The following is a 71,356-nucleotide window of genomic DNA, read 5'->3' as shown; positions in this document are numbered from 1 at the left end:
GTTCAATCTTGGTTTCATCAGACCAGAGAATCTTATTTCTCATGGTCTGAGAGTCTTTAGGTGCCTTTTGGCAAACTCCAAGCGGGCTGTCATGTGCCTTTTACGGAGGAGTGGCTTCCGTCTGGCCACTCTACCATAAAGGCTTGATTGGTGGAGTGCTGCAGAGATGGTTGTCCTTCTGGAAGTTTCTCCCATCTCCACAAAGGAACATCAGGTTCTTGGTCACCTCCCTGACCAAGGCCCTTCTCCCACGATTGCTCAGTTTGGCCGGGCGGGCAGCTCGCTTTGTCATTATTGGGTATTGTGTGTAGATTAATGAGGAAGGCTGTAACGTAAGAAAATATGGAAAAAGGCAAGGGGTCTGAATACTTTCTGAATGCACTGTATATCTGTCCTCAGTGTTCCATGCTCCACAGGCTATGTGTATAATTTAGACTGCCAGAGGACTCTTGCGCCAGTTAAAATTTAAAGGCATGCCTGTATAAACTACCAAACAGAATGGCCAGTATCATTGCTTGGCACTACTGCTAACAATATTCACATGGAGCGTTTTATTTTTTACCTTTAAAAAACATGCATAAAAACCTTGGCGTTTCTGAGAATTTTTGTGTTCAACATAACTGAGTGGAATGTGTTGTGTACCGTCCCTACTTAAGATAATGTAATTGCTTATTTAACCCAGTTGATGGTTTGCACTGTTACATAGGCATATTAGTCTATATTGGATTGACTTTAGATATGGTTTGATATAAAATAATGTGAACTCCTACAAACTCCCTATTTCCTTTTCCACAAATATTAGAAGTATCCTGGATGTTGAGAAGAATACGGTCTCCGAGGACACTGTGAAGCTTCAATCACACTATATGTTCTGCACAGCATAGGTGGATTTATGTAGACTTAGACCAGAAGGCAGTCTACTGACTGCTGAAGAGTGTGTGAACATTAGAATCAAGGTGTTGTCTGTCTCGTACACCTTGCTAGTTGCTTGATTGCATAACATAGGTGACTCCTCGCATCTGGCTCTGAAATAAGGGATCGCCCAGTACTGAAATAGGGGATCGCCCAGTACTGAAATAGGGGATCGCCCAGTACTGAAATAGGGGATCGCCCAGTACTGAAAAAGGGGATCGCCCAGTACAAAAACAATACTCAAACCTGGCTGTGTCTTGGAACTGGCCGACTCAACTGTTGAACTCCCTGTGATCAAATACTTTCTCATCTTCTAAATAATGGTTTTGTTTATCTAACAAGCTCTTTTGTTCTCATAATGTAATACTGCTCCTTCCCACCAACTCTCTTCCCTTTCAACCCCTGAAAAGTTAAGACATGAAACAGAGGCCGTCATCGCTGCTGGTCAGTATTGGAGTCAGTCCAAGGTCAGTCCATTAGTCCAGCTGAACCCTCCTGCCCCTGAACCATGTTGCCCCACTGCGTCGTGCATACTCAGTTGTGTTCTCTCCTTTTCTAGAGGATGTTCCTCTGTGGAAGCAGAGCTGTGTGACTGGGGTTGGTCACATGGTCAGACCCTGGGAGGTTATGGTTCATAGGCTAGCTGTGACAACAACCCCAGGCTGCATTCTCCCCAGAATGCTCTCTGTTGGTCACAAGAACAAGTAGTACTCCTTCCCATGGTCTACTCTATACAGATCCCCAGTCTCTCTCTTATTATCCCCTAGTCTTAATCGACTGTGTGTGATGTGTCTGTGTGTTTGTGTTGTAGATGTCTTTGTATTGGTGGTGGGGGTGGGGGTTTTCAGTCACACATTGTCTCCCTTGGTATTGGTAGTGGGGGGTTTCAGTCACACATTGTCTCCCTTGGTATTGGTGGTGGGGGGTTTCAGTCACACATTGTCTCCCTTGGTATTGGTGGTGGGGGGTTTCAGTCACACATTGTCTCCCTTGGTATTGGTGGTGGGGGTTTCAGTCACACATTGTCTCCCTTGGTATTGGTGGTGGGGGTTTCAGTCACACATTGTCTCCCTTGGTATTGGTGGTGGGGGGTTTCAGTCACACATTGTCACCCTTGGTATTGGTGGTGGGAGGTTTCAGTCACACATTGTCACCCTTGGTATTGGTGGTGGGGGTTTCAGTCACACATTGTCTCCCTTGGTATTGGTGGTGGGGGGTTTCAGTCACACATTGTCTCCCTTGGTATTGGTGGTGGGGGTTTCAGTCACACATTGTCTCCCTTGGTATTGGTGGTGGGGGTTTCAGTCACACATTGTCTCCCTTGGTATTGGTGGTGGGGGGTTTCAGTCACACATTGTCTCCCTTGGTATTGGTGGTGGGGGGTTTCAGTCACACAATGTCTCCCTTGGTATTGGTGGTGGGGGGTTTCAGTCACACATTGTCTCCCTTGGTATTGGTGGTGGGGGGTTTCAGTCACACATTGTCTCCCTTGGTATTGGTGGTGGGGGGTTTCAGTCACACATTGGCACCCTTGGTATTGGTAGTGGGGGTTTTCAGTCACACATTGTCTCCCTTGGTATTGGTGGTGGGGGTTTTCAGTCTGTATCTCTGAAGTGTTATTTCTCTGTGAAGCAGGTAACATTTACTCAGAGATACAGAGGAAATGAAGAGGCAGATTGGATCTCTTTCTCTCTCAATTCAAAGGGCTGACAAACATTGTGGAATGTTTCAACTCACTAAAATAATACTTACAATGTTTATATAATATATTTAGGTCAGTAAAGTTACTACTAGACAACACATTGTCTGAGAAACTGAACTTTTTCTCAGGTGCTTTCTGTTAGAGTAGTTATGAAAACTGTTATGAAAACCATTCTAAAAGAAAACACCTGAGAGAAGCGTCAGTTTCTCAGACAATGTGTTGTCTAGTAGTAACTTTAGCTAGTCTGGAGTGGGCCTGTCTGTTGTACTGTTTGGTACAAGCGTTGTCAGGGGAACAGGGAAGCCAGTTGGAATGTATGTTTATTTATAACTGTCAAGGGTTTGTAAATGGTTGAAATAAACAAATTAAACTAATGTAATCAAATGTTTTTGTGGCACTGAGAAAGACCTGCAGTTAGGAGTTCAACATATGATATTCTCACAGCTGGAATAATGAAGTTGCCATGTGTTTATTGATTATTGAAGAATATTTCAGATACAGAAGGCACATGTTTTATCTCACACAAGGAACATTCTGTTCTTATTGAACAACAATGACGTGGATGGGGTAGTCTCAGGCTGAGTTGAATAGCTTCAAGATATTGGGACAGGGCCTTGGACTTCAGCAGGGATGTAACTGTAGATGTTACGTAACAGCAGACACAGGAGGCTCCCAGCAGCTTATGTCACACCAGGAAGCGGAGTCCAGTACGCACTGCAGCTGCTTATTCCCATGAGACAGTACTGCCTTTGAATTTTCTCAGCTGGGTTTATATTTATTCTCTGACTGCCTCAGGTATTTGTACTACACTGATGGGTGTAAAGATTACACGTTTTAGTATTGTAACTTCTAATCCTTTCGTTCACTGTTTCTGTTGGGTGTTCCTTGTTCTTATAATCATCACATCCAGACTTAAGATAATGTGGAAATAAACAAGTCAATCCTAAGATATTATATTTGAGAATTCTTCATTATGACCGCCCCCGAGACATGGATATAGATTTTGACAAACATAGCCGCTCTGAGCACATCAGGTTCTTGACAGAGTTGGCAGGAAGCCATATAGGCAGAGGAGGTAATTACCTTATTAACGGAGTAACTCGTTTTGCATGTGCGGTCGAAATCCAAATTGCCTCCACATCCTGTTTAGCCATTCCGTGGGGCCAGAGGTTGAGACTAGCTGTCACTGACCGCTGATGGCTTCCTCCTGCTGGGTCGTCATGGCGTGTCTGAGGCTATCCTGCTGGGAGCTCCAGACCAGCGCTAGCTCCAGCCCCAGGCAGCCCCCTCCAGTAATCTGCCCCAGGCACAGGCTGCTTATCTCAGCCTCATCCTGTGACATGACAGGGCGGTGTCACTGAGGGCATTGTAGTAGAGAGAGATTGGTAGGCTGAGACCATCCCTGATCTCTCCTTATATAGAGAGCAGGGTTATGGATGTGGTTGTTGCCCTCAGTGGAGACGCACACAGCTGAGTTACAGTAAATAGGGATGAATGAAATACAGTCCCTGATTGAATCTACATTGTACTCAGCCCAAACTGACTGTGGTCTCATTATTAGTTGCCCAAATCCCTGGAAGGCTTCCCTCTATAAGAGAGTTAATTATCTCTCCCTTTGCTCCATAGTCAATGGCTCTCTCCCTCTGCTCCATAGTCAATGGCTCTCTCCCTCTGCTCCATAGTCAATGGCTCTCTCCCTCTGCTCCATAGTCAATGGCTATGATTTGTACCCTGAGCTGACAAGGTACTGACAAGGTACAAATCTGTCGTTCTCCTCCTGAACAAGGCAGTTAACCCACTGTTCCTAGGCCGTCATTGTAAATAAGAATTTGTTCTCAACTGACTTGCCTAGTTAAATAAAGGTTAAAAAAATGACTCTCTCCCTCTGCTCCTTAGTCAATGACTCTCTCCCTCCCAGCAGTGACTGCAGTATCATGGCCTCTGGACCATCAGATGTGTTGACCAACCAGGATCCAGCAGACACCACCGAAGAGTGCACAGGTAAACCCATACTTTAACTAATTGCTAGCCCTTTAAAGGGGCTCTTCACTTTTCTCTGGTCATGGAACTCTGTCTGTCTGTGGTAGTGCTATGGTCAATGTGTGACAGCAGATCCTATCTGATCAGATTTACAGTATCTAATCTGTGGATCTATGCCTCCCCTGAAGATTTGTGTCTGAGAAGCCTTGTGGTTCATTGCAAGTTGAAGTGAGATGATTTTATCATGATGAGAAACCCTCCACAAGATCCATGCTAAAGTATCAGTGTTTCTTCTAGACCAGTGTGCTATTATCTCTTTATTGCAGAGAGCACTGGGCTTCAGGGAGGATCAGGTCAAGCTTAAGAAGGAGCTTTTCTTACAGTTTTATTGGCAGGAAATGAAGTACAAAAAATATATCTCATCAGCTCCCATAAGAACATATTTTCCCACTCTCTGTCTGCCAACCCTTCCCCCTGCTGTGATGCGCTCTGGGAACAAGGAAGTCAGGATCTGCAAGGTCAGGCTGGGAACCGTCTCTTCAGGAATAGCTCCCACTGACCAGGGGAATAATCTACTCTATCAGATTGAATTTCTAAAGCGGAACACGGAGGGCGAAGTCCATTAAAATAAATAATTTGTCAATGGCTGGCGGTGTGCTGGCTGGCGGTGGGCCTGGGGATAATTTGGAATACCCTGATGGGTGGCTGCCCCATGGCAGTATCCTCGTGGTGACCTGGGAGGGTAGTGGGGGACAGGGGTGAATATTCCAAGGAGTTAATCTTCAATCAAGATAGTAGTTCTTTGTGTACTACAGACTAGGTCTTGGTCATGACTCTTCCCAAGATTTTTAGATTTATAATACACAGTTTATTAGGTACAACCATCTAATACTCCCGAGTGGCTCAGCGGTCTACGGTACTGCCTCTCAGTGCTTGAGTCGTCACTACTGACACCCTGATTCAAATCCAGGCTGTATCACAACCGGCTGTGATTGGGAGTCCCATAGGGTGGCGCACAATTGGCCCAGCGTCGTCCAGGTTTGGCCGGTGTAGGCCGTCATTGTAAATAAGAATTTGTTCTTAAATTCTTTGGTATAGGGGGCAGCATTTTCACTTTTGGATTAATTTCGTGCCCATAGGGAACTGCCTCCTACTCTGTCCCACATGCTAATATATGCATAGTATTATTACTATTGGATGGAAAACACTCTGCAGTTTCTAAAACTGTTTGAATAATGTCTGTGAGTATAACAGAACTCATATGGCAGGCAAAAACCTGAGAAAAAATCCAAACAGGAAGTGAAAAATCTGAGAGTGGTCGTTGTTAAGGTCATCGCCTATTCAATTCCCTGTAATATATGGATCTGTTTGCACTTCATACGCCTTCCACTAGATGTCAACAGTCAGTAGAACGTGGAATGAAGCTTATGCTGTGTTGTGGGACCGGATGGGAGGGGAATGAGTCAGTGGTCTGGCAGATTTGCCAGTTCTTGGTCGCGCGCTTTCCTCATTATATCGTCTTGCGTTCCATTACTTATAGAGACTGAAAATAATTCTCCGGTTGGAACCTTATTGGATATAAATGATAACAACATCCTGAAGATTGATTCTCTACTTACTTTGACCAGTTTATTCGACCTGGAATATAACTTTTTGAAGTTTTTGTCCGACGTTTGCCTGCATCTGCGCGGGCGTTTGGACACGTGCACTACACATGCTAGTAAAATTAGCTAATTGGACATAAGTAATGGACATTATCGAACAAAACAACGATTTATTGTGGAACTAGGATTCCTGGCACTGCATTCTGATGAAGATAATCAAAGGTAAGGGAATATCTATGATGTAATTTCGTATTTCTGTTGACTCCAACATGGCGGAGAAATGTTGTTACTGTCTGAGCGCCGTCTCAGATTATTGCATGGTGTGCTTTTTACGTACATTTTTTTTTAAATCTGACACAGCGTTTGCATTAGGAACAAGTGTATCTTTAATTATATGTAAAACATGTATCTTTCATCAAAGTTTATGATGAGTATTTCTGTTATTTGACGTGGCTCTCTGTAATTACTCCGGATATTTCGGAGGCATTTCTGAACATGGCGCCAATGTAAACCGAGATTTGTGGATATAAATATGCACATAATCGAACAAAACATAAATGTATTGTGTAACATGATGTCATATGAGTGTCATCTGATGAAGATGTTCAAAGGTTAGTGATTAATTTTATCTCTATTTCTGGTTTTTGTTACTACTATCTATTGCTGGGAAAATGGCTATGTTTTTCTGTGGCTATGTACTGAGCTAACATAATTGTTTGGTGTGCTTTCCCCGTAAATCCTTTTTGAAATCAGACATGTTGGCTGGATTCACAACGTGTAGCTTTAATTTGGTGTCTTTCATGTGTGATTTCATGAAAGATTGATTTTTATAGTAATATATTTGAATTTGGCACGCTACATTTTTTCTGGATTTTGGCCAAGTGGGACGCTACCGTCCCAGCTATCCTAGAGAGGTGTTTAACTGACTTGCCTAGTTAAATAAAGGTTCAATAAATAAAATATTTTTTTCATAACAGTTTCGCGTCGGACCCCACTTTGCCTCCAGAACAGGCTGAATTCTTCAGGGAATAAATTCTATAAGGTGTCGGAAACGTTAGTTGCTGAATTGGTATCAAGGGACTTAACGTGTCCCAGGAAAATATTCCCCACACCAGTATACCACCGCCACCAGCCTGTATGAGGCAGGATGGGTCCATGGACTCATGCTGCTTACACCAAATCCTGACTCTGCCATCAGCATGATGCAACAGGAACCGGAATTTTGTCGAACCAGGCAATGTTTTTCCACTCCTCAATTGTCCAGTATTGGTGATTGCGTACCCACTGGAGACACTTCTTGTTTTTAGCTGATAGGAGTGGAACCTAGTGTGGTTGTCCTCGGGTAATAGCCGATCCGACACAAGGACTGACGAATTGTGCGTTCCGAGATGCCGTTCCTACACACCACTGTTGTACTGCATCATTATTTGTTTGTTTGTGGTCTGCCTGTTAGCTTGCATGATTCTTTCCATTCTCCTTCCACCTCTCTCATCAACAAGCTTTTTTTTTGTCGCACCTGCTCGGTAAACACTAGACACTTTCGTGCTTGAAAAGTCCAGGCACCGACGATCATACAACGCTCAGTTGCTTAGGTCACTCGTTTTTCCCATTCTAACGTTCAATCGAACAGTAACTGAATGCCTCGATGTCTGTCTACCTGCTTTATATAGCAAGCCACGGCCACGTGACTCACTGTCTGTAGGAGCAATACATTTTCATGAACGGGGTGGTGTACCTAACAATAAACTGAGCAGTGAGTGTATATTATAGTAATATGTCAATTAGCAGACACCTTTATCCAAAGTGACTTAGTCATGTGTGCATACATTTTCCGTATGGGTGGTCCCGGGAATAGACCACCTACCCTGGCGTTACAAGCGCCATGCTATACCAACTGAGCTACAAAGGACCACGTTTACCTGGGATAACAGTTTGTAATAGGTTTAACATCAGCTCAAAGGGAGTAAGTTGTGGTTGGGTATGGCATTGCTCTCCAGATCAACAAGGAAATTGAGTGTGTCAGAAAGTTTCTGTTTCTGACTGTTTATCTCCTGGTCATGCATCTCCTTCATGTGTCCCATCTAGGCCTACATTTAGCCTGTTTGACAAAAAGACCCTCTCTGGACAAAATGTCTTCATGTTTACATTTTCAGCTATATGTACAGTATGCATCCAAAATATCTAGTACCTCTCCTATTGGGATGAAGTTTTCCATGAACTTTTCCAGCCATACTGAATGGGCCAGTTTAAAGTGTGTGATCATACCAGCTCTAGGCCTTGTCTACAGTTGAATCTCAAGTGTTTTCCAGAGCATGTGAGCCAGTCACGGGATAGTGTGGCTTTATATATAAATAGTCTCTCACTAGCAAGCTTCAATCCTCCAAGCAGCACTCACTCTTTAATCAGACAATTGCATTCCTGGCTGCTGAAGGTCTCCATCCGAGGATTGTTCACGTTGCAGTCATCCCCTCCCAAATATTGGCTACATTTCTATGGATCCAACTAACTTGACCTTCTCTTTTAAGAATTGGCCATTCTGCTTTGTTTCTGGTTATGCTGCTACTTTGGCGTAATCGACATATTGTTTCTAAAATAGCTTGATGTGTTGTATTCATGAGCTGTAGGCACCACCCGTATCACCCAGCAAATGTCTCAGATCTTGGCCTGTTATTATTCTCAACAAAGGGAGAGGGAGTTTACACTCACACAAAAAACACTTGAAGTAGTTAAAAAGAGGTGTTGAGAATTTCCACTGTGGTGCTAATATCAATGGAACAGTGGGAGTATTTTTACTATCTCATTAATGCTACCTGGGTTTATGACCAGCAGGGTAACTACTCTCACTTGAGTTCACATGAGGGAATAGTTACATTTCAAATAATGATTGAGGTTCGTTACAAAGCTTTCAGTTAGGTGGTCTTATTTGTTCAGTGGTGGAAAGATGTGAAGGAAAATGGTGAAAAAGAATATGATTAAAAACTGGTGAAAACTGGTAGTGAAGGAATAGGTCCCATTTGTTAACTGGAGATGAATAACCTCTGCCATGCTCTATTCTTGATGTGATCTTCAATGTAGGCAAGAAGAAGTCCAAGTTCCAGACCTTCAAGAACTTATTTTCTAAGAAGAAGAGAAAGGAGGCCGCTGCTCCTGCCGGGGGGGACAGTGGGTTGAAGTGTAGCCAGTCTAGTGACAATGTCAACGCCCCCGAACCTGCACTTCTCATCCTCTCTGAGAAAGACGAGGGCTCTGGGTAAGATGCTTTTCTTTTCACAATACAGGCAATTTAATTTTATTCCCAAGGAACAAATGCGTCATTGAATTTCTACCGAGTAGTGTGAAGTCTCCTCTACATACGTTTACAACTTTAAAGGTACATATTTGTCCTAATTTAGAGTGGACTGCTGGAAATTAACGTTCTGCCTACCACTTAGTCACCTGAATAATAAACCCAGTCTTCTCCGCTCATTCTAGATCTTAGTGAATTTTTATTCATTAAGCATGCAGCCTTATAGGCTACCTGCTGCAGATTTCTTCCCCAGGGACTGCGTCCCAAATGGCTCCCTATTTGGTGCACTACGTTTGACCAGGGTCCATAGGGTTCTGGTCAAATGTAGTGCACCATACAGGGAGTAGGGTTCCATTTGGGACACAGGCAGGGCTAGGGACTTGTCATTTCTGCTCCTTAGGTTTTTCTACAAACTTTATTAGACTTAGTCCTACATGATTGAATGGAGATGCCACTGCCTAACTGCCACTGCCTAGAGGCACAAATGTTCTGATCTGTCATCTTTTCTATTTCTTTCTTTCAAAGGTCAAAAATAAATATGGGTAATAAGGCTCTGTCACATGACAGTGTCTTTGTCTCTGAATCTCCTTTGTCAGAGGTGACTGAGGGTCTGGGAGTCTCTCAGGACAGCATCCATGGGAAAGTCAAGTCTCTACAGGTGGGTAGTAGAGCCTCTGTCCTATTCCTCCATACTGGGACTGGCTGCAATATGACCTATTGTAGCTATGGTCCTATACTTTACTATCACCGACATTCAGGTGTCTTCATCGGTATTAGCGTTGCCACTCCGTCTGTAGGACCTGGGGATAAAATTAGCCCGTCTGGTCATAAGCCGGTTAGATTGGGCGCTAGCTAGCCAAGGCTCATCCTTAGTTGTCACCTGTTCTAGACAGCATCCCACCGAAGGTCAGAGTGTACGTACAGAAGCAAAATACAGCTAGTGTTGGCTAGGCACAACAACATGCTAGAACAAGGAGGAGATAATCGAGAGAGAGACTTGGCTGGTGTTGTTCAGTCATTTTGGAGAAGGATAGGGATTCTAAAGCCTTGGAGGAAACAGACCTGAGACTGTGTCCTAGGGAGCAGCTGAGCTCATACTAATAGAGTTTTTTTCAGTTTGTGTGTCTGTGGTACCGCTTTCTTTCACCACACACAGTCTATTTCTCAGCTAGAGTGAACCTATTACTTCTTTAACTCACTTTCACTTATCATTCCACTTTGAGAAGAGTTCTCTACCACTGGGTTGGATAGCATGGTCTTGGAGAACACTTGGTCTGACAGGAAAAGCCACTCTGCTTAGTACACTAATCCTGCACACACATCATGATAGCCACTCCCTATGAACACATAAAAATACTGAAAAAACTTGAAAATAGCTGATAGGAGGGGCTGATAAGTATGTTATTCCCCTGCAGCTCCAGCTGAAACAATCAGGCTCGCCTCCGTCTCTGTTGAAACAGGTCATCAGGCTAGGCTCTCCTCCGTCTCTGTTGAAACAGGTCATCAGGCTAGGCTCTCCTCCGTCTCTGTTGAAACAGGTCATCAGGCTAGGCTCTCTTCCGTCTCTGTTGAAACAGGTCATCAGGCTCTCCTCCGTCTCTGTTGAAACAGGTCATCAGGCTCTCCTCCGTCTCTGTTGAAACAGGTCATCAGGCGAGGCTCTCCTCCGTCTCTGTTGAAACAGGTCATCAGGCGAGGCTCTCCTCCGTCTCTGTTGAAACAGGTCATCAGGCTAGGTTCTCCTCCGTCTCTGTTGAAACAGGTCATCAGGCTAGGTTCTCCTCCGTCTCTGTTGAAACAGGTCATCAGGCTAGGTTCTCCTCCGTCTCTGTTGAAACAGGTCATCAGGCTAGGTTCTCCTCCGTCTCTGTTGAAACAGGCCATCAGGCGAGGCTCTCCTCCGTCTCTGTTGAAACAGGTCATCAGGCGAGGCTCTCCTCCATCTCTGTTGAAACAGGTCATCAGGCGAGGGTCTCCTCCTTCTCTGTTGAAACAGGTCATCAGGCTAGGCTCTCCTCCGTCTCTGTGTGTGAAGAAGATGGATGACGCAGGGACTCTTTCAGAGGATGACGGCCTGCCCTGCAGCCCACCAGAGTACTCCACCCTGCACACTGTCCTGGCTGGGGTGTCCCACAGGGTACGCATCATTATGCAGTCAGGACTGGCATAGTATTCATGGGGTCTGTGGGGTCAACTTCATGTTAGCGATCATTGCACCAGATTAGCTACGTAGCTAATTCCTGTCTTCAGTCCCTATTATAATTGTGTGGTATGTACTACGTGACTGCAGTCACACAATTCCTGGCACATACAATAGATATACAATACATACCACACATTCATGCTTCATGAAAGCTACCAAGAGGATGACTCCATGCAGTCATGCTTACTTATACAGCACAGGAGGCTGGTGAGGGGAGGATGGCTCATAATAATGCCTGGAATGCAGTGAATGGTATTAAAACATATGGAAACCATGTGTTTGATACCATTCCAGGAATTCCGTTCCAGCCATTACAATGAGCCCGTCCTCCCCAATTAAGGTAAGGTGCCCCCAGCCACATGTGGTCTACAGATCTATTACTGCCAATCACCCTTTTTCTAACTGCGTTGTCTCTCATCCCATCTGTCTCTAATTCCAGTCTTCCAAACCGGTGCAGAGGAACAGCTCCCTGAGTCTGGAAGGGACCGACAGTGATGAAGACCAGGTAATAACCAGTTATCCATGTCTCTAGTTTACTACTTTGTTATGCGCTTCCTGTTCAGTGGACACGGTGAACAATCCTCCTGATCATTTGATCACCATGACCAATCAGAAGATGAGTGGGTTATTTTGTCATTTGATTTTAAGAATAATAAATTAATGTCCTCCAGACGAATTACATGAGTTGATGTCTCAGAGCACATCTTTCTTTTGATAAAGTATGAAAGCTGTGTGTCTTTTGATGAGGTATGAAAGCTGTGTGTCTTTTGATAAAGTATGAAAGCTGTGTGTCTTTTGATGAGGTATGAAAGCTTTCATGTCAGATGCAGTGTTGAGCAATAGGAGTGAATCAGGATGGAGACATTGTTGAGCTTCATACATCCACAATATGTAGACCAGGGATGGGCAACTGATGGTCCGGGGTGCAATTTCAAAGTTTGGTTGTGCATCACCAGTCACTCAATTAGCCCATGTCAGCAAAAAAATGTCAGATTGGTAAGTTAGTCTAGCGGCCAGCTATCTAAACTTGTAGTAAGCATGGTCAATTTACCGACCGGGCAGGGGCCTATTGATCATCAGTTATCATATTAAAACGGCAAATCTTTGCCTCCACACTATGGCAAAATGTGTAGAATTGCACAGCTTCTATTATTTTTCTATCAATGATGGTAGACCATTTTTCTCTTCAGCTGTCTTTTCCACATAGCCATGAGTTTAACAGGAGGTCAGAAGGGAGTGGAAAACCTCCAGAGAGTACCCGACTCCATTCAGCATTTTAAAATCAAATTTTGTTTGTCACATGCTTTGTAAACAACCGGTGTAGACTAACAATAAAATGCTAACAGATCCTTCCCAACAATGCAGAGAGAAATCATAGAAAAATAATAACACAAGGAATAAATCCACAATGAGTAACGATTGGCTATATACACATGGTACCAGTACCAATGGATGTACAGGGATATCAGGTAGTTGAGATAGCTATGGACATATAGGTAGGGATAAAGTCTTAACTGCTGCCTTGTGGGATGTCAGAAAGATCGGGGATAGTCCCATAGGCACATAAAACTGGACTACTATCTTACTATGTGTGATTTTCAGAAGCTGCTGACTGTTCATCCTCAATGACACACACACACACACACACAGATGCAGTAGTTTGTGCCTGAACCTCCAAATAGTTGTCATGTGCTTGTGTTTTGCCTTGTTTGAGATGTTTCAGCTTGACCCAGAGCTGTAACAAGCTAGAGGATGGTTTTTCAAGCCATAAGAGGGAGCGTGCTGTTGGTTTTACCTCCTCTGTGTGCAGTGAGCACCACTGAGAAGCCCAGCACAAATCTTTAGTTGAAGATGTTGACCTGACAGTAATAATGCTGCATGTCATTCTACTGCTCTGTTTCTGCAGGATGTATTGTTTAACTAGGAGAGAGGAAGGTGGGGGGGTGATTTTGTGTCTCCTGTGTGGTCTGAATTCATTCCAATGGTTTTATCTTGCATTCAGACTGTCTGCTACAAATGGGGACATAACACAACTCTCACAGGAGGCCCTGCCAAGTTGAGCTCTGGTTATAGTCTGGCTATAGAACAAACACAACATTAATTTACTATATCTAATGATCTAATCCACTCTGCTGGTTACAATACCCAACACAACATGAATTGACTATATATCTAATGATCTAATCCACTCTGCTGGTTACAATAACAAACACAACATGAATTTACTATATATCTAATGATCTAACCCACTCTGCTGGTTACAATACCCAACACAATGCATTTAATTTACTATATATCTAATGATCTAACCCACTCTGCTGGTTACAATAACAAACACAATGCATTTAATTTACTATATATCTAATGATCTAACCCACTCTGCCGGATACAATACCCAACACAATGCATTTAATTTACTATATATCTAATGATCTAACCCACTCTGCTGGTTACAATACCAAACACAATACATTTAATTTACTATACATCTAATGATCTAATCCACTCTGCTGGTTACAATACCCAACACAATGCATTTCATTTACTATATATCTAATGATCTAACCCACTCTGCTGGTTACAATACCAAACACAATACATTTAATTTACTATATATCTAATGATCTAACCCACTCTGCTGGTTACAATAACAAACACGATACATTTAATTTACTATATATCTAATGATCTAACCCACTCTGCTGGTTACACAGGGCAAATACACTGTTATGCCCATAATGGGAGCAATCCTGTTTGGTAATATGTTCATGTTTGTGTTAAATCTGTATAGTATATACCAGATAGCTATTTATCCTAAGCATCCATTTTTAGTATGAAAGCAAGATCAGAGGTGGCCCATTGGCGTCTTCTTTTGAGCTCACTATTCCTCACTTTCGGATTGACAGGTTGTCATATCAGATCACTTAAAGTAAGTCAGGGTGTCACTGAAGGGTCATTCACCCTCCTGTCTCCCGTCCATCTCTTTACCTTTTAGGGTGAATTGCTGTCAGAAACAGTAGATTAGACCTACATTCCAGTGGTCTGAGAGCAGAGGCCTGTATTTGTTCAGCTAATGTATGGGGGAGCCATGCAGAAAAATGCCAGGATGTAGGTCTGCCTGGGACTTCAGTGGCTGGGTATTTTTAGCTGCTGAGTGGTCTTGATAATGGCGTCCCTGACATTGTTTATCCAGCTGTTTAGAAAGTCAGTCCTCCCTCTGTTTGACATTGTTTCTCCAGCTGTTTAGACAGTCAGTCCTCCCTCTGTTTGACATTGTTTCTCCAGCTGTTTAGACAGTCAGTCCTCCCTCTGTTTGACATTGTTTCTCCAGCTGTTTAGACAGTCAGTCCTCCCTCTTTTTGTCTGAATGCTTTTCCTTCGTCTTGAGTAGGAGACTGAGCCATGTCTCAGGATAGGGTTCATCTGTATCAGGAGAACCACAATACAGCATTCTTGAATCTGTTTAGCTGGTATCTGGCATCAGCAGAACGTTGTGATGTGTGTAGACAGATATCTGAAGACATTGAGGTTGTAATAATTGTATTTACTGTATCATGTATCATGTGTAGATGTCCTGTGAGACGGGCTCCAGATCGGTCAGTCCCCTGGTCTTCCTGCCTGTAGACTTCAGCCAGCCTGCCAGTCCCATGGGCTGCCTGGACAACACTGCCGCTCGCCACCGCCTGGCTGTCCGACACAAGGCCTGTGCCAAGACGAGGAAACCCACCACTGTAAGACATATCCCTCCCCTTCCAACACAACCATTCGCTCCACTTCCCTAGCCAACACACCCCCACCACCCCCTGTTCCACGCCGAGCCTAACTCTGATCACTAGAGCAGAACCCCTCAAAAAATCTATCCAATGAGCCAAGAGAGTCCAGCCCATGTAGCCCAAACACAACGCACCAGCCTGCCATCAGTGTGCGTGGCTCATGAGTCTACGAGATCTGTGTAAAACATGTCCATATGACTGAAGCTGGAAAGCTTAATGATCTTTAAATGAACTGTATTGTTGTTAAGATGAAATGACTCTTCTCTGTTCAGAGGGTTGATGGCAGGGCTGAAGGAGAATCATTCCAGGAGGAAAGACAGAATTGTATCATTCCAGAATCTGTGGAGGAGGATGAGGAGGAAGGTAATATAAATTATCCTTATCACAGTAACATTACACAGATATACAAAAGCGTAAATATTAGTAAAATATCAGAAAGATGATAATTCTTACCCAATACAATGACTGATGACAGGATAATGATATAGGAACTTAGTTGGGCTCTGCTCTGACGTAGTTATGTATGCTCCAGATGTGAAACGTGAGCAGGCTGGTGTTGCGGAGGAGGAGGAGGAGCAGCAGACAGATGGGGTCGTGGTGTCCCAGCAGGCCGAGCGGTCAGCCCCAGATGAAGAGGATAAGCAGGGTGTCCAACAGGAAGTGTCTCATGCTCAGGATGCCCCCTCCCTCTCCATACAGAATGACTCTGACTCTGAGGAATGTCTTTCAGGCCAGGCTGAGGTTCCAGCTCCCCGGCTCCAGACCGCCCCACTGCTTGGCTCCCTGAAGTCTCTGGAGCCCCCTGCTGGATATGACTTCCTCCTGTCCCCTCCTGGGTGTAAGGTGGCTGTGGAGGGAGGCTCTCTACTCCAGGAGGTGTTGAGCTCCCTCAAGGGTCCACTGACATCTGTCCTGGGGCTGGAGACAGAGGCTGTGCTTGTGGAGGTGAATATGGAGGGGTCAGAGGCTGAGAGCAGGGTGGATGAGCTGGCATTGAACCCACAGGAAGAAGCGTGTCTCCCCAGTGATGGACCGGACTGCTCAGCAGAGCCCCGAGAGGAGGTGGAGGGTGAGCCTTATGAATCTGAGGAGGAGTTAGTGGTGGAACATTTCCATCCAAAGGAGGAAGAGGAAGATGCAGAGGAAATCAACCCTGAGTACTTAACCAAAGAAGATCAGGACATGCCTTCAGTGGAAAAGGAGGAAGAGGAGGGGGCAGAGGTAGAGGAGAAGGAAACAGAGGAGGTTGTGGAAGATGAGAGGAGGGAAGAGGAGGTCAAAATGGAGCCAGTCTCAGATGTGCCAGTGCAGACAGCCTTATTGGAGCCAGGGGAGGAAGATGATGTAACGCCAACCTCTGTGGAGAATGATTTCCAGCAGGTTCCAGACAGAGACCCTGAGAGAGCTTGTGAGAGCCCTGAGTGCACCACTGAACTGTCTGACCAAACAGTCACAGACCAAGCCTGTCTCCCCCAGCTGCCAAACAGCAGTACACCTCCTCCAGAGTCCCTGGACAAGCCTGAGGCCCCTGCACACACCACACAGGACCAGGAAGAGCCCAGTGTAACAACTGACCAGCCCTGTATAACCAGTCCCAGTGCAGCCGCCGGCCCGGAGCAGAGCCCCCAGGAGCACTGCAGGGGACCAACTGCCACCGAGGATCCTGAGAAACCATCTGGTGGTTCTGAACATAATAGACCCAGGTACACCATTGCCCCTGCCTGGCAAAGGTTGGCTACCAAAGAGCTAACCTCCCCTTCTCCATCTCCCTCGGTCACTGTGCCTGGGGCTGTGGAAGGAAAAAGAGACCCCCCAAGTGGAGTGGAGCCACTTAGCCCTGTGGGGGCTGATGTCCCTGCTAGTCCCATCCCAACACAGAGCTCCACAGCACCCATCATGTCACCTGAAGACACTCCCCCTGCAGCCCAGGAGGAAGAGACCCCTGAGAATCTGTTTGGTGTCAGGCTTAGGAAGACCTCTGTGGGTATGCTTCGCTTAGGCTCAGAGAGTGAAACTCCTCCTGCATCCCCAGCACACTCACTTCCCATAGAGCCACAGAGGGGCTCGTTCACTGAACCACAGCCAAACAGCAAACCTGCCCTGCCTAGAAAGCCCTCAGAGCTGGATGGTATGGTCAAGCCAAAGAGAATACCAGGTACTAAAACCATCTTAGTCACCATCACACCAGTCAGTGTTTACAGACATGTGTGCTAGTTGGCATATCCTTCACTTGCAAGGTCATCTTTGTTTATATCTATTTTACAATGTTGAACTTAAGACTTCAGATGACAAAACATTTAGCCTGTATATGTTATAGGAATATGGACTCCTGCTGTTCTAACTTTGGACTAACAATTCATACTGAAACAGGTCCATGAGTGCTGTTGAGAGCCGACTTATTGAGAGCTGTCTAAACATAGACTCATTAACACCAAGGAGAGATTCCTCCATATGACTATTTAGAGCAACAAATTAGCTGGAATTCTATTGCTTTTCTACATTTTGCCTTTCATTCATTCGCACCTCTATCTTACACTTCCACTCCAAAAAAAATCATTATGCCAAATGAAGTTACCAGGCCGCTCCTATATATTCCACACCAGTTGAAGACATTTCTCCTGTGTTCTTTCGTTTCAGATCTGTCTGGGGGTCGAGAGCCTAGTGGGGGACCTGGTGGGGGATCTCAATCGCCAAGCTGGATCTCAGTGGCCAGACAAAAGCAGAGGATCTTAAAAGAGAACTCATTGGAGGAAACCACGGATAACAAAGTCCCTGCAGAGATGGTAGGGATGGTGCATATTGTTTCATGTGTTCTTTTGTTTACCGAGAAGCCTACTGTTTGAGAGAGGAAAACAGTTGATGCGTCAATCAATCCATCCATTCATTTATTCATCCAGTCCTCACACTTGAGCAAAATACATATTTTTGATCTTGTGCACACTGGGCAGCTCTTTATCATTTATTTTGACGCAATGACTAGATGTTTTATGACTGGCTATAAAGTTGTATAGGTTCAATTTACTTTGTTATATTGGAATGAATAAGCACATAATTCAATCTCTTCACAAAACCTATATTTCCAGGAGGAGCTTAACAGAAAAAAAAACATTCATACATTGACAAGGCCTGTCAACAAAGACCAAGCCAAGCCTCCAGGATCTCCTGTTAAAGGTTAGACTCATCAGTATCCCACTCTACCACACATGTATCCCAGTATCAGTATCCCACTCTACCACACATGCATCGCTTTCTAATTTAAGTGTTTTCATTGTTCTCACAAGTGTGATTGATCTACTGCTGCCCCCTTGTGGACCACACCTGCAAATAGAATGTTCCCATTTATAATGACTACTACTAATCTTCAAGTACATGCCTGAAATAAGACAACAACAAAAATATTATAGGCAATTTTGATAAAAATGTACTTTGTGGTGGGACTACTTTTTTGGGGACAATGCTAAAAGTGATTGTATCTTTAAAGATGTTCTCTGCTCGTTGTCCATAGTGTTGTGTTCCCTGGAGATCTCCAAGCCTGTCGTGGTTGAGAAGGAAGGGAAGAGAGCCCTGGCTCACCCAGCCCCTACAGCCCTGGCTCAGGGCGAGCCCCCGTGGTTGGCCCTTGCTAAGAAGAAGGCCAAAGCCTGGAGCGAGATGCCCCAGATAGTGCAGTGAAGATGGGCCAAACCATCCGTCCGCTGATGGATCAGAATGCATTTGCACACCCAGAGTATAACTTTTGTTTTCTACTTCTTCTGCTGTTCTAATACCTTCAAGCTTCTGATTGGTCAGACACTGAAACCCTCAAATCACACGCTGCAGTGAAAGGAGTGAGTTGGGAATTGGGCCAAATGAGTAAAGGTTTTGAATTATTGATTGATACGGCATACAATTGGATTCAGTTGACATGATATGTCTTTAAGTAAGACAGACCAATGACTAAATTAGTTATTTGTTTTAATTTCTTAACTGACAATGTCAGTCTGTATGAGGTGAGGTTCAGGTGTGTCAAAACCTTAAACCTAGCCTTGATCTTTGATTTGGGGATGAATAAGCATGGATGGAAAGAAAGAGATGAAGGTTTCTTCTTTTTATTTATTAAATCTCTCATGTTTGATGTATTTTATTTTTTGTATTACCTTTAAACGTGTGTACATGACTTGTACATAAAATGTGCGGTAATGAACAAAGGCTGTTTCTCTTTGTCATCTGAACTCAAGAACAGTAAAATACAAGGAAGTTACATCTGACAGTTGCTCCTCTTTGTACCTACTGACAATCGAGCTGACAAATATAGTGCATCACAGATAGATCTTCTTTTTTTTTACTGTTTAACTGATGCCCCACTTCACATTTTAACCCCCCCCCCCCTCCCCCAAAATGGAAACCGATTTATTTTAAACTATTATTTTTGACGAATCGAAAGATTCACTTCGCTTTTGTGTGGTAGTTTGGATTCGGTTAAATCGTGTTGGATCAAATCATGGGTAGTGATTCCTAAATTAAATTATATTTTTTTTAGGTAATGAAAAACAATCTCAAAGATAGGGGTTGTTGGAATGATTGGCTCCCCTGTTTTCAGTGTTCTAGCAACCTGAGCCTTTTAGAAAAAGGTTTTATGAATTTGGAGAACACATTGGGAGGGATCTTAGACCGTTCCTCCATACAGAATCTTTCCAGATCCTTGATATCCGTCTGTGCTTATGGCCTGCCCTCTTCAATTCAAACCACAGGTTTTCATTGAGGTTCAGGTCCGGAGACATTTAAAATGCTGCTGCTCTCCCATATCGATCTCTTCTGTGTCCTTGTGGGACCAAGAAAGGATGTTTGCATGGAGTGGACACTTTGCATTGGTAGCACACACTTCAGTGGACACTTTGCATCTGCAACACATGCTTCAGTGCTCTGGGAGTATTTATAGCCCTGTGAGTTTGACACTTCATTATCGAGAGCTGTCCTTCATGACAACCGTACCCACAACAACCATTACCTTTACCACCATCTTCATCTATATATTTGCACTAACTTTCTAGGTAAAAAATAATAATAATTTACACAAATGATGTGACTCCATTATAGGGTGTCTTGAGAGTTGATGTACCCATGCGTTTTGTAGTCATCAAATCTTTGTCAAACATTGACGTTGAGGGAGAATCTAAGCAATCAATTATTGTTCTTTTTTCAGAAACAAGGGAACAGATCATTGGGACTCAGATACCATCTAGATTCAGTGGCAGCGGAACTTATAGTGATATCACTCTGCCCACCAGTAGAGTCCAGACTGAAGGCGCTGGGACGTATTGCAGGTGCTGAGGGAGAATTGAAGAGACAGTGACATGGAACACTGACTGAACACCTACCTAAGAACCCACCCAGCTCCTGATGTGGGCCACCAGGCTGATACAAATACAGAGGTTGACAGAGAACCAGAGCTGCCAGGTGAAGGATGGAATCTGAGCATCAACAAATGCCAAATAACTGTTTCAGCTCAGAGCATGGGAGGACTTGCTGCTAGATCCATATCGGTCCAGCAGAGCATCGAGATTAGTGCAACTGCAACTCTTCTCTCTCCTTCCCATCCCATCGCAGGATGACCACTAGCACACACAGCAGAGCTACTGCCACTCTGAGGATGTTGTCCTTGTGGTTAGCTTTCTTCTACTATATGTTGGTGCTCAACCTCATCTTCAAAAGGCTGTTAAGTGAGGGTTTCATCATCATCGTCATTGTTCGGCTGCAGAACTGTCACCCTCAAGCGTTCTCCAGTATCTACGGTCACTGGCAAGGTTTGCTATTTGATGTGGATGCAGCCAAGGTTGCAACGTAAACATAATACAAAAATAGTAAAGGGGAAAACCCAATAAAACATGCTTGAGCATTGCAATAAAAATAAACAAATCTTTGTTTTGAGAAAATGTCTATTCAAGGCACAGATTGACAAACTCTTGCTTTGATTCATTTTATGCAACCCACAATTATTTCATGTAACTACAAAAATTCTTCTGAATTACCAAGAAATGTTGATTAAATACTACTACCTCAATTTAAAGCAGAGTCTGTGATCAGCTGGACTGACCTACAGTACCAGTCAAAGTTTGGATACACCTACTCATTCAAGGGTTTTTCTTTATTTTACTATTTTCTACATTGTAGAATAATAGTGACGACATCAAAACCATGAAATAACACACATGGAATCATTTGGCAACCAAAAAAAGTGTTAAATCAAAATATATTTCAGATTCCTCAAAGTAGCCACCCTTTGCCTTGAGGACAGCTTTGCACACTCTTGGCATTCTCTCAACCAGCTTCATGTGGAATGCTTTTCCAACAGTCTGCGCTCCCACATATGCTGAGCAGGTGTTGACTGCTTTTCTTTCACTCTGTAGTCCAACTAATCCAAAACCATCTCAATTGGGTTGAGGTCAGGTGATTGTGGAGGCCAGGTCATCTGATGCAGCACTCCATCACTCTCCTTGGTCATATAACCCTTACACAGCCTGGAGGTGTATGTTGGGTCATTGTTCTGTTGAAAAACAAATGATATTCCCACTAAGAGCAAACCAGATGGGATGGCGTATCGCTGCAGAATGCTGTGGTAGCCATGCTGGTTAAGTGTGGCTCGAATTCTAAATAAATCACACAGTGTCACCAGCAAAGCACCATCACACCTCCTCCATGCTTCATGGTGGGAGCGACACATGCAGAGATCATCCGTTCACCTACTCTGCGTCTCACAAAGACACGGCGATTGGTACCAAAAATCTCAAATTTGGAGTCATCAGACCAAAGGACAGATTTCCACCAGTCTAATGTTCATTGCTCGTGTTTCTTGGCCAAAGCAAGTCTCTTCTTATTGGTGTCCTTTAGTAGCTGTTTCTTTGCAGCAATTCGACCATGAAGGCCTGATTCACGCAGTCTCTGAACAGTTGATGTTGAGATGTCTGTTACTTGAACTCTGTGAAACATTTATTTGGGCTGCAATCTGAGGTGCAGTTAACTCTAATGAACTTGCAGGAGAGGTAACTCTCAGTCTTCCTTTCCTGTGGCGGTCCTCTTGAGAGCCCGCTTGATGGTTTTTGTGACTGCACTTAAAGAAACTTTCAGAGTTCTTGAAATGTTCCGTATTGACTGACCTTCATGTCTTAAAGTAATGATGGAATGTTGTTTCTCTTTGATTATTTGAGTTGTTGTTGCCATAATATGGATTTGGTCTTTCATCAAATAGGGCTATCTTCTGTATATGACCCCTACCATGTCACAACCCAAATGATAGGCTCAAACGCATTAAGAAGGAAATCAATTCCACAAATTAACTTTTAACAAGGCACATCTGTTAATTGAAATGCATTCCAGGTGACTACCTCATGAAGCTGGTTGAGAGAATGCCAAGAGTGTGCAAAGCTGTCATCAAGGCAAAGGGTGACTACTTTGAAGAATCTCAAATATAAAATATGTTTTGATTTGTTTAACACTTTTTTGGTTACTACATGTTTCCATATGTGTTATTTCATAGTTTGATGTCTTCACTATTATTCTACAATGTAGAAAATAATAAAAATATTTTTAAAAGCCTTGAATGAGTAGGTGTGTCCAACATTTTGACTGGTACTGTATATAAAACTCAAAGCATAGCGTGTTGATTCATTAGAACTGCAGTAGCATGGAAACAAAGTCAGAGGGAGTATTAACACTGCCTGTGGCTATTAAGCCATTCCTGCATTGCACAGTACACATTCCACATACTGTACCTGAAAATACCCTTTAGTTTGTAATGACTTAGATGGAACTTAATTTTACATGATATGACTAAGCAGGCACACTATCTTCCTTCCTGTGGACTAGTATTTATAACTAAGTAGCCTACTGTACCCAATTACATGTTATACAACCACACTTGGAACGGCTTGGCTCGCTTGACCTTCTTGGGCTGCGCTGCCATTGCAAACCTCTGTGCCATTTTCTGCTGTGTTACACAAGCACATTACTCACATCAAGGGCTTTATTATGTCTAGTGAATAAGGCACCTACACACCCAGTGGATGGCCCGGGCCAGGTACTGTTATATAAAGGCTGTTCAGCTGCAGCTGTCAAAGTGCAGATATGTCAGCCCAGACATTTGCTTCTATGGTCAGAATGTTAAAAGGTTACAAACCTTATTAAATGCTAGGTATTATTTACTTTTGACAACTTAGTGAATTGAGCTTCACCTCACTAAAGAAGTGTGATTCTACAGTTTTCCTGATGTTCATAGTGTCCACTTTTTGACTACTGGACCCCACTGACAGTGACCTGGCTGGAGAGGGGGTATTTGTTACATCATGCACATAAAAGCATGTACTGTGCTGTGAAAAAGTATTTGCCCCCTTCTAATTTTCTCTACTTTTGTATATTTTTTGGAATACTGAACGTTATCAGATATTCAACCAAAACCTAATATTAGATAAAGGAAACCTGAGTTAACAAATAACACAACAATGACTTACTTATTTCATAAACAAAGTTATGCAACACCCAATGCCCCTGTGTGTAAAAGTAATTGCCCCCTTACACTCAATAACTTGTTGTGCCAATATATTTTTTTTATTTGTAAACTCAAGTTCCCTTTATCTAATCTTAAGTTTTGGTTGAAGATCTGATAACATTCAGTATAAAAAATATGCCAAGACAGAGAAAATCAGACATGGCAAATACTTTTTCATGGCATTATACTTCCAGATGACAAAAGTGTTTCGGAGAGGGGAGATAACCGAGGCACTGACTCATGAAATCTCTTTTGTGTTCCACAACCTTCCATTTCAGCCCATGGGTTAAGCTCGTGTGCATGGGGTGTTTTGTTGGAGGCACAGACCACACATTCCCAAGAGTCAGGAATGTTTCAGTGGCAGAGATGTTTCCTGTGTTTCAGCTCGTGTTGATAGCCCTCTCAAACGTTGCTTTTGAAAAGCCTTTGCAATCTAATGGACCCCTCATCTGGTGTTTAAAGAATATGTATTTATTTAATTGAATTAGAGTAGACAAGTGTAATGCAAGATACGACTATGGCCACATACACAATACAACTTGTACAACTGATGTAAAATGCATTTGACACAATGTTTGTGATACAACAGTCTGCCTGCACAAAAATCATTACACAATCATTGGGTGGTGTCTCCACATTGCCTGTGTAAAAATGTTTTCGCGGACAAACTCTCTGTTGTATCACAACTGTTGTCACGTGTTGTAAACTAGGATGTGTACTCTTTAGTTTGACTCTTCCTCATCACAGACAAAGCGTTGAGGGATACAAAGACAAACCCTGCAATATCCGCTGCAATATGATAACCATTATACAACACTTTGATTAGCCACATTAAAATAGCATGCATTTATTCTCAGCAGCTTAAGGCTGAGGGCAGGCTGTCTGCACATTACAAGCACAGCCAGCACAGTGTGACAGCATGGAAGTGTTGGCAGCATTGAAGTGATAGGAGACAGTATCGAAGCCAGAGCCCACCCTCTGTGCCATCCATCCACTGGCAGCATCTCAGAGCTATCAGCCACAGGCAGCAGCATCTCAGGGCTATACATTGAGCACCTAACACTGTATCATATGAGCTTGTGGCACACACAGTCACACACTTCTCACATGGACACACTCTAGCCCTTTGACACACTGCCCTCTCACGCAGTTTCTCACACTGTTTACAATGGACGATCTAGCACTAAGTGTGAGTTCTGTCGTCAAATCAGTACACAGACAGGCACTTAACCTCCCAGATGCCTTTTCTGGTTAAGTTAGGTAACCAGTTTTCCCACAATGCACTGCTTTGCCCTACTTCTGTCAGTGTGCTACATGTTTTATAAAATTGGGGGAAGGTGTATCAGCCAAGTTCCAATAGCAACCCCTCTAGTGACCTTATCATTTCAGTTACATAACCTTACTTGGCGTGTAACATAGGACTAGTGTTATGTGGCCAGTCTGGCTAGGGCACGCTGATGAGGGATCTGTTTTAAGGCATATTCTGAGAAAGAGTATCTTTATACTCTCTAGTTCCAGTGGGGCTCTCAGTACAGTTGAATAATATCTGGCTTAGTCGCTTCACACCTTTGAGATCCCATTTGTCACTCACTAAAGTTTGTTTCTGCATTTGTCTGTCCTGAACAAACAAAGCATGACACCTTATTCAAAATAACAAAGATGGGGGAGAAAAAAGAGTCCCTTGCCATTTTGGCACTATTCCTGGACCGACTGCTGAAAAATGCCCTCTCTCAAAGGCAGAACAAGATACCCTGATCCTCTGCAGATGCTAACCCCATTTCAAAGTTTACGTAACGTCTGACTGCCCCGTTATGTAAGCCCTATTAAATATATCCCCATGGCTTCTCCCTCCCTCACTCCCACCAGACAGACAGCCTGCTAATTACATTGGTGCTACTTGTCCCCTCTTCCTCGGAGTCCATTATCCCTCCCAGTCAGAGAGGTGCGGTTCGGTATGGGTAAGGTCATCTCCTCCAGCAAAAAGGCAGAGCTGCAGAATGTGGGGCAGTGGGGCAAGGGGAGTGGAATAGTGTTTCCTTCCTCCTAAACCGTGACCTACATTCACACTGTTGTGTAAAGTCAATGCAGCCTTACATAAGCTTTCTGTTATGTCTCAACATTCTAGACGTTTCTAAAGACCTATATTGATACTACTTTAGACTAACACATAACGAAAGGAGAAAAATGTTGAACACGGGACGAGACAAATGAAAGACCATCGGTTTAGCTCATATTCCACTAATTAAGAGCCTTTTTTATTCAGAAGTGTGTTTTCTGTACATTGTATAACATTGCAATGACTACATTTCCATCAAAACAGAAATAACGTCAGATAAGATGCCTACAACATACAATAAAAAAAAATTGTAAACACATACAGTTAGAGGCAATTATACCTGTGTTATACAATCACCCAAAAACAGACTCCATCCATGGTCACCTCATCTCCATAGAAACAAATGACATGTCAATTTTAATTAGCATGTTCTGTGGTGGAAGAGCTACAGGTCAGTGTGTCAGAGGTAGAAGGTTTCAATCATTAGAGCAAGGTTCAATGTGGAATTCAAAAAGGGCAGGAAGATACTACCGTTGAATTTCTATTGTTTTAGCATTTTCTGATGTAAATTCTTTGCATAGAATTTGGCTTACATGCAACAGCCATATCAAATGTATATACATGCAAATATGTGATGTTGGAGAGAAAAAATAATAATTGATTGACATGCCAATCAATTAACTTTTATCCTGACATTTTTTAATTCAACCACTCAACCAAGGTTCAATGTTGTTGTTGTATATGAAAGTCCAGCTGAAAATACTCAAATTGTGTTCTTGCATTGAGATGATTTTCATTTTTAGTTGGGATAAAATACACAATATAATACCAATATTTGTAACAGCAATACTCACAATGAACCAGGACTGGAATTGTTTAAAATTACTGTTTGTCTCCTCAGCAATAGTTTGGACTTTAGTCTTCCTCGATGGAACACTACCTTGAACCCTGAATTCTACTACATAGTTTGAGCTTTATGGTACTGGCATCATGGAGGAAATCCAACTTAAGGCACTAAATGTTGAAAAAGATTAGAAATCACTGAGTGCTTGATGCTACCGTTTATGATTCCAGTGGACAATAACTGGAATGACAAGATGACAGTTCAAATGTCAGAAATAAGTATTCCAACTCCTTCATGAGCTTTTAGAATGGTTAGACTGCTGCCTGTTTCATCTGACTGTAATGTGTGTTTGAAATTATTTTCCTGAGTGTTTGGGGCTTAGGTCAGGACAACCAAATGCAAAATGTTTTTCTAAAACCAAACTGAGAATATTGGAAAGTGGTAAAAGTGGCAAGGCTGATAAATCCTGCACTCTCTACAAGTTGATATTTCCCATCTCTACAGTTATTTGCATGTTCACATTCATGTTGTTGTCTTTTGTATACAAGCCAGGAATCACGCTGCACAAGTGATAACCGTTATTGCAATCACTCTGAGTTTGTTGGTCACTTGTGTCACATCTCTAATTTATGACCATGTATGTTGCAAATAAGAGACAAGGCAGCCCTATATAAATACAATAACTTCCAATTGGCCCTTGGAATACAAAACATAATTGTTGTTCATTAACACATTTCCACAAGATTGAACAACATAACCATCCTGGTTCAACATTGTCTGTATAAAAAGGTGATCATCATAACATAAAAAATAACAGTAGAAAACTATTTTTTAAAAGTCAGACAACGAATCATGTAACATCCAACAAAACAATAAAATGTTTTCCTTTCTTAAAGGCAAATCTCACGACCCATCTTTGCTCACCATGTGAGTATCACTTATGCTGCTGCTGCAAAGTAGGTAATATAAATAACAATACATATTCCATCGTAAGTAGGAGATAGCTCCTTTCAACTGGAGGTGTATCACACTCCTCTACACCAAAACATTATCTGAATGATATAGTTAAAGCAGCAGCAGAACCTGTACTGTTCTGTATCGTCATTTTGTTAACTAACTTTCTACATTTTCAGGGGTTTTGGTTTTGATATGTCATTTGTGGTGGTTAGGAGATAGCTCCTTTCAACTGGAGGTGTATCACACTCCTCTACACCAAAACATTATCTGAATGATATAGTTAAAGCAGCAGCAGAACCTGTACTGTTCTGTATCGTCATTTTGTTAACTAACTTTCTACATTTTCAGGGGTTTTGGTTTTGATATGTCATTTGTGGTGGTTAATAAACCCTATGGAAATAAAAAGTTATTTATGTAATAGTTTAGAGTTTGTCATCCCTACCAGGGATGTAAACATGTTGCATGCACACGCTGTGTTTATAAATAATAACAAAAACTAAATAAATCATTATTGTCTTTAAAGCACACTGATTAAAAGATTCAGTCCATAAGTAGCCTCTTCTAATCCTTGGAAGGAAGAAATAATCAGCATCACATTTTGGTAATCTAATCAAAGCCCACTTGCCAATAACCTATTTACGCAGAAGGCTTTCGTTAACATTTGGTCTTTCTGACAAAACAGACATCCACATGGAGGAGAAGGATGGTTGTGTGAGGGTTGGAGTCACCGAGAGGAGCGGCTGTGGGTCATGAAGAGGAGTACTCTGCGGATGCCACTGAGTCTGTCCTTCAGGGAGGTCAGGGCAAGGAAGGGCAGCTGGGCTCGACCCTGCAGAGGAAGGACTGCCAGCAGCCACCAGCACCAGGATGGCCCATTGGGACTGACCTACAGGGGACAACGAGAAGAATCCATCCATAACCTGTTCAATACAAACTGTGTCGTATCAAAATAGAGTTAACACATATACGATCTGTATCCAGGGTTCACATATTTACCTGTGGTTCAGAGTTTTTCTCCGGCATGGGCCCAAAGTGACCCACGATCCTCTCCATCTGTTCTGCTTTGAGGGAGTTGACCCAGATTAAGGCCTGGTCGTACACTGCATCATGGAGACTCTGCAGCTCCTTCTCTGTCACACCCTCCACCTATACAGAACAAGAACAGCCTTTATTAGCACAACGAGATACACTTTAAACATGTTCAAACAAGTTCAGAGAACATTCACGCAAATGCTTGAGTTTATGTGAATAACAATGACCTTAATGTCTTCCAGGTATTCAATGTCTGCTGTGTTGTACCCATCTCTCTGGTGGTGCTCAATGACTTTAAACCTTCTTTTCCCGATGGTGTCAACAACGGAGCGGCCATCTGCAAAGAATTCCACGTTTCGGATCTCCAGGAGGCAACCGTAATCTGCAAATCTATGGGGAAGGAAAAAAAGTAGATATGGTAAGCAAATAACACCAAAAATGTGCTGAAGGCATTCACAGGGGGACCAAACAATAAAGTAGGCTATATCAACTATCTGAAGTTGATTATACAAAATGACATGCAAGACCTGCTCAGTTCTGATAATAGCCTAAGGCCAAACAAGAGAGTTGACCCAATGGGGACAAACAAGAGAGTTGGGACAAACAAGACAGTTGACCCAATGGGGACAAACAAGAGAGTTGACCCAATGGGGCTTCTGAGTTGTTAACATGAACTGCCAGATGATGCCGATATCCCCTGTCTGACTGAGGAACATGCAACACAATGTCTCTCTGCTTTGTACAGGCTTTACTCACCCTTTGAGGTTATCATCGAGGCACATTCCAAACTGCTTGGTACCCATCTCCATACACCTCCGGATCATCAGCCGGTAGCATGGCTCAAAGACGTGAAGAGGGCATGGAACGGTGGGGAAGGCCATGGTGCAAACAAATATAGGCACGTTCTTGTTTAGACTGCAAAAGAAGAAATCAAAGTAGAGAAAATTATTAGTTTGAGGAAATAATATATCCAAAGTTACAGGTGAAGAAACATAAATGCCATGTTACGTGTCTCTGTTACACAGTACTGGATCAATAGGGTAGTGTCTGTATGCTGACGTGATTCTTACTTCGATAAGTCTGCAATCTCCTCTGCATTGACTTTCTGCCTGTCCATGAGCTCGGATGGCAGATACTTGCAGATGAGGTTCTCCACCAAGACAGTCTTGTTGTATTTGCTTTCTGACAGATACTCTTTCAGATCCATCTTGCAGAGAGGACACTTGGGATTGTAGTCCAGACATCGCTCGAGGCATTTCAGACAGAAGGTGTGTCCACAAGGAGTGGTGACTGGTTCATAAAAGAGCCTAGGGTATACCATGGAGAGAAAGGATACTCAGAACGTCTCACACTACTCTATTGTTGATTACTTTCAGGTTATTTTTTATAGCCTATAGCATTTCAATTAGAATGTTTGATAATGAAATGTAAGCTATAACGGTGAAAATAAGGCTAGATGTTTACCTATTCATCTTTATTGCTTAATACTATCAGAAAGCAAGATTGATATCTTGTGTCAGGCTGAGAAAATAACTTTTAATCCTAGAATATCAGAATCAAAAGCAGAACACTATATTACTATCCATTTAGCCTTAAGTGGCAAATACTACAATTCAGCTACAAGTATTGTCATGGATGGTAGTACTCACCTCATACACAGAGAACACTCCAGGTCAGTCGGGTCTATGAGGCCAGCAAGCACTGTACTCCAGGAAGTTGCCTGTTCATTCTGGGTCACTTCTGTAAAGGAGAACCATTTGAGTTAGATAGTGAATCTCAACGACTACTTCACTTACAGTAGACATCATGCCAATAAAGCTCCATTGAATTAAAGAGCATTTAAGGGGTGAGACAAGAGGTATTTAAACTTACCATATCTTGAACGCTTGCAGATGTCACTACCGTCCACTTGGCTGTCCTCGGATGAGCTACGTTTGAGGAAGACGCTCCTGTTGGTGACGCTGGGATGGCAGACATTCACCTGATTTTCTCTTTTCTTTCCGCTGCATGTCTCAAATGAGCCATCTGTCTTAGATTCACTCATCGTGGGCGACAACGTCAACTTCTCGTCAGAGGCGATGATATTCTTGTATTCCTGTGAGAAAGGGTGATGATAGGACATTTTAGTAAGTTCATAAGTTCATGAGCTCAACTTCAGGCACTATATGATAGTACTGTATTATATAGAAAAACTCAGAAGATAGATGACTTCTCTTACCTTGTAAGATGTGGTGATGATGCAGCTTGAGGTGTTCAGGGCGCCACCTTTAAATCTACTTCTGGAAGATAGTAGACTTGTGCAGTCCAGGATTCTGTTGTGTACTTGATCAGTGACAGGGGCCAGGAGATCACTCAGAATCTTTTGCGCCTCTGTTTTTGCCAGTTTACTCTCAGGGTCTAATGCAATGACGATCAGGTACTCTCTTAACGCTTCTTCACATTTCCCCAGAGTGACAAGAGCTTGTGCTTTTCTAATATGTCCCTGGAAGAAAAATAATGTTTAGTAATCAGTACAATCCTACAATGTCTTTGGATTGTGAAGTTCTGATGATAGATCTAAATTAAACATGGCAAAACATCCAACCCTCACCATGGACCAAAGAGGCATGAGTTTGCATGCCATCTCTGCATCATGAAGGGCATCCTGGTAATTCTTCAGACTGGAATTGATCTGTGATCGGTTGCTGTACAGAACATGGTCCCTAGGAGCTGGAAAATAAATACAACATACTGAAAATGATAATCTATTAATTATTCCATCATTCTATCATTGAATGTCACACAAGACCAGTGTTCTTTAGATCACAGTGAAAATGTGGGGATTTTGGATTATTGTTGAGAGAGATTGTTGTTCAACATTTGAAGAAGTATATGTTTAAATCAATAATGACAGTGGAACCAATACTCCTGTGTCTACTGTTGAACATTAATTACCCTTGACCCACATTTATTTTACTGTTTGTTACACAATCACAACAAAATGTCATGGCTCAAATGTTACTCAATGTTTGGTCGCCTAGCCCAGTGTTGGTAACCATGGCCTAGCCTACATAACATTTTATTTAACCTTCACACGCCCATGTCTGACATAAGCACGACTCTCTCCGAATTAAGGGGTTATAGCCTAGTAAAACAGTGATTCAGCTGTCAATTAAACCAGCCCATGGGCACTGAAAACAGTACCCTACATACTGTTGCAACATTGCATAGGATATAGGCCACTGATTTAATTTAATTCCATTTAGAATGAGTTTGATTCCATTTTGAATATTGATTGAAATGAAAAGGTAAAATACTATACCTATTTGTATTGCTTCGTTGTATTTTTCCAAAGCAGAATCCATTTTCTCTGAATATAGTCCATTCCCCTCACGTCTCAGATGAACAGCAAGTAATTGAACTGGAAACCACTTTGATAACAAGTTACTAAGAACAACATTTACTCTATAATTGTCCACATCATTGAATTTGGTCATGTCATTGCACTCTTTGCAGCAGACAGGCATTTTTTCTCTGTCCAGGCACTTTTTGCAAAAGCAGTGTCCACAAGGCAAGGTAACTGGCTCGTATAGAAATCTATAACATATTCTGCAGGTAAATGCATCATATCCAACGCAATAGGAGTTCGTCTCCTGCCTATTGCTTTGACTGTCTGTCCCATCATTTCTTTTAATACTGTTAGAGAGATATTTAATAAGATTCTCCAGATGGACTGGTCGGAGTCTCTCGATTTCAGCCGCTTTTCGGTAGATTTCGAAAGCTTCGTTCAATTTGCCAGCAAATGCCAGGGCATCGGCTCGTTTCACCAACAGATCTTGCTGCTTACCAGGGTCACGGAGGTGCAGCATTTGACATTCGTATATGTCTGCTGCGAGCCCGAAGTTTTTAGATTTAAACGCTTCTACCGCAAGAAGCAGCATACAATCTGTACTATCCGTTCCCATGATGACAGCTGTTGTGTAGTAGTCTCGCGAAATTAATATTTCATTTTTGGAAGTAACAGGTCCTTCTCCATCTCATTTTCTGAGGTCTTTGCGCCTGTTCAGCTCACTACTCAGGCGATATGATAGCACACCATAAATAATATTCTCACTTTTTTTTATAAATGTTACATAAACTGTCATGTGACCACAGCCAGCTGTTTCTATTGGACAGGTTTCTAACGCGGTTACCTAATAACAATTCAGTTGTAACAGAGAGCGTCTGGACTGAGGATAGAAGTCGGTCAATGTGCTGAAATGGGTCTAATGCGTAATACTTGTATAGATGTACGTAGGCTGAAGGCATTCCATAACTGGTCTCTTGGACAGTAGAGCATATGGCGCGGCAGGTTGCCTAGTGGTTAACGTTGGGCCAGTTACCCGAAAGGTTGCTAGATCTAATCCCCTGAGCTGACATGGTAAAAATCTCTCGTTCTGCCCCTGAACAAGGCAGATAACCCACTGTTCCTAGGACCCTCTAAAATAGGATTCTGAGAACCCTTTTTGGTTCCACATAGAACCACCTCAAGGGTGATATTTGAAAGCAGATGTTCTGTGCTACCAAATAAGGTTTTATGTGAACTGAAAAGGGTTCTATCTGGAACCTTATTTTCAGAGGGTTCTCCTACAGGGACAAAAGTTTCTACATAGCACTCAGAGAGTATGTTGCAGTAGGCTATAAAGTGGCATAATAGATAGTCTCTTATAATTACAAATTCTTAAGCTTGTTTTACTAATGTGACACATTAATTAGGCACTGTGCTAGAGGCAGTATTACATGGAAAATGTGTTTTTATTCATTCAAGGACTAAAGACAGTTTGTGGGTTACACGGTTACCCAAATTCCTCCACACAGGTAGGTCGTCTGAGCTTGCAAATTAACTCAATCCCATTTTCAGACAGCCAGGGACAGTTCAAACTTCTTTTACAGTGACTCTGAAAGTGGGCCATCAGTGTAACCCAGTCAGTCTAGACCTGGATGAGGTTGAGCCTAAATCCTGTGGCTGACCCATATCTTTCCCCCATGTCACCTTAGCAATTCAAGGTCAACTTTACTTTGAATTGTACTTTAAATAACCACATGGTTATAAACACAAACAATACATTTACTGTTAACACCGTTATTAAGTCAAGCGCTAATAAAAATATCTGATATTTAAAACACAACACCCATTTTAGTACAATTGATAATATTTAATATCTACAGTATGACATGCCAAAATGATATAAATCCATTTTATGGCAAAAACCCTGCCTGATGAAACCACTTACTGGTCTTCTAATAACCTTACTGACATGGACGGTTAATCTTGAATCTTCAAAACGCTTCTCTTCTCCAGATCGTTCATCTCTTTAAGAATAAGCGCAACGTTGTATCGGAGTTCTTGAAACTTGGAAACAGGCACCTAGAGAGAAAAACCCCAGACATATTTAAAAAGGTAGACTGGTAGAATGACATTGCCATGAGCAGCATACCGGGTTCGCTTCACTCATTTACAACGTGGGAGCCACGGAACCAAAACAGCGGAGAAGATGAGCCTCGTGCTTCAACGTCTTTAGTTGTTGCGGAAATTGACCCACTATGCTGTTCTCTTTCTGCATCTAGGTCATATTGCTGAGTCTACCTTTAAAATTACCCAATTGTATTGAAGGAAATAACACTATTATTAACACTATGAATGCTGATATCAAGCTCTGTCATACAAATGGACTATGGAATAAATGCAATGTCTGATTACTTGTTTGAACACAGTACAATATTTATGTTTGAGGGAAGTGTTGGACATGCCAGACAGTTCCCATAATCCTTCACCATAAGATGTTGATAGTCTAAAACAGATGTAGCCCATATTCTAGTCTAAACCATGTTGTACACAGTTGTATAAAGCAGGGACACACTGTTACATAGTAAACTACTTGCAACTGTGATAGGCCAACATATTTACAGGCTGAATAATTACGCATATCTTTACATGTATTAGACAAACTTAAATCAACCCTCACCCTAGTAAGCCAGTGAGGAGACGTGCATATCAAAGCCATAACCAGCAAGTTGTTAGTGTTTTTACCTCAAAGCGATGGGCCTTTCCATCTGAGAGCTTCATCTGCATTAAAATGGAGGGCTGCAAGGCACGAGCTAGGGAGCTTCCAAGAAAATAACAGACAATATGATGCATGTATTATTAAATCAGAGCCTTCAAAGCAATTCTGTTTGCTTTTTAAATTCTCACTACACAATGAAATGTGTTTACTATTTATCAAAACATTTATTGTACTACTATATAACGATAACACTGCATGCATTTCATGCACATTTTCAGTTCTCACAATATTATCTCAGTTTAATTCTCTGTTCTATTTCTCCTTCAAAAAGTTGACCCTCTTATGTGATAGTGAACAAAGTATAGTGTACCTTGTTGATATGGCCACATCCACTCTCCATCTAAAATCCTTCAGGGAGGGTAATCGAGGCCCCTGCTGTGTAGCCACTGCCTCCAGTGCTGTTCGTCTGGGGGGGAAAAACAGAGAAAGCTGATCCACAATCACAGAGTGAGCACCACAGGGGTCTCTGTGCACAATGAACCCACCACTTAAGTGCTGGAAAACTGGATTTTAGTTTAAGAAAGACAAACCTTTTCATTAAGTTTGCCATTTTGTGCATTCGGAAAGTAAACAGACCCCTTGATTTTTTCCAAACTTTGTTACATTACAGCCGTATTAAGAAATTAATTTGATCGTTTTTTCCCCCCTTAACAATCTACACACAATACCCAGTGGTGGAAAAAGTACCCAATAGTCATACTTGAGTAAAAGTAAAGATACCTCTTAAGGATCCGCCCCTTTTTTTCAATTTTCTCCTAAAATGACACACCCAAATCTAACTGCCTGTAGCTCAGGACCTGAAGCAAGGATATGCATATTCTTGATACCATTTGAAAAGAAACACTTTGAAGTTTGTGAAAATGTTAAATTAAATGTAGGAGAACACCACATTAGATCTGGTGAAAGATAATACAAAGAAAAAAAAACGTTTTTTTTTTGTACCATCATCTTTGAAATGCAAGAGAAATGCCATAATGTATTATGCCAGCCCAGGCGCAATTTAGATTTTGGCCACTAGATGGCAGCAGTGCATGTGCAAAGTTTGAGATCGATCCAATGAACCATTGCATTTCTGTTCAAAATGTTGTATCAAGACTGCCCAAATGTGCCTAATTGGTTTATTAATACATTTCCAAGTTCACAACTGTGCACACTCAAACAATAGCATGGTATTCTTTCACTGCAATAGCTACTGTAAATTGGACAGTGCAGTTAGAATAACAAGAATTTAAGCTTTCTGCCAATATCAGATATGTCTATGTCCTGGGAAATGTTCTTGTTACTCACAACCTCATGCTAATCACATTAGCTTACGTTAGCTCAACCCTCCCGCGGGGGACCCACCGATCCTGTATTAATAGAAAATTACTCAAGTAAAAGTCACCCACTAAAATACAACTTGAGTAAAAGTCTAAAAGTATTTGGTTTACAATATACTTATGGCTCAAAAGTAAATGTAATTGCTAAAAAAAATTCTAAAGAAATCCATATATTACATAATTTACAAATTAAGCATTTGTGTTTAGTGAGTCCACCAGACCAGAGGCAGTAGGGATGGCCAGGGATGTTCTCTTAATAAGTGCGTGAATTTTACCATTTTTCTGTCCTGCTTAAGCATTAAAAAAATGTAAGTACTTTTGGGTCTTAGGGAGAATGTAAGGAGTAAAAAGTACATTGTTGAATTTAGTGAAGTAAAAGTAGTCAAAAATATAAATAGTAAAGTAAAGTACCTATACCCCCAAAAAACTACTTAAGTAGTACTTTCAAGTATTTTTACCTAAGTACTTTAAACCACTGACAATACCCCATAATAACAACGCAAAAACAGGTTTTTAGACATTTTTGCAAATGTATAAAAAAAAAAAAAAAAAATAAATATTACATTTACATAAGTCTAAAAAGACCCTTTACTCAGTATTTTGTAAAAGCACCTTTGGCAGCTATTACAGCAGAGTCTTCTTGGGTATGACACTACAAGATTGGCACACCTGTATTTGGGGAGTTTCTCCCATTCTTCTCTGCAGATCCTCTCAAGCTCTGTCTGGTTGGATGGGGAGCGTCGCTGCACAGCTATTTTCAGGTCTCTCCAGAGATGTTCGATCGGGTTCAAGTCCGGGCTCTGGCTGGACCACTGCACTTTGCTCCGTTCATCTTCCCACGATCCTGACTAGTCTCCCAGTCCTTGCCGCTGAAAAACATCCCCACAGCATGATGCTGCCACACAGTGCTTCACTGTAGAGATGGTGCCTGCTTTCTTCCAGACGTGACACTTGGCATTCAGGACAAAGAGTTCAATATTGGTTTCATCAGACCAGAGAATCTTGTTTATCATGATCTGAGTCTTTAGGTGCCTTTTGGAAAACTCCAAGCGGGCTGACATGTGCCTTTTACTGAGGAGTAGCTTCCGTCTGGCCACTCTACCACAAAAGGCCTGATTGGTGGAGTGCTGCATAGATGGTTGACCTTCTGGAAGTTTCTACCATCTCCACAGAGGAACTCTGGAGCTCTGTCAGAGGGACCATCGGTTTCTTGGTCACCTCCCCGAACAAGGCCCTTCTCCCACAATTGCTCAGTTTGGCCAGCTCTAGGAAGGGTCTTGGTGGTTCCAAACTTCTTCCATTTAAGAATGATGGAGGCCACTGTGTTCTTCGGAACCTCCAATGCTGCAGAAATGTTTTGGTACCCTTCCCCAGATCTGTGCCTTGACACAATCCTGTCTCGGACCGCTACGGACAATTCCTTCGACCTCGTGGCTTGGTTTTTGCTCTGACATGCACCGTCAACTGAGGGACCTTATATAGACAGGTGTGTGCCTTTCCAAATCATGTCCAATCAATTGAATTTAAATATAGTTGGACTCCAATTAAGTTGTGGAAACATTTCAAGGATGATCAATGGAAACATGATGCACCTGAGCTTAACTTCAAGTCTCATAGCAAAGGGTCTGAAAACTTACAGTACCAGTCAAAAATTGACACACCTACTCATTCAAGGGTTTTTCTTTATTCTTACTATTTTCTACATTGTAAAATAGTGAAGACATCAAAACTATGAAATATAAATAATATCATGTAGTAACCAATTTTTTAAAATTCAAAGTAGCCACGCCTTTGCCTTGATAACAGCTTTGCACACTCTTGGCATTCTGTCAACCAGCTTCATGAGGAATGCTTTTCCAACAGTCTTGAAGGAGTTCCCACATATGCTGAGCACTTGTTGGCTGCTTTTCCTTCACTCTGCAGTCTAACTCATCCCAAACCATCTCAATTGGGTTGAGGTTGGGTGATTGTGGAGGCCAGGTCATCTGAGGTAGCACTCCATCACTCTCCTTCTTGGTAAAATAGCCCTTACACAGTCTGGAGGTGTGTTTTGGGTCATTGTCCTGTTCAAAAACAAAATTATAGTCTCACTAAGCACAAACCAGATGGGATGGCATTTCGCTGCAGAATGCTGTGGTAGCCATGCTGGTTAACTGTGCCTTGAATTCAAAATAAATCACAAAGTGTCACCAGCAAAGCAGCCCCACACCACCTCCTCCATGTCCATTGCTCGTGCTCCTTGGCCCAAGCAAGTCTCTTCTTATTATTATTGTTGTCCTTTTGTAGTGGTTCCTCTGCAGCAATTCGACCATGAAGGCCTGATTCACACAGTCTCCTCTGAACAGTTGATGTGAGAAGTGTCTGTTACTTGAACTCTGAAGCATTTATTTGGGCTACAGTCTGAGGTGCAGTTAATTCTAATGAACTTATTATCTGCAGCAGAGGTAACTCTGGGTCTTCCTTTCCTGTTGCGGTCCTCATGAGAGCCAGTTTCATCATAGTGCTTGATGGTTTTTACGACTGCACTTGACGAAACTTTCAAAGTTCTTGAAATTTTCCGGATTGACTGACCTTCACGTCTTAAAGTAATGGACTGTCGTTTATTTTTGGTTATTTGAGCCGTTCTTGCCATATAGGGCTATCTTCTGTATATTACCCCTACCTTGTCACAACAACTGATCGGCTCAAACACATTAAGGAAAGAAATTGCACAAATTAACTTTTAACAAGGCACGCCTGTTAATTGAAATGCATTCCAGGTGACTACCTCATGAAGCTGGTTGACAGAATGCCAAGAGTGTGCAAAGCTGTCAAGGCAAAGCATGGCTACTTTGAAGAATCTCAAATATATTTATATTTGTTTAAACTTTCTTGGTTACTACATGATTCCATGTGTTATTTCATAGTTTTGATGTCTTTACTATTATTCTACAATGTAGAAAATAGTAAAAATAAGAAACCTTGGAATGAGTAGGTGTGTCCAAACTTTTGACTGGTACTGTATGTAAATAAGGTACTTCTGTTTTTTTTGTAATACATGTGCAAAAATGTCCATAAACCTGTTTTCGCATTGTCATTATGGGGTATTGTGTTTAGATTGATGTGCAAAATGTTTTACTTGGTCCATTTTAGAATAAGGCTGTAACGTAACAAAATGTGGAAAAAGGGAAGGGGTCTGAATACTTACCGAATGCACTGTATAACAACAAAATGAATTTTGGGAATATAGGCTAATGTTAATCCATAACAATCAACATACCGATTGCCAAACACCACACTTGCAAAGTCTGTGATGAATTCCTCAGGTATCCTACAATGAAAGAATGGAATGTCAGCTGAAAACAATTCAAAACATTTCCAGATAATATTTTGATGGCACAGTATGAATCATTGCTTTGAATAATGTAGACTGCCAAGTGTAGAGTCAGTGTTTCATATTACGATAAATGCAACAACAACAAAAAAACCTTTGGGGTTAATTTACACAATGATATTTTGTAATAATGTGTGTGATCTAATATACCGCCAGCTCCTTCTGTGATAAACAAATTATGGAGATCTTGGATTGCCTATTGCAGGGTTCCCCAACTGGCGGCCTGTGGGACGAATTTGGCCCGCAGGTGGTTTTATTTGGCCCCCTAAGTTCTCTGAGCAAATAATAGACTGTAAAAACACCAGGAACTCAGCTTCAAGTGATTTTAATTTAGGAAATATGTTTCCAGGTACTCCCACACATAGAGAGAGAATTGATCATATACAAATACAAGCAAGGTTTGAAATTATGTTTTGGTCAAATCTATTTGGGCTTCACGCGGACAATTTGCGGTCTACAAATTATTTGTAATTAGGCCCCCGACCATCCTTGGCTGAATCTAGTTGATGATCTCTGGCCTATTGTAATCAGTTGTTCAATTCCTTGATACATGCTAGATAAACTGATGCTTCACAGCTGTGAGATGAGGTGATGAAGGTGACACATGGAAGACGCCTACCTTAGTTCCCTTAGATCTTCTTTGAAGACCTAGAAGACGTAAAAATATATTTTATTGTAGATGTTATGTAGGAGTCATGAAATCAGACGTCATCTAGAAATCCAACCTGACCATGGTCTATGAGAGTATGGTTTCAATAAAACATAACAACCAGTTCTTTACCTCTTGTTTTAAAGATGATGTGGGGATACGTAATGCCTCTTTTAGGAGTCTGTACATTCCAGCCACAACATAACTCAACCGTTCTTCAGGGAGGGCAGCATTTTCCGCGATAGCCTTCATTGCTTCTCTGCAGTCCTTGCCCTCAATAGCACTCACCACCGCTGGGAATAGACACAAGAAAAGTGATGTCAAAATGGTTTACGTGTGTGTGTGTGTGTGCGTGGACAAAAGGAAGAGAGAGAAATGGAAACGAATTAATTTAACAATATACCAAGAAATGGAAAAGGAAACGGATACATTTTACAATATACCAAAGTTAATGGCATGCAATTTAATAACAAACCTTTCAGTATTTTTCTAAACATTTCTTGGTCTAAATCCTTCAGCTGTTTAGCCATGATTTCAATTTCTGATGGTATCCTTCCTCCCAAAAAACTTGAGTCTTTGGATGCACCAACCGCGACTTTGGCATGGCTTGACATTATACTTCATATATAACTAAACTTCTTGAACAAACCTAAATTAGCGTAACTTATTTTCAAATGATGATGTGTTTGAGCTGACTAGCTTGTCGGTTTATTTATCCCAGACGATTTCTGTAATGGTAGATCACATGACATGCCTTCTTCTTCTAATGGCGGTCTGCAAACAACCATTAGAGGTGCCTCTGCCGCCACCTACTGTACTGGAGGGTGTGGTCAAGCATAGTTTACAGTCTTTAGAATAAAAGAAAACAAACAAACATACAAACAAGAATTAAACCCTCCTATCTGATCATGTACTACTAAGTAAATAAAAAAAGAGCCCTACTAATGTTTAACAAAATAAAACCCTCCTGTATCTCCAGAATCCCTTCCAACCTTCCCCAACCGAGATGCATCCATCTACAGCCCTGCCTCCGACTAACACTAGCCTGTCACTAAAACCAATACTATCTATCGCCATCTACTGGTCGTGGTTAATCCCTTACACAAACTGTACATGTGAACTCCTCCTTTTCTTTCCTAGATGACTTTCCTTCTTTCCTCTCTCCCTTTCCTAGTTTCCTTTCCTCCTTTCTTAGCTTCCTGTGGCAGCAGGTAACCTAGCGTTACAGCATTGGGCCAGCTGGTTCGAATACCCGAAGTGAGCAAGGCATTTAACCCTAATTTGCTACTATGGCTGACGCTGTAAAAAAAACACACATTTCCCTGCACATATCTGGTGTATGTGACAATAAAACATCTTTATAAAAAAAAATCCTTCCCGACTTCCTTTCCTAGCTTCCTTTCCTTTCCTCCGTTTTATTCCCTAGATACCTGCACTCCTTTCCTAGTTCCCTTTATTTTCCTCCTGTCTAGCTTCCTTTCCTAGCTTCCTTTCCTCTTTCCCTAACTCGCTTGATTTTCCTCCTTTCCTAGTTAGGAAAAAAGTGAAAGAAAGGGAGATAGGGAAGGAGGAGAGGAAAGGGAGGTAGGGAAAGAAAGGAAGCTTGGAAAGGATTAAAGGAAGCTAGGAAAATATGAATAGAAAGGAAGCTAGGAAAGGAGGAAAGGGTGAGAGGTAAGGAATGTACTTAATAAAAGGAGTTCACGTGTATGTGGTAGGGGTTAATCATGGTCAGTAGATGGTGACAGTAATTTAAAAAAAAAAATACAAATATTGGTCACGTTCACATATTTAAATCAAACCAAATCAAATCACATTGTATTTGTCACATACACTTGTTAATTAACAGAAGTTATTGCGGGTGTAGCGAAATGCTTATTGGTTTTAGTGACAGGCGGGTTTTAGTAACAGGCTAGCTCTGTTTTATTTTTTTTACAGAAAAGTAGTTTGATTTTAGTATTTTTGCTGTTATTTTTTGTTGTAGTTTGTTCCGTTTTTTGGGAATCCTGTTTCCATCCTGCACAGTGGGTGGCGGGATGCACATTAAATTCTGCGTTCGCCAATATAATTCAGCGACCCACACAGACAGCGGTGTGTTATGTGGTAGGCTATTAGTGGGTTGTGTTGTACTTACCAGTGTTCGCGGGGTCCGACATGCCAATCAACCTGCTATCTGCCAATCACGGGGATGCCTGGAATGTTCTGATGCCGGGCATCCTGGTGGTTAGCGGAGTGGCGTGGAGGGGGATGGAGCATTGGAAGTTAAGACCAAGTTTAGCCATTGTTCTCTCTTACGTCTGCGTTTCACAAGAGAAGGTCACGGTTGGCTTGTGGGGTATCTTTCATTTATTTGGCGTGGGCTACGGCCAAACAGTAGCCTGTGTAAAGTTGGGTTAATAAACCGTCAATTCGTAAACTCAACCCTCTGTCTGGACAATTGTTCCTTTATGATCTAGTCAGGTCATTACATTGGTGTCAGAAGTAAAAACATTGATAAAAGTTAGCCAGCTAGCTAGCTGACTTCTGTGGTTAGCTACCGTAGCTGAGAACAGGGGTTGAAAATGCTTCGAGGAAATCCGAAAGTGAAGGTGGAGGTAGGGGACAATTATGGCCAAGGAGGTGCGTGTGCATGGACGTCGGAGGATCTGGCTGAGGAGATCGCCAGGGCGTCGGAGCCCAGAGGCCGCTTGAGGGAGGACGTTAGAGTGATGGCGGCTGAAGCGGGCATGAGTCCTTCGTCGTTTGTGCTTCGCGCGGATTCTGGTGGGCGGACCGAAGGGGTTTCGTCGATGCGGTGGGACGAGGAATCTGGGGCTCAGGATGTAAACAAACATGGCGGCGCCAGTTCCCAGCTGCGTCCGTATCTGTTAAGACCCCGAAGTATTCCGGTAAGGCGGATTGGGAAGCTTTTCATGCTCAGTTTGAACTGTTAGCTCATTTTAGGGGGTGGTCGAATGAAGATAGGGCACTGCAGTTGGCTTTATGCCTCACGGATGAAGCTCTGGCCTGTTTGATATTGATTAGCCCCGAGGACAGACGTGATTATAGTGCTTTAGTGGGAGCACTGAGGAGGCGCTATGGACAGTGTGTACAGCCCGGGCTACTGCGCTCCGAACTGAGTAATCGACGCAGGCATCCTGGAGAGCCTCTACGGGTGCTAGCTAATGACATTGAGAGCCTCTCTCGGCGGGCATATGCTCACATGCCCCCCTCCGCGCAGAGCGAGCTAGCACGGGACCAGTTCATACAGGCGCTCTCTCCTACGGAGCTGCGCATACAGACCCAGCTGGCTCATCCTGAGTCATTGCAGATAGCCTTGTAGATGGCTTTGGAGAGGGAGCTGGTGTGGGCTGGGGCTTCAGCTGGGGCTTTGGTGGGGGTGCAGGGAGACAGACCCTCTGTGCGAGCTGGGGGGCAGAGCAGCCCGGAGCCGGAAAAGCCTGCATGGGTGGCTGAAATAACATAACTCATTCGTGCTGTGTCGCTACAGGCGGCACGAAACACACGCCCTGGTCCCAGGGTCTGCTGGGGTTGTGGCCAGCCAGGTCATCTGCGCCGATATTGCCCCATGTCCCCCAGAGCTCAGGGAAACGGCTCGGGGTCTGCATAGACCGGGTAGTGCGGACCCCTGGCTTTCTATCCCAACCACCATCTTCTTCAGGAGGAGCCCACCAGCACAGACGGGGAAGCAAGGCTCCACTTCCCCCAGAAGCAGACGAGGGCAAGCGGATGGAGCCTGTTGTTGTGGTGGGCCGGACCTGTGTTGGGGACTTTTGTCATGTCCCTGTCACTGTGGAAGGGGTGCCCTGCTCTGCCCTGGTGGACACTGGGTCCACAGTAACCCTGGTACCCCAGATATTGTGCCAGGTTGGACTCAGTGTAAGCCCACAACTGTGCAGCTCCGCACAGTCACAGGTGATCTGGCACCCATGAAAGGGAAGGGAATAATGACTCTGACAGTAGGGGGCAGGTCTGTGCGTCATCCTGTGTGGGTGGCGGCTGTGCAGGACCCTTGTATACTGGGGTTGGACTTTCTTAGGAGCACAGGCTGCCAGTTAGACCTAAATGGGGGCACACTGAGCTGCCGGCCCACCCTAATGTCACATTCACTCAACCCAACAAACCCATTACTCCAACAGTTAAAGCAGCAGAGACTCATGCCTGCCCCCCCTCCCCCACATCTGTGTGTGACTTTTCCCCAGACCCCCTGTCACCTACGGCTGTGTGTTACATTCCCCCAGCTACCTCCACGACACAGCCCTCTGTGAGCACGGGCCGCACCCCCCCAGCCCAGCTACCCCAGATGGGAGAGGAGAGGACACTGTCTGCAGTGAGGGAGATATGGGGGAGGAACTGTGTTGGTCTTGACCCCGAGCAGCAGGAACGGTTGTGGCAGTTGCTGTTTGAAGTCAGAGATAGCTTTCTGCTGAGTGAGGAAGAGGTGGGTCAGACTCATCTGGTGCAGCATGAGATCGACACAGGTGATGCTCGACCCATCAAGATGCGTCCCAGCCGTATCCCACTGGCACGCCAGGAGGCGGCAGACAAGGCTGTGTTGGAGATGCAGCAGGCAGACTTCATCGAGCCCTCAGACAGCCCCTGGGCGGCGCCAGTCATCATGGTTCCGAAGAAGGGGGGCAAGCTGAGATTCTGTGCGGACTACAGGCGGCTGAATGAGGTAACCAGGATCAAGCGTCGCTGCTCCCCTGAACCACCTGCTGCCGAAGGACAAGGCTTTCATTTGGACAGTGGAGTGTGAGGAGGCATTCAACACCCTCAAACGTGCACTGATCGAGGCCCCCGTGCTCGCCCCCCCTGACCTCACCTTGCCCTTTATCCTGGACACAGACGTGAGCAATGTGGGCATAGGTGGGGTGCTGGCCCAGGTGGGGCCAGAGGGGGAGAGAGTGGTGGCGTACTTCAGCAAAACATTTGACAAACATGAGCGCCGCTACTGTGTCACCCGGCGGGAGCTCTTGGCTGTTGTGGCTTCCGTCAAACACTTCAAGTACTACCTGGGTGGCCTGCCCTTTACTGTAAGGACTGACCACTCTGCTCTCCAGTGGCTCATGTCTTTCAGAGAGCCAGAGGGGCAGGTGGCACGTTGGTTGGAGGAGCTTCAGCCATATGACTTCACAGTGGTGCACAGGGCAGGGGCACGCCACTCCAACGCCATGTTCCGTCGGCCCTGTACTGCAGACGGCTGCCGCCACTGTGAGCGGAGAGAGGGACGGGAGAGAGAGCTGTGTGCAGAGGAGGGGGTCTGTACCACAGTGTGTCAGGCGAGTGGGCCTGTCTGCTGTGAGCTGCAGACGTGGCTGAATGGGGGCAGCAGCAGGGACGGGACACAGACCTACAGCCAGTGCTACAGTGGGTAGAGGCGCAGGTGAGGCCACCATGGGAAGAGGTGACAGCGCTCTCACTCGCAACCAAAGGGTTGTGGTCAAAGTTTGAGCGACTGCGGCTGGCTGATGGCGTGCTACAGCGGGCATGGAAGGAGTCAGCTACGGGAGAGGAGAGGTGGCAGGTGGTGGTCCCAAAAGCATTGCGGGAGGCTGTGCTCCAGAATACTCATGGGGGGGTGGGGACTGGACACTTTGGGGTCACAAAAACCTCCGGCAGGGCTTTTACTGGGGGCAGCACAAGAGGGATGTGGAAGACTTTTGCCGCCGCTGTGACAACTGCACAATACTGCAGCTGCGGGGCTGCAGCTGGATACTGTTGAGTACCACAGTATGAGTCATAATACCAAATAAAACCAGTAAATGGTTCCAATTGTTTTTCGACCATTCATTTTTCCATAGGGGATTTTAGAACTACTTCATATAAGGTCAGTGCTCCATGTAGGCTTACCCTGTTGTGACGTTTTGATAACTACCCAAATCTCTCTGACAATGTCAATTTTATCAATATATTCACCTGTAATCACCCCCCCTCCTCAAATTAAATGCTAATTAGCAGCTAATGTGGCTATCATACAGAACTACACATCCTTTCGCTAGCTTTGAAGTAATCACTCAATGTGCAGGGTGGGAAAAAACTCCACATTTCTCCAGGCAAACTCTCATTGACAAGTAACAAGTAACCTAGCAAGTAGAAATTATAGCCTTTTTAGTTTCTCGTGTAAATAATTGATAGTGTTTTTCTCGTGTGTATTCTTGTTTAGCATTTTGAAAATTACTTAGCTAACGTTAGCTACGTTATTTTTTAAATTCTCAAAATGTTCTAATTACCCTGGCCTTTGAAGCTAACTAGCTAACCATAAGTCTCTCCGTTGATCAGAAGCAAGGATGGTTCTGTGCTATGTACCGGATTTGTCAATCACTACTCGGATAAGCACACGTGCATTTTATCCTTTTCCGACATCTGTAAGCGTGAGGCATCGCTGGAGCTTGCAGAATTCCCATATGGTCCCATGTCGCAAGGATCTGTACACAATTCCTGGAAGCTGAAAATGTCCCAGTTCTTCCATGGCCTGCATACTCACAAGACATGTCACCCATTGATCATATTGGCGATGCTCTGGATCAACAACGTGTTCCAGTTCCCGCCAATATCCAGAAACTTTGCACAGCCATTGAAGAACAGTGGGACAACATTCCACAGGCCACAATCAACAGCATGATCAACTCTGCGAAGGAGATGTGTTGCGCTGAATGAGATAAATTGAGGTCACACCAGATACTGAGTGACTGGTTTTCTGATCCAAGCTCCTACCTTTTTTTTAGAGGTATCTGTGACCAAAAGATGCATATCTTTATTCACAGTCATGAGAAATCCATAGATTAGGGCCTAATTTATTTATTTCAATTCTGTAACTTAGTAAAATCTTTGAAAATGTTGCGTTTATATTTTTGTTCAGTTTAATTGATTAAGTGGGTCTTCCTTGTAGAATGTTCACAGCTATATAGAACACATTTTATTGCTAATATACTCAAACTTAATTTAAGAGCTACATCGACAGGATAAACATCTCCCATGATGGCCCTGACCAAACCGGTAAATTGTCACTCACTATAGCTGCGCTTCTCCACATAGCCAGATTTATAGCAAATATATATTTTTATTTTACCTTTATTTAACTAGGCAAGTCAGTTTAGAACAAATTCTTATTTTCAATGACGGCCTAGGAACAGTGGGTTAACTGCCTTGTATTTGTATTAGTCAAAGGGGTCCAACTCAGTCTCTCATTAAGTATGGATCAGCATTTAATTGCATATTTCCGTTAGGACACGCCTACTCTGTATAGTGCGAAATAACGCAATTAGCCTTTGCACTCCTAAACAACGTATTTTGGCAAAGGGTAAAGTCTACAAAACTTAGTCCACTCTGTTCTTAATAGTTTTCCAGTTTGGAGAACAGAAAATTGTATTGAGATCAAATGTTTAATCGATGAGAACATTTTCAGAATGTCGTTTCATCTTCTCCCACTGCCGACGTCTCTGCTTCCTCTGGAAACGCTAAGTGGATGCTTCAGATTTATACGTTCGGTGTTCTATCTGTCCTTATAGTAACGTTAGTCTTTTCCATGACATGCCATCTACTTCCTATTTTCACTTGCAAGGGGGCGCAGTCGTTTTCAAAGCGTCGAATTGACGTGTGTGATTGCGGAGTTGCGTAGTGTTTGCAAATGGAGGAGGAAATAACTGTTTTTCTCTGAACTGCAGGTTTGTTGTTTGGTCAACTTCTTTCGACCAGGCAAGGTCTTCCGTGGCAAATAATGTTGGGCATATTATTAGCGAGTGGATTATTATCTCGAACAAGACAGCTAACGTTAACTCTGCCTTCTCGATTTCGCGGAGGATTTAGCTAACGAGGCCTCGTTGTTTGCCTTAAATGATGTATTTTCGTCCCAAAATAACTAGCCAGCTAGATCATTAGCATGTAACATGTTAACATTTGAAATGGACAGGTTAGCCATCTACTGTACCTTGTTAGTTAACTGACTAACCAACTCGGAAGCTTGCTGGGGACGCTAGCTAACTAGGTAGTTAGCCGGTGTTAGCAATGTTTTGTTAACAGACCGCTAGTCGCTACGCTGCCAATTAATTTGTCTTGCCAGCCAATTTCAGATACACTATGTACAAAAGAATGTGGCTACCGCTTCAAATGAGTGGATTCGGCAATTTCAGCCACACCCGTTGCTGACAGGTGTATAAAGTCGAGGCATGCAATCTCTATAGACAAACATTGGCAGTAAAATGTAGAAGAACGTGACACGTTTCCAACAAGTCAGTTTGTCAAATTGCAGCCCCTTCAACTGTAAGTGCTGTTATTGTGAAGTGGCAACCTCTAGGAGCAACAACGGCTCATCAGAGAAGTGGTAGGTCACACAAGCTCACAGAACTGGACCGCTGAAGCTTGTAGCGAGTAAAAATCGCTGATTTCCAAAAGGCCTTTGGAAGCAACGTCAGCACAATAACAGTTCATTGGGAGCTTCATGAAATGGGTTTCCATGGCCGAGCACCAGCACACAAGGCTAAGATCACCATGAGCAATGGCAGGTGTCGGCTGGAGTGGTGTAAACTCACCGCTAATGGACTCTGGAGCAGTGGAAACGTGTTCTCTGGAATGATGAATCACGCTTCACTATCTGGCAGTACGACGGATCTGGGTTTGGTCGAATGCCAGGAGAACGCTACCTGCCCCAATGCATAGTGCCAACTGTAAAGTTTTGTGGAGGAGGAATGATGAGTCTTGGGCTGTTTTTCATGCTTTGGGCTTGGCCCTTTTGTTCCTTTGAAGGGAAATCTTAATGCTACAGCATACTACAGCTTGGGGAAGCAAGTCTCCACAGCAATGTTCCAACATCTAGTGGAAAGCCTTCCCAAAAGAGTGAAAGCTGTTATAACAGCAAGGGGGGGGACCCACTCCATATCAAGGTCCGTGATTTTGGATTGTTATGTTTGAACAGCAGGTGTCCACATAGTTTTGGTCATGTAGTGTAGGTAGGTAGCTAATCTGCTTAATTATCCAAGTGGGAAGAACCTTGTTTAACATTTGGCTGGCTAGCTAGCTACCTATAAAATATTTTCTAATTATACTTATTTCCCACTGTTTTTCTCAGGTGGAGAAAACCAAAATGTCTGAAGCTCTTTATGAAAAGTTCCTCTCTCCAGAGGAGCCCTTTCCACGGCTGCTGTCTCAGCGAGGGAACATCAGTGAGACGGGCACATTGGATGTCAGTGACTTTGGCTGTCAGTTATCCTCTTGTCACCGGACAGACCAACTGCGCCGCTTACATAGTAACAGGTAAGGCTGATGGCTAGCTACCTGTTTTTGACTTGCATTCCACTTTTTAATGCAAGACTGTAGTGGAACAGGCTAAACTAACCACACCAAAATGTTGCTTTTGTTGACTGTTTTCAGATGGAACCTGACTTCTTGTGGAACCAGTGTGGCCAGCTCCGAATGCAGTGAGGAGCTGTTCTCCTCTGTTTCTGTGGGAGACCAGGAGGACTGCTACTCCCTTTTGGATGACCAGGAGTTCACCTCCTTTGACCTGTTCCCGGAGGGCAGCGTCTGCAGCGACGTGTCTTCCTCTATCAGCACTTACTGGGACTGGTCGGACAGCGAATTTGAGTGGCAGGTATGTGCCCCCCAATGTGATAACATAAATATTTTTGTCAAGTTATGTTGGTAGTTGTTCCATTTGGGTTAATGTTTTTTGTTTATCCACAGTTGCCTGGAAGTGACATAACCAGTGGAAGTGATGTATTCTCTGACATCATACCCAGTGTTCCCAGCTCCCCATGCCTCTCCTCCAAGAGAAAGACCAAACCACATAGAAATCTGGATGAGCTCCCTTGGAGTGCTATGACCAATGATGAACAGGTATGGAGACCAGCTCTCAAATTCACAATGTCAGGAATTGTAAAGCAGTGGTTGCAGATGTTATAGGCTTTGTCTCTCTGTCAGGTGGAATATATTGAATATCTAAGCAGAAAGGTCAGCACAGAGATGGGGCTACGAGAGCAGTTGGACATCATCAAGATCATTGACCCGTGTGCACAGATATCCCCCACAGACAGCGAGTTCATCATTGAGCTCAACTGCCTGACGGATGAGAAACTGAAACAGGCGAGTGAATAGCACACGTGGTACACACTTTAAAAATAAAAAGAACACTGTGCTGTGCAGTGTACTCACATCTAAAGAAATAGTACAACTTTTCAGATGTTTGTTGAACCTGAAGCTTTAACAGCTTTAACTCTATCCTCCAGGTGAGGAACTACATCCGGGAGCACAGTCCGCGGCAGCGCCCCAGCAGCACCCGAGACAGCTGGAAGAGGAGTGGCCACAGCAGTGCTAGCACTAGTGGGGTGAGTGGGGTGAGCAGCAGTAATGCTAGCTTGGTCAGCAGTGCCAGCAGCTCCACCGGATCCACAGGCTCCACCGGCAACTCCACGTCCAACTGCAGCACAGCTAACATCAGCCGTGCCCACAGCGACGGGAACCTGTCCAGTGCAGCTGAGCGCATCCGGGACTCCAAGGTAAGGCAGGGCTTCACTCTGACTGTTGAAGTTCACTATGGCTTTTGAATAGCTCCTCAAGTTTTCCATACCTACAGATTAAACGGCTACTAAAATTGAAATTGCAATTTGACTGAAATCAACAACATACAGTGCCTTGAAGGATGATCTTTGGAAACAGGATGCACCTGAGCTTTAAATAAAAACAGATAGAAGTAGGTATCTCCCTCGACATGGAAGCTCAGAGGAGAGGAAAGTATCTACCAGCGCCAACAGCATCTTGCGTAATTCAAAAACAAATCTTATCTAGTATTACGCAGTATTTTATGTTTTGCTAGCTTAATCTCCCTAGAATAGATTTTAAATAAAGAGATAAAGAGTATTTAGATGAAGAAATCTTCCTTCCCTCTTCCTGTAATTTATTGCCTGGTTGAGTAGTTAGCGTAAAAATGCTAAAAACTGTGTTAGCATACTAGCTACTAACCCACGAATGGAAGGCATAGACAAGTGGAAAAATAAACCAACACTGAAACGGAGGATGTTGACAAGGCAGAGGGAGACCTGCATTGTGAAAAAACACAAGGAACGAACGTTCACTTGGGAGGCTACAGTGAGATTTTAAAGTATTTGGACAGTTTGTTTTAGCTCTGTACTCCAGCACTTTGGCTTTGAAATGATACAATGACTGAGGTTACATTAATGTAGAAGTGTTTAGAAGCATATTCTGAAAAGATCCTCAAATTAAAGCTGACACTGTTTACACTTTAACCTCATAGTCATCGTGTCATTTAAAATCCAAGGTGCTGAGTACAAAGCCAAAACAAACATGTGTCACTGTCCAAATACTTTGGGACATCAGTGTATGTATTCCTCCTTGCATAATTATTGCAATCACTTCCATGTGGTGTCAATGTGGTGCGCGTTACTCTACATGAGGTATTCAAATGGGTTTCTATTTGATATGTACACACTCCTACAGTTTAGTAGTTTTTCACAATGATAACAGGGAAATATTCTTAATATGTAGGTGACCTACTGTAGGATGAAGTGACCAGATATAATGGAAAATGGATCTCCTGCCTCAAGTAAAAAACATGACCCTACATTTGAGTCATGGAACGGTAGTCTGAGCCTTTGTTTTGCACTGCTTGGTGTGCTGTCTGTTCTCTTGTGTGTGTGCTTAGTGTGCCACTGCCACACATTGCTTATCTTCTTGTCCTATTTGTGTTGGAAGAAACGCTCTAAGCAGAGGAAGCTGCAGCAGAAAGCCCTGCGTAAGAGACAGCTGAAGGAACAGAGACAGGCCCGCAAGGAGAGGCTGAGTGGCCTGTTCCTCAACGAAGAGGTGCTGTCACTCAAAGTCACCGAGGAGGAGGACCATGGAGAAGATGTAGTGGACGTCTTCATGTGACAAGAATGAATGTGTCAGTGTTCCATCTAAGCCTCACAATAACATCCTCCACTAACATCACAGCTGGTCCCACATCCTAGAGCCCCATTCACATTGAAGCAAAGCTGCCCTATTGGGACCATTCTTGAGTTAAATCCTTAGAATTGGACACCTGCACAGAATTATTATTTTTAAATGAAACCTCTTTTTTTGAAGAATCTAGTTCTCTTTTCTTCTCAGTTTTATTTGTCTTAATCTATAAACATTGGTAGTATGATCCTGCTGAGGCAAAGCACTGAGCACTAATATTGAATGAGTATTCAAGTAAAACTACCAAATGTATCATAAGATGAGGTTAACTTCCTAATTCTGTGGTTCATTTAATCTTGAAGGCATAGATGGAACACTGAGTCACTGCATGGGAAGTCATCACTGTTGGCATTGAGTTACAAGTGCTTAAAAACAGCTTTTAAAAAACATTTATTTATAAATGCGGTTAATCATAAATAACAGTTTTTGCATCAAGTGTCCCCTTTAAGTTGAAATATGAAGGCTTACACATTCAGAAATGCAACATGGTAACACAATGTTCGCCTCTAAAAAAATCTCCTTTTGTTTTTTTTCTTATTTTCCTTGTGTTTTGTGCATGGGGTCTAGGGTTGAGCATGACATGTAAAAAATAATGCAGATATCCATTGCATTGCACACAGGAGATATTTTTATGTTGCTGAATGACATGAAACTTTAGTATGACTGCATTGTCTTTGAATGGGAAGGTGTTTCATGGTGTCTTGGCTTACTCTCCTTGGTTACTGATCCTGTCCTGTAGAACTCAGTACTCTTTCCACTTCAACAGTTAACACTAACTGCTGTACATTAGAACATGTATTTACCTTGAAGCTTTACTTCGCTTTGTCTTTTTCCTGTATAAAGTTACGCTTTTAAGTAACTCTGAAAACAATATAGATCAACTAGATATTGTGAGTAGATCTTTATTTTGACTGAAAGAGATGAATAGCCATAAAACAACTATTTCTGTGTGTATTGTACCATTCATTCTGGGGAGGAAAGTTCAACGGACCAAGATGGGACGTATTCGTTGGTGCTTTCTTGGAAGTCCAATTATAAATTGTATATACTACAACCATGTATTACTGACCTGACTGCGGTGTTGGAAATATAGTGTTGCAGAACAGACGCAAACCAGAACTCAGTTTCTGTGTGATGTACTCAATAGTAATGTAACGCATAATGAGAAATAAATTGCCATCGATGCATCATGTTTTCCTTGGTGTTTCTTTTAATTTTCATTAGAGTGAAATATATCAATGGATAAACTGTACTTCTTGATTGGCATTTGCAATGCAAGTGGTAATGTCCTCCAATATTTGTTACAAGGACAATATACAAAATCTCTGAGACAAATTAGAATTACACCTCAATGTAAATGTATTCACAAAAGACATGCTAAATTTAAGCAATAAGGCACCAGGAGGTGTGGTATATGGCCAATATACCACGGTTAAGGACTGTTCTTATGCGCAACGCGGGGTGCCGGGATACAGCCCTTAGCCGTGGTATATCGGCCATATACTACAAACCCCCGAGGTGCCTTATTGCCATTATAAACTGGTTACCAACGTAATTACAACAGTAAAAATAAATGTTTTGTCATACCTGTGGTATACGCTCTGTGGCTGTCAGCCAATCAGAATTCTGGGCTCGAATCACCCAGTTTATAAATGACTTTATTGCACATATCATTTTACTAGCCTATACTTATTACATAAACTGGTTTCTTCTGGGGCTGACATTTAAGACTAATATACTGTATTTCATTGTGTAACAGCATGCAATGGTTGAGTTCATAATTTGAGCTTCATTGCAGATCAGTTTCCTCTGTCATAGACTGAAGGTCAATAGGTAGTGCATTAGAAGAAATACATTATAGGTTTAAACCGAGACAACCGTTCTAAAGGGGAAGATAGTGTGTGAATGAAAGCAATGAAATTGATCGGTGATTAATCAGTGTGTTAGTGACTCCTCACTGTCCAGGGTACATTAGAAATGTGTTTGCTTAGCTCCATTAGCGTTATCTGGAAGAGATACAAGCACATACTCAGCTAGACTATAATGGTGATGGAGGTGCCATATCATATTGATTGGATCCTAAAAAAATGGCTATTCCAACCACTACCTAAAAAGAGTGGATGCTAAATGATCTGATTAAACTTAGCTTTAGTGAGATAAGCCCTTTTTGTACGGAGGTCTATGAGGGAGTGTCGATTTACATCAGTCCTATCTGATGGAATAGACGTTTTGTAATGTTTAGGCTGTTACAAATGTACTGATATAAGTGGACGCATGTGGCGTTCCGGGCACTTTGAGAAAAACGACTACTGTAAGTTAGATGTGCCTGTTGTTCAATTGTTTGGGCCAACAGAGAATTGATTAAAACATACATTACATTGTTCATGATATAAGGCTTGATGCATTGGCGAAGCAGTAGTATTGTCGATGGCTCAACTGTGTAACGGTCCCATTCCCTGTGGCAGCCAATTGGCTAGAATGGTCCCACCTGATCTCCCCTGCCTTCTATCTTTGAGTACATGTATTTCCATTGTTAGAGCAGCTACTTGGCTATCTTGTCAATATAATAGGTTATCTTTGGTATATCCCATTATTCCACTGCCATAGTTTTTGATGGGAGGTTTTAAATTAACCATGAAGTTAATTGGAAGCAGGTGCAGATTTCAATAGAGGTGCTTTTCACTGTAATTAACTAACAGGCATACTGGTGAGTAGGAGGGCTGGGAATTGCCAGGGACTTCACGATACGATATTATCACGATACTTAGGTGCCGATAGGAAATGTATTGCGATTCTATATGTATCACGATTTATCAAAATTCTATATATGTGTTGTGTTTCGATACTGCGATTTTTATGGAAATGTATTGTTCTGCTGCAGAGGGACAAGAGAGAGCTTTTTGATCAGTCATGAAAATAAAATTGCTGAAAAGGTTGGCTGGACATTTAAAAAAGAAGATTGAGTCCAAACTATGGGTGGAGAAATACTAAAGTTTTGGCGCAGGTACAGCCAACTAGCGTTAGCTAACGTTAACTACCTAGCAAAAACGGTCTGAGAATGGCTGCCACAGGGAATGGGACCGTTACACAGTTGAGCCATCGACAATACTACTGCTTCACCAATGCATCAAGCCTTATATCATGAACAATGTAATGTCTTTTTTTAATCAATTCTCTGTTGGCCCAAACAATTGAATAGTATACAATTTATGGAGCAAGAAGAGCTGAAGAACAGATGTAAATAATAGGGCAACTCAGTGGCAGGAAACAGAGGATGCCAGAGCATAAGCTTCTTGTGGTTATTTATACTTACAAAGAAACATAGAAATCTTACTGAGAAAGGATAGTCCCTTTTCAAATCACCACATCCTCTTTTCCAAGAAAAGCATCAGATACATTACTGATGAACCCACTATTTCTCTGAATTGCGCTGAGGGAGGCGAAGTCTGCATAACTTGAAAAAAGTATCTGTATGAGAACAACCTACTGCCAATGCAGCCGCTACCTTTTGTTTTCTGTAGTGTATTTACACAGACAGACTGTGTTGCAGAAATAAGTATTTGGTCATGCACCATTGCCTTTCTGATGGTTGTATTTGTCCCCATCCAAGAGAATAGGTGAATCAGAGCCACAAATTGGTCTCTGTGCTTCTTACTGAATACTAAGCACACCAGCAATGTTTACAACCCTTATCGGAAGCAATAGACTTCCATTCATGTATTTATTTTAAGAGAACATAGTGTAGGAACACTAGTGCTGATGATATCAGTTAGAGCTGATAGGGTGAGTAAAGTATATTTTGAAAATACTCTGGGTCAAGATGCGGTCGTGAACGTGTCTCATCACCCATGAAACATTTGAGTGGCCCCGGTCTGCATGGCTAGTTGACCAGTAATGGTCAACAATATGTGTGTTATTTGTCTGTTAAGTTAAGGCAGGACCTAAGTCATTCCCATCTGATTTCAGCGGGCATTTGAGGCTTTGCAGTCAGTCATTGCCTTACGTGTTTCCCATTGACAGGTATGCTGCTCCTGAAATCCAAGCTGACTATTGTTTAGAGGACCCTAACGGACTCGTCTGTCAAATCATGGTGTCCCATTGTTAGCTGGTCTATTGCTTTTGAAATTGTGTTTTTTGTGTGCAAGGCATTTGAAGAACGTTTTGATTGACCATCAAATAGAGTGATTGTTATGTCTCGATCCCTTTTAACAAAGTCATTAATGTTATCTGAAAGCTTGGTCAATATCATTTGTGGATGAACATAACCTGAGTAAAGACATACGTATCCATATGCACTGTACTGTATTTGCCACTAGGAATGTCAGGCGCATATTGAAAAGATCATGTTTAAGTGGTACACAGATTAAAAAAATAAAAAAATTGTTTACAAAATATATGTTTTTGTCTATATATAGTTACCGTATTTACCAAAAAATATATAGTAAAGGTATTTTGTAAGATGTCCAACATCTTTACATTCAATCAATAAACCATACAGGACACACTACAAACACTAAATTAATAAATCATATAGGACACTCTACAAACAATCAATCAATACATCGTACAGGACACACTACAAACACAAAATCAATAAATCGTACAGGACACTACAAACACTAAATCAATAAATCATACAGGACACTCTACAAACAATCAATCAATAAATCGTACAGGACACACTACAAATACTAAATCAATAAATCGTACAGGACACACTACAAACACTAAATCAATAAATCATACAGGACACTCTACAAACACTAAATCAATAAATCGTACAGGACACACTACAAACACTAAATCAATAAATCATACAGGACACTCTACAAACAATCAATCAGTACAGGACACACTACAAACACTAAATCAATAAATCGTACAGGACACACTACAAACACTAAATAAATAAATCATACAGGACACTCTACAAACAATCAATCAATAAATCGTACAGGACACACTACAAACACTAAATCAATAAATCGTACAGGACACTCTACAAACACTAAATCAATAAATCATACAGGACACTCTACAAACACTAAATCAATAAATCATACAGGACACTCTACAAACAATCAATCAATAAATCGTACAGGACAAACTACAAACACTAAATCAATAAATCGCATAGGACACTCTACAAACACTAAATCAATAAATCGTACAGGACACACTACAAACATTCAAACAATAAATCATACAGGACACACTACAAACATTCAATCAATAAATCATACAGGACACACTACAAACACTAAATCTATAAATCATACAGGACACACTACAAACACTAAATCTATAAATCATACAGGACACACTACAAATATTCAATCAATAAATCATACAGGACACACTACAAACACTAAATCAATAAATCGCACAGGACACTCTACAAACAATCAATCAATAAACCATACAGGACACTCTACAAACACTAAATCAATAAATCATACAGGACACTCTACAAACAATCAATCAATAAATCGTACAGGACACACTACAAACACTAAATCAATAAATCGTACAGGACACACTACAAACAATCAATCAGTACAGGACACACTACAAACACTAAATCAATAAATCGTACAGGACACACTACAAACACTAAATCAATAAATCGTACAGGACACACTACAAACACTAAATCAATAAATCGTACAGGACACACTACAAACACTAAATCAATAAATCGTACAGGACACACTACACACATTTGAACTAAATCTGATGATGCTGACATTCAGCTAACAAAACACTGCACCAATATAAACCAAGCATGGACAAGATGGACTGGATAATGTCCCTTAATCTGTTGGACTACTGTCTGTGGACAGAGTGCTGCTTGGTGTGGGCAGTAGCCTCCTGTCATTACCCAGTATGGCAGCTGGTCTGGTCTGGGATGGTCTGGTAGCTTTGGTCATCAGGGTTGGAGTGTTACCCCAAGGATTCATCACGGTTAAAAACCTTAGGAGATAAAAATAACTTCAGGTTCCTATACTCTTAGATAAAAAGGTGCTATCTAGAACCGAAAAAGGGTTATTCGGCTGTCCCTATTGGAGAACCATTTGGATAACTCTTTTGAGTTCCATGTAGAACCTTATGGAGACAGCCGAATAACCCTTTTGGAACCCTTTTTTCTAAGAGTGTAGTATATGGACAAATGAAAACCCCATATGCATAGTCCCATCTCCCACATGGCGTTAGGGTTGGGCTTAGTCTGTCTTGACCATTACCAAGATGTGTAGCTATGCAAGTGTTTTTCAGATCAGCCACTGAGTAAATCCAAATTCTAATCGCTACACATTACGTAACATATGTCCGGCTCAACAGAAGACCGATATACACTACCTGCTGAAGTATGGATGGATAAGAGGATGTCCACACAGTGAGACCCAGGCCAGAGTGCCAATATCCAGGGTTCCCACAGAGTCAGGCCCATATAGAGAGACTGTATGTGGGGTTCCCCCCCAGGATGGCTCCACCACAGAGGCCTGGTGCAGGGGGACATCCAAGTACAGGCTCAGGGGGTTGGTTAGAGGTAGCCCAGGGACCGAGCTCAAAACGCCAGCCTTCTCAAGCTTACGCCACTTGGCTCTGTGGTTTTGGAACCACACCTGGACACACAGGTGTAGCAAGTGGAGAAATGTCAGGAGCCTATTGATGGATCCATGACTGACTACTATGTGTTGCAGCCTCACACTAAATAAGAATCAGCTCCAAGACCAACATTTACAGTATAAAGGGAAAAAACTAATGATTGAGTTGTGTACCTGGACCCTTGCCTCCGTCAAAGTTAGACGTGTCGCCAGTTCTTCTCTAGGGAAATAAAGAGCCATTGATCTATGAACAGTTTGAATTGTCTTTTAGAATAAACATGATTGAAAGGTGAGGTATGTAGTATACTACATAGCAACACGACCCCCACTACTAATGTCAATATCCAGTACTAATGATAGCATAATGTTATTACCTGGCAAAAATGTCTGGATAATGAGATTTGTGGAAAGCCCTCTCCAGTTGGTCCAGCTGGAAATGAGTAAAGGTGGTTCGATAAAGTCGTTGCTTCCTTGAGTTGATGTTGTGTCCACCTAGACTTTCTGCTGTCAGCTTCCCTGTTTGGTCTCTGCTGGAGCCCACCTCTGTCTCTCTACTCATATTTACTGGGAGCTCTATCCTGGTATCTTCTTGTAGCTGTGAAGTAGCTTGTTTGTTCTCCTCAGGAGCAATACGATGTGTTGTTGATATCTGCTTGGACTTGTTGGATTGACTCTCAGTCCCTTTGAGAGATGTAGGACCCATGGTATCCACTGTTTGGAAAATGTGCACAGTTAGTCATCTATCGTGTAACATAATTATTTTCACCTTTTTAGAAATTTCATCATTCACAAACAATTTCCCCTGCGGCACTTACAAAAGTTAATTGACAATTTTCCCTAAATTTAGTTTAGGTACAGTACCTCCTCTGTTGATCCCAGTGTCTTTGGTTGCATCTTTGCCCAGAATGGAATCAATCAAATAAGACGATGAAAATGTAAATGTCTGTAGCCCATGTGATGACTTCTGGTTTGTAGGATGGTTCTTCTTTTCCCAATCCTGTGATTTAGGAGAACACCTTACAGCCCTCTCACTCATTTCTGTCCACTACAGATGAGATCTCTGAGGTTCTCTGACAGAAGTTAGATGTGAACAAAGCATTGGCTCTCAAATAGTGGAAGATGTGCTGCTCTCTATTGGTTCAACACTGTAGGGTTGTCAATGTCATTAGCATCTTTACTTTTCCATCTGCCAGGACAGGGAACATGCAGGATGAAGACTTTATGTCCAGTTGTTTGTGAATTTGTAGATTGATAGCCCTACTTTACCATGAATGAGCAAAAATAAGTAATACTACTAGCAATACTAATATAAGTTGTGTTAGTATCAGCTCTAGTAAACTCTAGCAATATAACAGTAGCTGTAACAGATAACTGTAGCTGTATCCTTGTAATGGGGGTTGATAGGTTATATAACTGTTTATTGGTCCTGCATTATTTTATTATGAAGGACTTCAATTTACTGACCATATAAAGTCATTGCACATAATTTGAATTTTTATACCACTAAATGACATTCAATGATGATGGGAGATGAGTGCACTCTAGTGGCCACCTGTGGAAATCAATGTGGAAAGAAAAAGAGATCTGAACCACAGTTTGTAAACCCAGAGGCGCAACATTGAGAGACTTCCGGGTACGCTTGCGAAACAGACCATGCATGGGTTTGGGGTTGGAGAATCAAAGACAGAATGTTAAAATCTTTCCTTAGTTGTTAATTTTCTCTAAATCTAAAGGCACAACCAAGATTCGAGCCAATGTCTTAAGTAGTTGAGCATGTTGTTACTCCGACCTCGTAAAAGTGACAAACCCACACATATATAACTTTATATCGAACGAGTGCCTTTGATTTGACGGCCTGCACATGCGCAGTTTGCCGTGAGACTACCGTTGGACCCTATGACTTTTTTTACGCATGAGCTTAGTTAGTCAACGTAACCATGACATCACCTAAAAGTGTGATAAAGTCTATTAGAGAAGCAGTTTTAGCCCATCGTCATACTGTACTGTCTTTGTCTGAACAGCAATTTTTATCAAATAAAATCAAAGTTTATTGGTTGCCTACACAGATTTGCAGATGTTATCGCAGGTGCAACAAAATACTTATGTTTTCTATCTCCAACAGTCAGTAATATCTAGCAATACAAATGAAGTCGGAAGTTTACATACTTAGGTTGGAGTTATTAAAACTCATTTTCAACCACTCCACAAATTTCTTGTTATTAACAAACTATAGTTTTGGCATGTCGGTTAGGACATGAACTGTGCATGACACAAGTAATTATTCCAACAATTGTTTACAGACAGATTATTTCAATTATAATTCACTGTATCACAATTCCAGTGTGTCAGAAGTTTACATACACTAAGTTGACTGTGCCTTTAAACAGCTTTGAAAATTCCATAAAATTATGTCATGGCTTTAGAAGCTTCTTGACATAATTTCAGTCAATTGGAGGTGTACCTGTGGATGTGTTTCAAGGCCTACCTTCAAACTCAGTGCCTCTTTGCTTGACATCATGGAAAAATCAAAAGAAATCAGCCAAGACCTCAGTTTTTTTTTGTTGACCTCCACAAGTCTGGTTCATCCTTGGGAGCAATTTCCAAACACCTGAAGGTACCACGTTCATCTGTACAAACAATAGTACGCAAGTATTAACACCATGGGACCACACAGCCGTCACACCGCTCAGGAAGGAGACGCGTTCTGTCTCCTAGAGATGAGCGTACTTTGGTGCGAAAAGTGCAAATCAATCCCAGAACAACAGCAAAGGACCTTGTGAAGATGCTGGAGGAAACAGGTACAAAAGTATCTATATCCACAGTAAAACAAGTCCTATATCGACATAACCTGAAAGGCCACTAAGCAAGGAAGAAGCCACTGCTCCAAAACCGCCATAAAAGCCAGACTACGGTTTGCAACTGCACATGGGGACAAAGATTGTACTTTTTGGAGAAATGTCCTCTGGTCTGATGAAACAAAAATAGAACTGTTTGGCCATAATGACCGTCGTTATGTTTGGAGGAAAAAGAGGGAGGCTTGCAAGCCCGAAGAACACCATCCCAACCGTGAAGCAAGGGGGTGGCAGCATCATGTTGTAGGGGTGCTTTGCTGCAGGAGGGACTGGTGCACTTCACAAAATAGATGGCACCATGAGGAGGAAAATTATGTGGATATATTGAAGCAACATCTCAAGACATCAGTCAGGAAGTTAAAGCTTGGTCGCAAATGGGTCTTCCAAATGGACAATGGCCCCAAGCATACTTCCAAAGTTGTGTCAAAATGGCTGAAGGACAACAAAGTCAAGGTATTGGAGTGGCCATCACAAAGCCCTGACCTCAATCCTATAAAACATTTGTGGGCAGAACTGAAAAAGCGTGTGCGAGCAAGGAGGCCTACAAACCTGACTCAGTTACACCAGCTCTGTCAGGAGGAATGGGCCAAATTTCACCCAACTTATTGTGGGAAGCTTGTGGAAGGCTACCCGAAACGTTTGACCCAAGTTAAACAATTTAAAGGCAATGCTACTAAATTCTTATTGAGTGTATGTAAACTTCTGACCCACTGGGAATGTGATGAAAGAAACAAAAGCTGAAATAAATAATTCTCTCTACTATTATTCTGACATTTCACATTCTTAAAATAAAGTGGTGATCCTAACTGACCAAAGACAGGGAATTTTTACTGGGATTAAATGTCAGGAAAAGTGAAAAACTGAGTTTAAATGTATTTGGCTAAGGTGTATGTAAACTTCCGACTTCAACTGTAATATATATATATATATATGTGTGTGTGTGTTGGTGTATGTATATATGTGTGTGTGTATATATATATGTATATATATATATATATATATATATATATATATATATATATATATATATATATATATATATGTATATATATTTATATATACATATATACATATATATGGTGTGTGTATAGACTGTATGGATAGTATGAATAGAAAAGGTGTGTACAGCAGTAGTTATATAGCATGAGCCTTGACTAGAATACAGTATATACATATGAAGTGGGTGAAACAGTATGGGTGAGTGAAGTGGGTGAAACAGTCCTTGATGATCTCCTTGGCCTTCGTGTAAGACCAGGTGCTGTAGATGTCCTGAAGGGCTGGCAGTGTGCCCCCGGTGATGCATTGGGCTGATCGCACCACCCTCAGTAGAGCCCTGTGGTTGCAGGCGGTGCAGTTTTCGTACCAGGCGGTGATACAGCCTGACAGAATGCTCTTGAAGGTGCATCTGTAGAAGTTGGTGAGGGTCTTAGGGGCCAAGGTGAATTTCTTCATCCTCCTTCATCACCACATACAGTGCCTTTGGAAAGTATTCAGACCCCATTACTTTTTCCAAATTTTGTTACGTTACAGCCTTATTCGAAAATATTTTGGATTAACCTTAGCATGCTATGTCATGCTGGTAGTGGCAGGACAGAGGTTTCCATCATTGCGGCATTCTCCATCAACATCTACAGTGCTGCTGTGCTGCAGAGAGCTTATGGAGAGTCAGGATTCTCACATAGGCTCATAAGCTCAGGCTTACTTGCTCTTTGGTGCAGAATTCAAAATGTTGTGACTGATTGTTGTCCATACAGCACCAATCAGTCCAAGCAATAGTAGCACTTGCCCAGAAACATGTCATTAATTATTCAAAACCCACATTGATAGATACATTCCAAACTCTCCTGGGGCTATTTAATATCAGGACTATGAAAATCAGCTAATTTAATTTCATCAATGAGGAGGCAGGCATATGGAAGCCAGCCCACAAGTTGGTGTTAATGTGGTTTAATTGAAGCATGAAGGGGGCTCTGATAAATGTACAGGAGATCAGTCGCTTCATGATTTATGACAGTAAGTATTAGTAGGGAAGTGCCAGGAAAGGATCCTATTTGAAACTCCAAACCTCCATTTCTCACTTTCTTACGCAAACACAGGGTGTCAATATTGCCACGCACATCGATTTGGAATCCCAGCCAGCCTGTCCTTCAGTCAGACAGCTATAGCCTGCTCCCTGCTGCACAGCTTTTAGCTGTAACTTAGAAAATAGCAGCATGCAGACTAACTGACTAATTGACCAAGCAGTCTTTTTGATGATGCCCAGGTCCTATTCTTTTAATCTGGGCAATGCTCTGGGAATGTGCACCAGCATGGCTTCACTTATGCAAATCATATTTTTGAAATAACATGTCACTGGAGGGGATATTTGACATGAATCAGTGAGGATAATGTTAAATATGTGTGTGTGTGTGTGTGTGTGTGTGTGTGTGTGTGTGTGTGTGTGTGTGTGTGTGTGTGTGTGTGTGTGTGTGTGTGTGTGTGTGTGTGTGTGTGTGTGTGTGTGTGTGTGTGTGTGTGTGTGTGTGTGTGTGTGTGTGTGTGTGCACTGCATCACCATGTTTGATTTTCAAATCAACATGTTCAAAACTAACCAGTCTGAACCATTTTCTATCAGATTATGTAATTAATTTGTCCTATGATGTTCCTCTCAGGGAGAAAAAGAAGCCTCATAACGGATAGAGTGGTTTATTCCACTGGATGGCAGTAGTACACCATGTGGAATACTATCTAAGGTACATTCTAAATCTATATTTGTAAGATTTAGGAAATCATATTTAATCCACACGAATGAACCCTATGTTTAAGACTTGAGCACACAGTGAAAACATGAATATTTAAAAAATGGGGCTGGTCATAAGGGTTTACATCATTAGATTTCTCTTCTCTTGTGTAATAGCAAACCACGTTGCTTTACGTTGACACTTGGCCAAAGAAGAATGCTTCCAGGTAAAGTTGGATCGATTGTTGGATCGTTGCTCAGAACCATAGCGGTGCTCTGCCCATGTGGCAGTCAATGAAACACCTCTGGGATCTGGGTCTTTGTGACAAACAACAACAGAATGTGCTCAGCCCTGAATTGTTCACTTTTCAGAAGAAGTTAAGCGGAGAAGTGTACATGTGTATCGAGAGAACAGGAAGAGAAGGGGTGATTCTTTGGTTTCTCGGGTGGAAGAGAAGATATTCTGACATCTTGCTCGGAGACTGTGGAAAACAAGTTATTTTCTGTTGATGTACAATTCAAAAGATTTTTAAAACTGTGGTCCCATTCAGTCTACTGACTACCACTCTACCACTGTTCAGTCTTCAAAATAAAATAAAATGTTATTGGTCACATACACATGTTTAGCAGATGTTATTGCGGGTGTAGCGAAATGCTTGTGTTTCTAGCTCTGACAGTGTAGTAATATCTAACAAGTAATATCTTCTCTTCCCTGTAATGTCTGACATGTCTTTTGTAATGACAAATTAATTATCTTTCAAAATTAAATCTTACAAGCCAGCATGGAATCATTTGATGATAATCGTTCATCACATTTATTTTTGCTTTAGCTATTCTTCTATTTTCACAGCTTGGGTTTGTGTCCAGATCAGCCTATTGCCCTATATCAGCATACACCATTCCCTCATTAGAGTCCTGTGAGGACTGACCTGAAGAGACCTCATTAGAGTTCTGTGAGGACTGACCTGCAGAGACCTCATTAGAGTCCTGTGAGGACTGACCTGCAGAGACCTCATTAGAGTCCTGTGAGGACTGACCTGCAGAGACCTCATTAGAGTCCTGTGAGGACTGTCCTGTAGAGACCTCATTAGAGTCCTGTGAGGACTGACCTGCAGAGACCTCATTAGAGTCCTGTGAGGACTGACCTGTAGAGACCTCATTGGAGTCCTGTGAGGACTGACCTGAAGAGACCTCATTAGAGTCCTGTGAGGACTGACCTGCAGAGACCTCATTAGAGTCCTGTGAGGACTGACCTGTAGAGACCTCATTAGAGTCCTGTGAGGACTGACCTGAAGAGACCTCATTAGAGTCCTGTGAGGACTGACCTGCAGAGACCTCATTACAGTCCTGTGAGGACTGACCTGTAGAGACCTCATTAGAGTCCTGTGAGGACTGACCTGCAGAGACCTCATTATAGTCCTGTGAGGACTGACCTGAAGAGACCTCATTAGAGTCCTGTGAGGACTGACCTGCAGAGACCTCATTAGAGGACTGACCTGTAGAGTCTCCTCATCCTTTCCTGTCATTCTACGCCAGACTGGGTGCCATCCTCCTCCATCCCTCCATCCAAGGCAGTCTGGTTGAGGAACCCGAGGCAGGAAGAGAGAGAGAAAAAGTGAAAAGAGAGAGAGAGAGAGAGAGAGAGAGAGAGAGAGAGAGAGAGAGAGGAGACTTCCTCCTCAAAATACTGCCGGGTCACCTTGATCATTCACCAATTTGCTGTCGGAATTAACATTTTAAACTTGGTGTGAATTAGATAGTTTTATGTCTCTACATGACAGTTTTCTATATGAAATGGTTAACAAGAATCATATTGTTTATCGTGGGAACATGTTGTCTTGCATGTGAATGAGTCCCAGGTGTTAATCCCACTCTGGCACATTTCTCAATTACAACCCTCTCTCATATGTCAAGTGTTTGCTTTAATAATGACCTCAAAACACCACTGTCAATTATTGGCCTTCCACAGGATTAGCCCCAAGGCAATCTTGGTTCAATTACATTCTATATTTTGCTATGCACCCATTTTTGTCTCTCTTAACTGTTAGGTAGGTTGAAATATCGTTTCATTTTGCAGCTTTTTGATGGTTCACACTGATTTAGATACAGCGCTAATTCATTGGACACTGTCTGATAGAGGAAGGCAGCCATGTGTTTGACACAGTTTTTCTAACACTCGTTTAGGGCCGATTATTGGCCCTTTATGGGCTGTAAAGTGCTGATTTGCTGGGCAGCAGGGAGTCAGAATTAGTGGGCCATAAACCTGATGGTGCATTACAACGTCTTTAATATGCAATAATGGCCAAAGATGCTCTCAGGGTAAGAGCCAGAGCCCATGGAGAGTCCTGTTAACTGTACATTACCTATCTACTGTGTGGGTTGTTTGCAGTGTGTTAGCTTGTATAGTCCTATACAATATTGTCCATGTTGTGTAATAAATGTACAGAAATGAGCGCATAGTGTTTTTTGCAGTATGTTGTTTAAGTTAGGGTTCTATTGGCCATGCTAGTTTTCACAATACTATCTTCAATTTCATGAGAATTATACTCTGTAGACTGTTGCATCTATACATACGTAGTTGTCATGAAACAGATAGGATGAGTCAATCTATGAAGGCTATCTTTTCTTTCTCAATATGCTCTCATGGCATATTTAAGATATTGGAATTATGGGAAGGAGAAAGTAGGCTACATAATCAATCTACATCAGATATATGAACAGAAAGTACCCTTTTCCACTCATAAAATATGTGTTTTCTCTGGAAGAACATGGATTTCCCTCTGGAGGAACATCAGGTTTTCCTCTTCAAGCACACCCCAAATGTGGCTAAAGTTGACATGATTGAAAGGTAAAAAGCAATAGTCATATTTACGGCTGTGAAAATGAATTCAGAAGCAGGATTTAGCCTCAGGCCAGATACGAAGAACTAGACATTCAATTACATTTTCTGTATATGTTTCTTAATGTTGACAGTAATTTGTAGTCTCTGAAGCCAGCTGTGGCACAGCAGTTGAACCAACTGGCTTTCTGTTTCCTTGTTCATCTAAGAGAAATGCAATTTAGGCTAGAGACAACTACTGTAGTCTGGGCTTCTCTCCCACTTGTTGTACTTAATAAAGTTTATGACAAGCGTGGCTATGTTTTGATTGGAGTGATATTCCTAGCTTTAGCAATAAGATGGGTATAGCACACTGTCTGCTGAAAGAAAATACAATTGCTTCTGTTAAAAAATGTGTTGCACTGGCTGTACATCTAGCTGAATGCTCTTTAGGGACCAGTGTTTGAGAAGAGTTTTAGACCTTATGAGCCACCTTTGATCACCGGTTCTGTCTGTGTTTCAGATAATTGGACACTAATTGCAACCATCAAACACATTCTGCTCTCACTGCAACAGATCTGTTCCTCTTCAGGTCTCACTGTGTACAACATAGCTAGACTGTTTACTTCTGTTGTGGTAGGTTCATGTTGTTGTCTTTTTCATTCAAATCATTAGACTATATAGGAATGTATCACACTATAATGTATGTATAAAACCAGCCTCTTGAGCTCCATGCCTAAGTAATGTAGGTTTAATGGCATCAAGAGCCAGTGGTTCAAGGCTGTCGTGCGTGTTGGGCGATGTGGTGTCATCACCATCAGCACATCAACTAGAGACACCTTAATGACAGCCTTCTCTCTCTTGTTCTCACACACACACACACACACACACACACACACACACACACACACACACACACACACACACACACACACACACACACACACACACACACACACACACACACACACACACACACACACACACACACACACAGATCCCCCCCTCCAAACCCAACAGTAAAGTCACCTACGGAGCCCATCACACAGGGAGGCAGGTCTCTGAGAACAGCACAGACCCTGTCACACTTAACTGATCCATCAGGCAGGCTGAGCTGCCAGTGATAGCAGAGTGGGCCTCACCATCTCGGCTTCCTGCCCAGGAGGGTGTCACCGGAGGAGGGGACACTGCAGATGGGTCTAATGTCACTTAATGTGGAGGCATGAAGGCTCCTCTTAATTAGCCTGTGAGTCTGATTACTCGGATGGAAACAAAGAGGGCACAATAGGAGGGCTCCTTCAAACACGTGGCGTTTGCTTTTCTCCTTTATTATAGGAGTTGCAGTGTGATGCAGGCCACCTAATGGGCACACTGTGGTCCCCAACGCTGGCTGATGTATGGCATCACACTCTGAGGATAGTCATCACTCGACTGGTTCCTCAGTTACAGTGTAGAATCACAAAAGACAGGTATAAATTATTGTTAGGCTAGTGTTTAGCAGGTGCTAGACTGGGGAGGATTATTATCAAATCTAAATAAATGATAGCATTGCTTGGATCTTAATATTCTCTTGCTCTCACATAGCTATTTCAAATGTTGTCCTCTGATATTGACTGTACCTTTAGGACAGGGAGAGAGTACACTTATTAGTGAAATTAAGCAATAATCCCAGTGACTATAATTGCAGGTGGAGGGAATTTAGGCTTTGATTGAATGTGATTCTTTTCCAGCCTCTAGCTGCCAGTAGCTGGTTTAAGTTCCTGAACTCAGAGATGATCAAATCCTAGAGCCTAGAGCCAGCCTCTGATTGTAGGTCATGCCAGTCAACACGAGTCAACACTAGTCTCATCAGGCAAAAGTCATCCTGACAGGAGTGATGAGGCAGTGGATGCATACTAAGACCATCCTGGTTGATTGACACATGACAGAGGAGAAAGGCTTCTCAGATACATGTAAAGTACTGTATATTATAGGGCTGGAATTCATTTGACATCTATGTGTCACCGTATTGTTTTATGTATCCATCCAATATACGATAGTATTGTCGTAGCATTGACTATCATTAAATGTGAAGACTGTTATATTATCAAATCAATTCTCTGTGTAATTATTCCTTACGTGATTAAACTAATCATGTAACTTTAATTAACTATGAAGTCGGGGACACCACAGGAAAATGTTTATAGAGTCTCTATTTCCCGAATTAACTCTTCAGATATTTTCATATCTTATCGATTACAGTCTTCTATTAATGTATTGTTACCTCATCAGTCTCATGCCTGAATGTCGCAAACCCTTGGATATCTGCACGAACCCTAACATAAATCATGAATCAGCAATATAAAAATTGGCTTAATTATTTATTTACTAACTAACTAATCAATCACAGAATTACATGAACACACACACAATTAGTTATACATTGGGTACTAACATGACACAATGAAAAGTCCCTAGTGGACGAAACCAATATGACGGCTTAATAGACGAAATAAATAGCAATTTACATATTTACGAGTGCATGCTTTTGTTGTCCCTCTGCAATCGCCGGTCCGTCTGCTGGATAGTTAGTCAACAGAAAGCCTCTGGTTTGTCCACCAGAGATCAAAGTCTGTCGTAGTTGTAGTTTGATATAATGGATACGTCACCGAGTACCAATCGGGAAATATTCTTTGATCGGATGCGTTTACCAGACTAAAGTATTTAAACAGCTGCAGCCTGAGTCATTGATCTTTAGTTTATAGATTTCTTCACCATTTCAGGGTCGGGATTATCTCCACGTTCTCTGGTCTTATCCTATGTAGTTTAAACTACTTCACACACCAGCATCACCGGCATGTTTTGGTCTAATGTAAATTTTGTCTAAAGTAGGTTTTATACTTTTAGTAGAAAAGGGGGCATTCCATGACGCCGATGTAAATGTCTGTGCTCACGGGGTGTGGTCACTGACTAGTTAAAACTTTATATGAAAACCCATACTCTCATTTAGAAGGCTAACATCACATTTCATAATTTCAAAAGTATTCATATACTCTATTTATTTTATATAACATTCAGATGTAAACCCCATAATTGAGAAGTGTATACAAACAAGGAAACAGTAGTGTGTCTCCTGTCCTTCATGATGTCACCAAATGAAACAAACTCAACATGACTGTTCCTTAAGTGTCCACAGACCACTCCAACTGCTTGGAATACAGAAACACTGTTCAATTATTCAACCTTTTACGTTACCGTACTGCAAAGTCTTTTTCTGTGGTAACAAAGGGATTGTCAACCTTCATTTTGGCCGAGTGGGGTAAAGAGTTTTAGGAATTTATGACCGTCATAAACCTGTGGTGGGAGAGAGAGAGGGCTATGATCCTCACCCAAAAAGAGCACGTCGTGACAGTATTTTTGATGGATGTTTTGATATTTGGATTTCTTGCAGACTACAGGAAGCTGTAGAGGACTTTGCAGGTCAGAACATACAATTGCCCTTTCTTAGTTGTCCAGGATCTACGGTTCCTCCTTGCTTCACTTGTTATCTATAGTTGTAACAGCCTATAGGGAAGTTGTGAGAATTATAGAAACATTTCAGATATTTACAGTTGAAGCACACCAGTCAACACCAACACATATTTTCTCACAAACACACAGTTATTTCGTCAGCATTCAAAGACAATGTCACTTTTTGTCCCTTTCATTATTTACACTAGTAAATAATTCCCAGAAGCACAACAGATGGGCTTGTTGAGCTGAAGTTAATGCGTCGGGCACAGTTGATGTGTGTCATCCTGGCTGCTGTGTTTTATCTGCCCTTGTCTCCTTCAGGAGGAACACACCATTAAGGGTTTCTTCTAATTGTCGGGTTGAGAACTCAGTCCTCACACAGAGCAGCTAGCTGAACTCTGATTAAACATGCTCTTTCTTTCTCTCACTCACGCTCATTCTCTCGCTCTCTCTCTCTGTCCATCTTTCTTTTTTCTTTCTCTCTCTATCTCTCTGTCACCCTCTCTTTCTCTTTCTATCTCTCTGTCGCCCTCTCCCTCTCTCTCTCTTTCTCTTTCTCTCTCTATCTCTCTGTCGCCCTCTCTCTCTCGCTCTCTTTCTCTCTCTCTCTCTCTCTCTCTCTCT

The 71,356-nt window shown here is 42.3% G+C and overlaps 4 protein-coding genes across 9 annotated transcripts in view; 2 read left to right on the top strand and 2 right to left on the bottom strand.

Moving 5' to 3' along the window:
- Positions 1–19,574, top strand: part of LOC120062502 (CRACD-like protein) — a 25,719-nt gene extending 6,145 nt beyond the window's left edge. For 2 of the 6 annotated variants that reach the window (XM_039012524.1, XM_039012521.1), the window contains exons 2-12: positions 4,536–4,615; positions 9,274–9,448; positions 10,010–10,142; positions 11,442–11,621; positions 12,127–12,192; positions 15,257–15,418; positions 15,733–15,823; positions 15,993–17,615; positions 18,098–18,243; positions 18,544–18,631; positions 18,966–19,574. In XM_039012524.1, the coding sequence (XP_038868452.1) occupies positions 4,549–4,615; positions 9,274–9,448; positions 10,010–10,142; positions 11,442–11,621; positions 12,127–12,192; positions 15,257–15,418; positions 15,733–15,823; positions 15,993–17,615; positions 18,098–18,243; positions 18,544–18,631; positions 18,966–19,132 (2,898 nt within the window). In that variant the 5' untranslated portion in view covers positions 4,536–4,548 and the 3' untranslated portion in view covers positions 19,133–19,574. Of the gene's footprint in view, positions 1–4,532; positions 4,616–9,273; positions 9,449–10,009; positions 10,143–11,441; positions 11,622–12,126; positions 12,193–15,256; positions 15,419–15,732; positions 15,824–15,992; positions 17,616–18,097; positions 18,244–18,543; positions 18,632–18,965 lie in introns of all 6 variants that reach the window. The other 4 variants (XM_039012523.1, XM_039012520.1, XM_039012522.1 and 1 more) reach the window with 3 other exon arrangements.
- Positions 19,575–26,199: 6,625 nt separating this feature from the next.
- On the bottom strand, positions 26,200–32,949 carry LOC120062501 (LON peptidase N-terminal domain and RING finger protein 3-like). The gene is made up of 10 exons (XM_039012518.1): positions 32,172–32,949; positions 31,461–31,579; positions 31,089–31,352; positions 30,743–30,965; positions 30,520–30,610; positions 29,941–30,177; positions 29,627–29,785; positions 29,098–29,260; positions 28,835–28,984; positions 26,200–28,724 (listed from the first exon to the last, which is right to left on the bottom strand). Exons 1-10 carry the CDS (start codon positions 32,812–32,814, stop codon positions 28,563–28,565), a joined length of 2,211 nt encoding a protein of 736 aa, XP_038868446.1. The 5' UTR covers positions 32,815–32,949; the 3' UTR covers positions 26,200–28,562.
- Positions 32,950–33,624: 675 nt separating this feature from the next.
- commd5 (COMM domain containing 5) lies at positions 33,625–41,054 on the bottom strand. The gene is made up of 7 exons (XM_039011880.1): positions 40,770–41,054; positions 40,427–40,587; positions 40,265–40,293; positions 39,532–39,582; positions 35,264–35,359; positions 34,920–34,995; positions 33,625–34,256 (listed from the first exon to the last, which is right to left on the bottom strand). The coding sequence occupies exons 1-7, from the start codon at positions 40,906–40,908 to the stop codon at positions 34,155–34,157; spliced, it is 654 nt and encodes a 217-aa protein (XP_038867808.1). The 5' UTR covers positions 40,909–41,054; the 3' UTR covers positions 33,625–34,154.
- A 6,568-nt stretch (positions 41,055–47,622) lies between these two features.
- On the top strand, positions 47,623–53,433 carry LOC120062500 (protein FAM199X-like). Its single transcript, XM_039012517.1, has 7 exons — positions 47,623–47,961; positions 49,362–49,546; positions 49,664–49,883; positions 49,976–50,128; positions 50,213–50,374; positions 50,518–50,787; positions 52,001–53,433. The coding sequence occupies exons 2-7, from the start codon at positions 49,377–49,379 to the stop codon at positions 52,175–52,177; spliced, it is 1,152 nt and encodes a 383-aa protein (XP_038868445.1). The 5' UTR covers positions 47,623–47,961; positions 49,362–49,376; the 3' UTR covers positions 52,178–53,433.
- The last annotated feature ends 17,923 nt before the right edge of the window (positions 53,434–71,356 follow it).

This window comes from Salvelinus namaycush, chromosome 17 (assembly GCF_016432855.1).
Source record: "Salvelinus namaycush isolate Seneca chromosome 17, SaNama_1.0, whole genome shotgun sequence".
NCBI classification, from domain to species: Eukaryota; Metazoa; Chordata; class Actinopteri; order Salmoniformes; family Salmonidae; genus Salvelinus; species Salvelinus namaycush.
Note: the sequence above shows the minus strand (reverse complement) of the source record. Positions and strands in the feature narration are given on the sequence as shown.

Excerpts from the sequence above, each read along its gene's own strand:
- LOC120062500 (XM_039012517.1), top strand. The coding sequence starts at position 49,377 with ATGTCTGAAGCTCTTTATGAAAAGTTCCTCTCTCCAGAGGAGCCCTTT. Across the intron at positions 49,547-49,663 it reads CGCCGCTTACATAGTAACAG|ATGGAACCTGACTTCTTGTG; the intron begins GTAAGGCTGATG and ends GACTGTTTTCAG. Across the intron at positions 49,884-49,975 it reads ACAGCGAATTTGAGTGGCAG|TTGCCTGGAAGTGACATAAC; the intron begins GTATGTGCCCCC and ends GTTTATCCACAG.
- LOC120062501 (XM_039012518.1), bottom strand. The coding sequence starts at position 32,814 with ATGGGAACGGATAGTACAGATTGTATGCTGCTTCTTGCGGTAGAAGCG. Across the intron at positions 30,966-31,088 it reads TCATCACCACATCTTACAAG|GAATACAAGAATATCATCGC; the intron begins GTAAGAGAAGTC and ends CCTTTCTCACAG. Across the intron at positions 29,786-29,940 it reads GAGATTGCAGACTTATCGAA|TCTAAACAAGAACGTGCCTA; the intron begins GTAAGAATCACG and ends CTTCTTTTGCAG.
- commd5 (XM_039011880.1), bottom strand. The coding sequence starts at position 40,908 with ATGTCAAGCCATGCCAAAGTCGCGGTTGGTGCATCCAAAGACTCAAGT. Across the intron at positions 40,294-40,426 it reads CATCATCTTTAAAACAAGAG|GTCTTCAAAGAAGATCTAAG; the intron begins GTAAAGAACTGG and ends TACGTCTTCTAG. Across the intron at positions 39,583-40,264 it reads GAAGATCTAAGGGAACTAAG|GATACCTGAGGAATTCATCA; the intron begins GTAGGCGTCTTC and ends CTTTCATTGTAG.